The 70,993-nt window shown below is 48.2% G+C and overlaps 3 protein-coding genes, 1 long non-coding RNA gene and 1 pseudogene across 5 annotated transcripts; 3 read left to right on the top strand and 2 right to left on the bottom strand.

Moving 5' to 3' along the window:
* On the top strand, nt 14,106–15,570 carry LOC115100999 (ribonuclease pseudogene; annotated as a pseudogene).
* Nucleotides 28,641–31,971, top strand: LOC109944940 (uncharacterized). 2 transcript variants are annotated; one of them, XR_002268335.1, is made up of 2 exons: nt 28,641–29,293; nt 31,655–31,971. It is a non-coding gene; the product is annotated as an uncharacterized lncRNA (long non-coding RNA). The 2 variants fall into 2 exon arrangements; XR_004857122.1 differs by having other exon boundaries at nt 30,651–31,971.
* A 13,857-nt stretch (nt 31,972–45,828) lies between these two features.
* Nucleotides 45,829–49,178, top strand: LOC100278776 (uncharacterized). Its single transcript, NM_001320429.1, has 7 exons — nt 45,829–46,423; nt 46,650–46,703; nt 46,792–47,001; nt 48,173–48,312; nt 48,417–48,514; nt 48,666–48,790; nt 48,880–49,178. Exons 1-7 carry the CDS (start codon nt 45,941–45,943, stop codon nt 49,030–49,032), a joined length of 1,263 nt encoding a protein of 420 aa, NP_001307358.1. The 5' UTR covers nt 45,829–45,940; the 3' UTR covers nt 49,033–49,178.
* A 299-nt stretch (nt 49,179–49,477) lies between these two features.
* LOC100285377 (early nodulin-like protein 1) lies at nt 49,478–50,492 on the bottom strand. The gene is made up of 2 exons (NM_001158270.2): nt 50,134–50,492; nt 49,478–50,036 (listed from the first exon to the last, which is right to left on the bottom strand). Exons 1-2 carry the CDS (start codon nt 50,345–50,347, stop codon nt 49,687–49,689), a joined length of 564 nt encoding a protein of 187 aa, NP_001151742.2. The 5' UTR covers nt 50,348–50,492; the 3' UTR covers nt 49,478–49,686.
* Nucleotides 50,493–51,314: 822 nt separating this feature from the next.
* LOC103649996 (cyclin-A1-1-like) lies at nt 51,315–61,157 on the bottom strand. Its single transcript, NM_001301592.2, has 11 exons — nt 60,857–61,157; nt 53,639–54,044; nt 53,422–53,555; nt 52,999–53,091; nt 52,782–52,915; nt 52,615–52,690; nt 52,434–52,510; nt 52,303–52,336; nt 52,066–52,215; nt 51,832–51,966; nt 51,315–51,748 (listed from the first exon to the last, which is right to left on the bottom strand). The coding sequence occupies exons 1-11, from the start codon at nt 61,073–61,075 to the stop codon at nt 51,677–51,679; spliced, it is 1,530 nt and encodes a 509-aa protein (NP_001288521.1). The 5' UTR covers nt 61,076–61,157; the 3' UTR covers nt 51,315–51,676.
* Nucleotides 61,158–70,993: the final 9,836 nt, after the last annotated feature.

Raw genomic sequence — 70,993 nt, 5'->3', positions numbered from 1 at the left:
GTTGCAAATGTTATATTTTAAGAAAGGGAAGCCGGCTTTCTAAATTTGAGAAGAAATGTGATGAGGGTTTTCTTCTTGGATATTCATCAAATAGTAAGGCTTATAGAGTCTTCAACAAAACTCATGGTATTATTGAGGAAGCATATGATGTTGAATTCGATGAAACAAATGGGTCTCAAGATGAGAGTGAAAATCTCGATGATGTTGGGGGAACTCAATTGATAAATGCAATGAAAACAATGGCCATTGGTGAAATAAAACCAAAAGAAGATGATGATGAAAATAGTGTGGTTGTCATTCCCTCATCTTCAACTATAAATGAGGAAGATCACCAAAGCCAACAACTCAATGAAACCATTGATACTCATGATCAAGGTACTTCAAGACCTCCAATTTCTCCTAATGCTTCAACAAGCAATTATCAAACGGTATCAAGAATTCATCATTCCATTGTGAAGGATCACCCGGTTGATCAAATTGTGGCTGATATTAGTAAGGGTGTTCAAACTCGCTCTCGCATAGCTTCGTTTTGTGAACATTTCTCTTTTGTATCTTGTGTGGAACCTAACCGTGTAGATGAAGCTCTACTTGATGTTGATTGGGTGAATGCAATGCATGAAGAATTAAATAACTTCGCTCGAAATGAAGTTTGGGAGCTTGTTGAGAGACCAAAGAACCACAATGTTATTGGTACAAAATGGGTATTTCGCAACAAGCACAATGAAGATGGTGTGGTAGTAAGAAACAAGGCAAGATTAGTTGCACAAGGATATACTCAAATTGAAGGATTGGATTTTGGGGAGACATTTGCTCCCGTAGCAAGATTAGAAGCAATCCGGATTCTACTTGCTTATGCTTGTGCACACAATATCAAGCTCTACCAAATGGATGTAAAGAGTGCCTTTCTAAATGGTAAGATTAGTGAACTAGTGTATGTTGAACAACCTCCCGGTTTTGAGGACCCCAAAAGACCTAACCATGTGTTCAAGCTTTCTAAAGCTCTCTATGGACTTAAGCAAGCTCCACGCGCTTGGTATGAAAGGCTTAGGGATTTCTTGCTTTCCAAAGACTTCAAAATTGGGAAGGTTGACACTACTCTATTTACTAAAAGAATTGGCAAAGATTTATTTGTTTGTCAAATCTACGTTGATGATATCATTTTTGGATCTACTAATGATTTATTTTGTGAGGAGTTCGGAAAAATGATGTCAAAGGAATTTGAAATGTCTATGATAGGAGAATTGAGCTTCTTTCTTGGCCTTCAAATCAAACAATTGAAAGATGGAATTTTTATAAGTCAATCAAAATATTTGAAGGACATGCTCAAGAAGTTTGGTTTAGAAAATGCTAAGCCTATCAAGACTCCAATGGCAACAAATGGTCATCTAGACTTAGATGAAGGAGGTACTATAGTTGATCAAAAACTTTATCGTTCAATAATTGGTAGTTTGCTTTATATTACCGCATCTAGGCCCGATGTTATGTTTAGTGTATGCATGTGTGCTCGATTTCAAGCTTCTCCTAGAGAGATTCACTTGAAGGCCGCTAAAAGAATTCTAAGATATTTGAAGTATACTCCCAATATTGGTCTATGGTATCCCAAAGGTGCTCAATTTGAATTAATTGGATATTCGGACTCGGACTATGCGGGGTGCAAAGTTGATAGAAAAAGCACCTCCGGTTGTTGTCAATTTCTTGGTAGATCTCTTGTTTCATGGTCTTCTAAGAAACAAAATTCGGTTGCTCTATCTACCGCCGAGGCGGAATATATATCGGCCGGAAATTGTTGTGCTCAACTATTATGGATGAAACAAACCTTATTGGACTATGGAATTATTTTCAAGAACGTGCCTCTCATGTGTGATAATGAGAGTGCGGTAAAATTGGCTACCAATCCGGTCCAACACTCAAGAACCAAGCATATTGATATACGGCATCACTTCTTAAGAGATCATGTTGGCAAGGGAGATATCTCTATTTATTCCATTGGCACCGATGATCAATTAGCAGACATTTTTACAAAACCATTGGATGAAACAAGATTTTGTTCTCTAAGAAGTGAAATGAATGTGATCGATATCTCAAATGTGACTTGAAGTTGATCACACATGTGTCGTCTTGCATCTCGGGTCTAAGTATGCTCTTTATGCTATTTATTTGGTATTATTTGTGCATTTTTCATTTCTAATTGCTCTAGATAGTTTAATTCAAAAATCTTGCATTACTCCATTACATCATATGTATATGCATGCATACCAACTCTTGGATTGGTCAAAATGTCCATATATGAGCACCAATTCGGATTCGGAATTCAAAATCAGAAAGTGGGCAGAGATTGGCAAAATGAGTATCAGGCCGCGGACCGTCCGCCCATGGACCGCGGACCGTCCGCAGCATCAGGCAATGGACAGTCCGAGCAGCCTCGCAGACTGTCTGAGGTCATCAGGGCGCGGACCGTCCGCCGCCCCCGCGCGGACCGTCCGCGACAGGGCAGAAAAAGGAACAGAGCCCGCAGACTTGCCAGTTGTGCCTATTCGGTTGTTCTCTCTTGCTCTCCACTCGCTATATCCTCTCTTGTGTCGAGTGTGCGCGGACCGTGAAGTGAAGTTGCGTGCGGACAGTCCGACAGCTTGCAGCAACATTCCCTCAACATGTCTTCATCACGGTATCTTCAAATCTTGTGGATTTAATCAAATTTCATCAACTTTGAGATTATTTGGGTTTCTTCTCTGATCTGAAATTGAGCAGTGGATTTCAAAATCTGATTGGTGGGATTGATAGTTCTCCCCAATATCAATGCTATGCAAAATTTTGAACTTGTTTTGCTGGGTATTATCTGCGAAAACATCAAATTGAACTCTTGTGGCGGCTAGGGTTCTTGGAGTCGCCCCTGGTCGGTCGCGGACCATCCGCCCGGTGGACGCGGACCGTCCGGGCCTCTGGCGCGGACAGTCCGGCCCCCTAGCGCGGACCGTCCGGATCCTGGCAGAGCATTACCATTCCATTCCTTTTTATAAGTGGTGTTTGGTAGCAATTATTTATCTATGGATGTCTGTCACCTTGTTGCAGTGGTTTTGGTGGTCTCCGCAAGAAACTTGCAGGTCGCTTTAAATCCAAGCGCCCTCGTGGCAATGATGATGACTATACACCGACCACTGATTCAGAGGCCCAATCCTCAGCTGGGGGCACTGAATCCATGGATGCTGAAGATTTTCTTCATGTTCACCCTGATTATCCCATTGATATCCAAGGATGGACTTACCCCAAGCGGAGATTTTCTATGGCTGAGTACTGCTCTAGACGGACTGTGAACCAGTATGCTCTGCCATCAGATACAAATATTCAGTTTTTCCACACTCAGCTGCAGTTTGATGTCTTTTGGGGCACCCTGGTGGATACCAACTTTCATAAGCATCAGGTGATTGATTGGTCCTTCTTGCTCAGTCAATCAGTCATGGAGGGTCTCATTCCCAAATTTGAAACATGTGGGTTATATCAGTTTATGGGGCAGCGCACTGATTTCAATGAAATGGCAGTTAAGCAATTCTTGGCTACCTCAGAGATTGATATTGCAGAAGAATCTATCACATGGATGACTGGCTTCAAGCGGTATTCTGCTTCTTTTGCTGACTTTGCCGCTGCCAACAGTCTGAACTATGGCACCATTTCTGCTGGGGTGGATCTTTATACTGAAGATAATTTTGAGGATTTTGTGCAGTTTTATGAGCCAGCCAGGCTCGGTATACCCAGGAGGTTTGGAGAAACAGCAGGACTCAGACATCATCCTGCTGTCATCAACAAGATTGCCAGAGTCACCATTCTTCCCAAGAGTGGTGATAAGAGCAAAATTCGAGATAAGTTCTGGAACATAATCCAGCACATCATGAATGGTGAAGTCATGAACATTGTTCTTTTCATGATGAGGCAGCTTAATGATTTAAAGATGGACAAGAATCAAAACTTGGCTTATGCTCCCTACATTATGGCTCTCATAAAATCCAAGACAAGATTTGAGGGCCCATGTGAGATTGTTCACACTCCATTCAGGCCTTTTAAGAATGAGATAGGGTTCCTCACCAGGCCACTCACTCCATTCCCAGATGATGAGGAAGACCCTGGCTATGCGGGTGGAGCAGCTCCTAATGTTGAGGAACAGCAGATGCCTCCTCCTCCACCTCCTCCTCAGCCTCAGCACTATTGGGAGCCTGCTCCAGGATATTTTGATCCTTATTTTCACAATATGCAGCAAGGGCTGGAGACTCATATTGATGCTCGCTTTGATGGCCTGATGTCACATGTGGATCACCGCCTTGATGACATGCAGTCTCGCTTTGACAGCAACTGGGATGCGCTGAACTCTGAATTTTCTGACTTTCGTGATCAAATTCACACTAATGTCACTGATCCCATCATGTCAAGGCTGAATAATATGCAACAAAGTTTTCAAGATAACATGGGTGCTCTCTCCAGTCAGTTTGACAATCTTTCTACAACTGACAACCTGCATGATATAAGTCAGAGGCAGCAGCAGCTCCAGCAGGACTTTGGCCAGTTCTCCTCCTTGTTTGACACCTTCAGCACTCATGTTAGGTCTCTCCTTTGTGGCAATTGATGCCAAAGGGGGAGAGAAGAAGTGATGAGAAGTTGTCAGGCGTCTCCTTCAGGGGGAGTTGGTGGTTCTATGTGGACATTAAGATCATGCACATGCATTTTATTTTTTCATGCCGCTTTAGTTTATGTCTTATGCATTTGGAACTTGGTTTGATCTATTAACTCTATGTCGTATGTCTGTGGACTATTATCTGTAATATTCTGTGGGATGAACTATGTTTTAGTTCAAATTACTCTGTGTGTGGTTTATCGAGATGTGATTATAATTACTGCGCTCATTCTACGAATCATCTCTTGTATGCCTCGATAACCATGATTGTAGGAAAGTCTCCATCAAGCTCAAATATATTATGTGTGTTATATCTTCAACTTCAAATAATCCTGCACACACTTAGGGGGAGTCTTTCTTGCATACTGAGTTTTTATTGGGATTTATCTATCTTTTGGACAGAACTTCAAATCAAGATAAGTCCTATGAAACTCATCTCCAAAATCTATCATATACCTTTGGTATGAGAGAGATTTGGAAAAACTAAACTTCTCTTTAATAGACTATGTGGTGTTGTCATCAATTACCAAAAAGGGGGAGATTGTGAATCATCTAGGCCCCTTTGATAATGTTTTGGTAATTAATGACAACTACTTGTGGACTAACGATTCTTGGAGAAATAAGAATGCAGGGTTGGACCACATAGAAATGAAATGTTGAAGAGTCATACGCATTGGTTGTGGATCAGATGAAGGCAAAGGTATAATATAGGTTTTACTTTTGCCGGTCTTGAGGAGTTTAGAGAAGATACCTGACCGGATTAGTAGGCTAGATAGCCGTACTATTAAGAGGGGTCAATGACTTAGATCTGTGTAAAACTTAGTGCCTCATAGAGCATCAAGTAGTTGCATTTGCATGAGGACTAACAGCGCTTCTCATTTCGTAAGTTAAAAAGTTCATTCAAAAGCTTGTTTGAAACTTGAGTAGTCTTGGTCGCGCGGACTGTCCGGCCCTTGGGGGCGGACCGTCCGCGATCCTCCAGAGGGTCCGAGGTTTGACCATTTGTATTGACTCTATGCTCTTTTGCACTGCGGACCGTCCGGGCCTTAGGGCCGGACCGTCCGCAGTCCTGACCAGAGGAAGGTGGCTTCGGGTCAGTCCCTGAATTATAGCCGGACGGTCCGCCTGTGAGGCGCGGACGGTCCGCATGTGTCTAACTCGTTTTTGGACAGGGACTGTGTGTTTTTATTGATTTGTACTACGGACGGTCCGGGGGACCAGTCCGGACAGTACTGTCTCAGGTCGCGGACGGTCCGGGATTTATAGCCGGACGGTCCGCGTGTGTTAACTCCGTTTGATCCGAGGCTCGGGTGTTTGAAATTGCCAGGTCGCAGACGGTCCGGCCTTGAAGGGCGGACTGTCCGGACCCACCTTTTTGAGTCTGCTCTGACATGTTTCAACGGTCATTATAGCTGTTATGGTGTACGGCGGACCGTCCGGCCCTAGGGCGCGGACGGACACGCTTGTGCGCAGAACTGCCCCCTTTTGCACATAACGGTTGGTTTTAGATGGGGGACTATAAATAGAAGGGTTGCTCGTGTGTGAGACCTCTCTTGGCCATTCCTTGCACACATTGAGCTCATTTGTGATCCTCCAACTCACTCTCTCACACTCTTTGCTTGAGATTGCATTCTAGTGAGAGATTGAGGGTTCCTAGTGCATTTGCATCATTTGGTGATTCTTGAGGCACTAGGTGGTACACCGAGCAAGCGTCGTTGGCTTGTTACTCTTGGAGGTTGCCGCCTCCTAGACGGCTCGGGTGATTGTCTCCGTCGAGCTCTCCAAGAAGATTGTGGAGAAGCCGCGGTGTTGATTGTGAGGGGTTCGCGCCTACCTCGCCGGAGCGGCAAAGGTGACATTAGTGGAATCGAGGTATTGAGTGATTTCTTGTCCACTTGGCTCAAAGATCAAGTCGTGGCTTGATAGAGGAGCAAGTGAGAGCTTGAAGTCCACCTCAACGTGGATTAGGGGTGATCGGCAAATCACCGATACCACGGGATAAATTTCGGTGTCTATTCCTTCTAGCATTACTTATTGCCTTGCAATTGATTAGAGTTTTGCTTATTGTTCTTCAAGTATTCAATCTCCGTAGTTGTCTTTCATACATTGTTTACTTATTGACACTAGTAAATTTATTCCTCTTGTTGTATTGATTAAATTTACTTAGTATTGTTGTTTTTAGTCAAAACCGTCTATTCACCCCCCCCCCTCTAGCCGGTGTCCTAGATCCTACACATAGTGCCGGCACCCTTCGCGAGAGAGCGCGTTCATCGCCCCCTCGCAGGTGACCAGGGAGGCATAAGACATGAACCCCTCCACGATAGTGGGGAGTGCCTGCAACTCCTCCTGTACCCACTCCAGGCAGCAAAGTCCGGGCTCTCGGTCCGGCACTTCGAAGTCAGCGGTCCGCGCGCCCAGCTCATGGTATGAATCCATAAGCTGTTTGCGCGTCCGCTCAGCCTCTGTGCGCATCGCGGCCTTGGCCCTCTCCTCACGGCTCTGTAGGGCGCTGAGCCGCTCCTTCAACTGCTCGGAACGCTCCCTGGCAAGATTGCCCTCCACCCGTGCCAAATTGGCCTCCGCCAGCGCAGCCCGCGCCTTGGCGAGAGCCTCATTAGCCTCCCTCCTCTCCTCCGCCAGTTGGCGCCGGAGGTCAGTCTTCTCCCCCTCCAGCGCGGCCATCTTGTCCGCCAGCTTGCGGCAATTACTGTCGGCGGCCGATTTTTCCCGGACGGCGTCTGCATGTTGCGTCCGAAGTCTCTCGACTTCGGCAGACACAACTGCCGTGAGGGCCCCTGACGCCGCGCGGTCTGCGAAGTCAGCCGCCTGCAAAACACACGTAAGAACACAACCCCAACGAAGCCGATGAAAAAAAAACGAAGTCTAGCTCAATATACCTGATTTAGCGCCTCCTTCATCTCCTTCAGCTGGCGGGACACAGCGCCCGCCTCATCCCTGACAGCAGCGAGTGCCGGCATCTCGTCGCCGGCACTAAGAGCATCGCCCTTCGCCTTTGGCACTACAGCAGCCGCCGTGGTCGCCGCGGCAGGCGGAACAACGACAAGTTGGCCCTCGCCCGACCCTGCGACGTATCAACAAATTACGAAAAAAAAGAAAGAGAAACGAGGAAAGAAAATCGAGCCAACGGCTTACCAACAAGATAGTCGTCCACGCTAATGTCGGTGGCGAAGTCGGCGACACGCTTGCCCGGCGGCGGCAACTCTCGGGCCGCCTTCACAGCCTCCGGCACCTTGCTGGACGTCGGTGCAGCCTTCGCAGACTTGGAACCACCGGCGGCAGCCGCAGCCTCCGGCGCCTTGCCGGATGCAGGAACGGCCGACTTCGCCGCCAGCGGCGGCTTGCCTCCGCCGGGGGCAGCAGCCTTCGCAGCCCCCCGCTGCCTCTTCGGTCTGGCTTCATGAAGCCTGACGACCGCTTGGCGCTTCTGCGCGGCTCCCTGGCGATCCTTGTCCATCACTGCCGACACAACAGCAGCAATATTCCGCCCGTAAGGAAACACTTTCCATTCACGAACCATGCGAGATGTAAAAAAGTCTTCGCCGGCCGCACGGGGGATAGGAACATTCCTAGGCCACCAACCCCCGGTAACCCTCAGCATCCGCGCCGAAGACTCCCGGAGCTCGGGCGAAGACATCCTTCCCCCCGGGGCCGCGCATGTCCTCATCAATTCTCTAGCAAAACCATCGGAAACCCCAAGTCCTCCCATAGCAGTACCTAGTTTCCTCTTCTTAGAGGACGGGGCGGCCGCCGGCGCAGGGTCGTCTCCAGACTCTACCACCGGCTTCTTCCCGCGACGGTCCACATCGTCTTGGTCGGGATAACCGTTATACGGCAGTCGATTCAATTCAAAAACCATGTTCAAACGGTCATTCGACCCGCGGATATCCTAGCTACGCTGGCCCTCTGTCCTCGGCACGTACCGACCAACGATCCGCACCGCCCCATCCTCCGCCTCACGCACAAAGGCGGCCGGATCGCGGCCTTGCAGATCCAGCGCGAAGGCAGGACTTCGCACCAGCTTCCCACCATAGGAAGGCATCTGGCGAGGGCACACTTCGCCCAACGCCTAGCCATGCGCCAAGGGCCATACCCCGTACGCCACAAATTCCTCAACCAAATCGCGCCCACTACTCAGGCTGGCGGCGCACCGAAGGGCCCCTTCGTCCGCATCCTCCTCCGCCACTTCAAAGGACGGGTATGCTGAGTACAAATGCGAGCACATCTCGGACACGGGGAGCCCCTCATGGTCATCGACGGTACCCTCCGCGACGTAAAACCAAAACTCATTCCAATTGCCCCACTTGTTGCGGGCGCAAGGAACCAACTCGACTACCTCCATCGTGGTCTTGCCGGTCTTCGGCGTAAATGTACAGGACCCAAACTGGGCAACTTCATCTCCAATCATCCTCTTCTGCCAGTGCAGGCAATAGTACTTCGCAAAGACTTCGACTGATGGCTGTCCGCCGTACGAAGTCGTCGCCTAGACATACTTCGACAGAGCCACCACGGCATTTGGCGTCAGCTGATGGATCTGAACGTTAAATCTGCGCAGGACTTCTCCAACAAATCGGTGCGCAGGCAGGCGGAGACCGGCGGCGAAGAACGCCTCGAACACAACCAACTCGCCCTCCGGCTCGGGGACTTCCTCCGTCCCCGGGACACGAGTGACTCCGCCGCCAAAGTAACCCAGCCGCTGCATATCTTGCACGCGGACCGACGACATCCGCGACACGCCAAAATCCACCGTATCGCCGGCGCGCAACTCCTCCACCGCCAAAGCACTCAGCGTTTCCTCAGACGACACGTCGGCCGGCGTTGTAGCGGCAGCAGAAGAAGAGGAGGTCGGCATCGCTACGTACCGTCGGCGGCGGTGGGAGGTCTGCTTCACTCGAGCCAGATCTCCGGCGAACAAGAGCAAGGAGGGCAGACGAGCAGCAAGACGGTGGAAAAGGCGGCTAGGGTTTTCACGGAGCGCGGAAATTGAAGTTCAAAACGCACCGACCCCAGCCCCCTTTTATACACAGGGCGCGGCGCTTCGGGAAACCCGCAGTCCAACAGTACGCGGCGCTTCGGGAAACCCGCAGTCCAACAGTACGGTGTCAATCAACAGTCATGTCAAAAACCCCCGCGGAACCACTTTGAGCGAGGGCAGCGTCTCCGCCATCTAGCGACGTCTTCGGCACCAGGTGACTTAGTCGAACTGGTCCCTCGGAGGGAAAATGTTGGAACGAAGGCAAAGACGCCACCCTTCGCTCGAGTCCTTCGCTTCAGTCGTCGGTCCAACGGAGACAAAACGGGCAGGGACACCCTTCGCCCTATACGACATCAGACGAAGGCCCGCGACGAGGTCATCCCACCGTGCGGCCTCGTCCAGCACGGAGGCCCACGTGTGATACGGCCCATTGTAACGGGCCCTGCGTGGCCGCTGCGTGTTACGGGCCTAATTTGTAAAGGCATCCCTGTAATTACAGTCTGTAACCCTGCTTTATGGGAATATTCTGGGGATAACCTAGGTATCTGAGGGCACATGCGTCCTTAACACAAGACGCTGGGTGCTCAGATACCTATAAATACCCCCGCACAGTGCCCGTGAGAGGCTAGATTAACAGAGCTTTTGCCATCTTGCGCGAGAACCCTGTTAACGTCACTGTTCACCCCTGTTGGATCCCCTTGCAAATGAGAGCAAGTTCCAACAACTTGCGCCCCCAGCCGTCGGGGGCTGAGTCTTCTCCAACACGCTCCAAGGTCCTCCCCCTACGGCGCGGGGACTGGGTCCCACACGTCATGCAAGCCGGCCCAAAGCAGAAGAAGCCAAACCGCCGCGCGCGGTGCATGCAACCGCCCAGCGGTTACAAGCGGCTCTCCACTTTTGCCTAGACCAGCGGGCGAAAGGGCGGGCAGCCATGCAGGCGGCACGCAACCGCGCCAGGTGGGCGCACTTCTCCAACTTCCAACACGCCCAGCATGGAGGCCCAGGCCCACGCGTCATGCAACCGGCGCGCCGGATGCTTCGTGCAAGCAACTGCACCGCCACTCGCGCCACTACCGCGCCTCCTCGACTGCGGAACCAATACCGCGACTCGAGGCGACCCAGCGCACGACCCAGCAGCGCCAGCCTGGCGCGACGGTCAATGCGGCCAAAAATGGGCCGGCAGTAATGGCGGTGGCAGGCGGGCTGGAGCAGCGGTCACGTCATCAGCCAAGCTTACGTCCCATCCGGGGGCAGCGAGAGAACCCTCTCTCACGGCGTTAAGACGACGCGCCCGTGTTCCGTTCCTCGAACGGCCCGCGCACGCGCGACGGCCGCCCCGCGAACCACTCGCCCCGTCGCATTAACTCCGCGGCGGGACAGGCGGCGCCTCTGGCAGGAGAAGCGAGTGACGCTTCGCCTTCGCCATGATGACCGCGTCAAAAAAGGTACGCCACGTCGTTCGATTTTGTATCCTTTCCCTTTTTTCCTCTTTCTCTCTCTTACAACAGGGACCGGGAAAGGGGGATACCCCGAAAAGGATCCTTCCCCGTGAAGGAACCAGGCTCCGAGCCTCCCTACTGATTAGAGGTTCGAAGGCTGGCCCCTCAGAAGGGTTCAACAGCCGCCTCAGAGCGCGTGGGCTCCACACCCACTACTGGTCAGAGGTTCGAAGGCCGGCCCCTCGGAAGGGTTCAACGGCCGCCTCAGGCTACTCGGGCTCCGCGCCCACTACTGATCAGGGGTTCGAAGGCTGGCCCCCGAAGGGTTCACAGCCGCCTCAGACACAGAGCGAGGGATGACCATGGGTACGTTCGATACATAACCAAGCCTCGGGCTGCGCTCCCGAGGTACCCTAGGACATTTCCGAGACCAGTGGGAACGATCTTGTAACGGAATCCCATCAGAGGGAGGCATCGAGCCCTCGGACCCCATCGACAGGGGACCGGGTCCGGCAGGTCACCCGCAGGTACGCGCCTCTGGGCCTCTAGCCGACCCCTAGCAAATGGGGCACGGACGTCCGCTCGGATTACCCGCCAGCAGCTCACCGGAGACACCATGTTCGGTGCCCACCGAGGGCAACATGGCGCTTTCCCCCTCCTCCTTGCGGAAAGGCGACGCAGGGGCGTATGTAAAAAAGTCGAGTCTGTCCCTGATCGTCCTCTTGCCCTGTGTAGAGGCTCGGGGGCTGCTCTCGCAAACCCGGCTCCGGCCAAACCGTTGACAGCGTCAACATACCAGCCCGAGAACTTGGAACCCGACTGTGCACCCGGGCTACGGCCAGCTCGCATGAGGGAACGACCAGACCAGCCGAAGCATTACGCGAGGCATTAAGACCTCGGAGGAGTCAAACCACTCCTCCGAGGCCTCGGGGGCTACACCCGGCGGGTGCGCTCGCGCGCACCCACCGGAACAAAACGCAACCGAGAAAGGCTGGTCCCCTTGCAAAAAAGTGCGACAAAAGCCTCCAAGCGAGTGCTAACACTCCCTTCGAGGCTAGGGCTACTGTCGGGGACCATAATTAGGGGTACCCTCAAGGCTCCTAATTCTCAGCTGGTAACCCCCATCAGCATAAAGTTGCAAAGGCCTGATGGGTGCGATTAAGTCAGGGATCAGTCCATTCAAGGGACTCGATCATGCCTCGCCCGAGCCTAGCCTCGGACAAGGGCAGCCGACCCCGGGGGATCTCCGTTTCGCCCGAGGCCCCCCTCCAGCGGCGAACATACTTCCGGCTCGCCCGAGGCCCTGTCTTCGCCAAGAAGCAACCCTGACCAAATCGCCACACCGACCGACCAAATCGCAGGAGCATTTAATGCAAAGGTGGCCTGACACCTTTATCCTGACGCGCGCCCTCCAGTCGACAGAGCCGAAGTGACCGCAGTCACTTCGCCGCTCCACTGACCGGCCTGACAGAAAGACAGCGCCGCCTGCGCCGCTCCGACTGCGGTGCCACTTGACAGAGTGAGGCTAACAGGCAGTCAGGCCCGGCCGCAGGCACCATAGGAAGCTCCGCTTCGCCCGACCCAGGGCTCGGACTCGGGCTAAGCCCCGGAAGACGGCGAACTCCGCTCCGCCCGACCCAGGGCTCGGACTCGGGCTAAGCCCTGGAAGACGGCGAACTCCGCTCTGCCCGACCCAGGGCTCGGACTCGGGCTAAGCCCCGGAAGACGGCGAACTCCGCTCCGCCCGACCCAGGGCTCGGACTTGGGCTCAGCCCCGAAAAACGACGAACTCCGCTTCGCCCGACCCCAGGGCTCGGACTCCGCCCTGGCCTCAGCCGACGGTCTCCGCCTCGCCCGACCCAGGGGCTCGGACTCGACCTCGGCCACGGAAGACAGACTCGACCTCGACTTCGGAGGAGCCTCCACATCGCCCAACCTAGGGCGCAGACCAGTCACGTCAACAGGAGGCGCCATCATCACCCTACCCCAAGCTGACTCGGGCCACGGGGAACAAGACCGGCGTCCCATCTGGCTCGCTTCGCTAGATAGGCAATGACAGTTCCCCGCCGCATACTCTGTGACGACGGCGGCTCTCAGCCCCCTTACGGAAGCAAGAGGACGTCAGCAAGGACTCGACAGCTGTCCCTCCGCCAGGCTCCAACGCTCCTTCGACGGCCACGACATCACACGAACCAGGCGCCAAAACCTCTCCGGCCGCCACGATGGCGTGTACTTAGGGCGCTAGCTCTCCTCCGCTAGACACGTAGCACTCTGCTGCACCCCTCATTGTACACCTGGATCCTCTCCTTACGCCTATAAAAGGAAGGACCATGGCCCCCTTAGAAAGGGTTGGCCGCGCGGGGACGAGGAGGAGACAGGCGCTCGCGTGAGGCCGCTCGCTCCCTCTCCCGCGTGGACGCTTGTAACCCCCTACTGCAAGCGCACCCGACCTGGGCGCGGGACGAACACGAAGGCCGTGGGATTTCCACCTCTCTCACGCCCGACTCCGGCCACCTTTCTCCCCCCTTTGCGCTCGGCCTCGCGCCGACCCATCTGGGCTGGGGCACGCGGCGACATTTCACTCGTCGGCATAGGGACCCCCCGGTCTCGAAACGCCGACACTAATCCATTTCTTTTCGACGCACATTCTTACCATCCTAAGGCTGGTGGTAGTGCGGGCGGCAGCGCGGGCGAGAAGAGGCCGCTGCCGCCCGCGCGCGGGCGAGAGGCGGGCGAGAGGTCGGCACCGGGCGATGGCGCTCGCGCCCGGCGAGAGCGGGCGGTATCGCCTCGCTCTCGCCCGCGCTGGAGCGCCCGCCCGGGCAAGAGGGAGGCGAGAGGGAGGCGAGGCACTAGCGGGGCGAGAGCGCGGGGCGAGAGCGACGTGGCGCGATCTGATTGGTCCACGTGTCGCGATCTGATTGGTCCACGTGTGCTAGCCGTTGCAACTAGCCGTTTTTGACCGTTTGGAGTCCAAAAAATTTGAAAAAATTTGCAAAAAATCACAAATTTCATCCCCAATCCCTCTATATATACCCCTACCCGGGTGGAGCTCATTCCACACACCATTCCATCTCATTTTTCTCTTCTAAACTCCCCTTTCTTCACACAATGTCGGGTTGGTCCCCAGATTTGAACACCTTCACGGATCTCTTGCAGTCCGATGGGTCACCTACAACCCTTCCGTTAGATGAGTCTTCTTCACTACATCGTCGCTCCGATGTTTCAGCCTCACTCCCCCGTGCACTATTTCCGGCTGCGCGTCCACCACCATACCCTTATCCCTATCATTTGTATCAATATCCACCGTCTTCATATGGTCAACCTCCAACTTCCCAAGCCGAAATTCAAGCCTCATTCCCGGTACGTCCGTATGCCCCTCCCCCACCTGCTGCGGACGGAAGTCAAGCTTCTTTCCAGATACCTCCATACGCCCCTCCTCCATATGCTCCACCTCCGTATGGAGTACCTCCTTATGCTCCATATGCTCCACCTCCGTATGGAGCACCTCATCCATATGCTCCACCTACGTATGGAGCACCTACTCCAGTTGCTCCTTTATCTGTTGGATCTGAAAACCAAGCTGAGGAAAATCCCGTGCCGAAGGAAAAGCGTCCAAAGAGGCTAGAGTGGACGAAGGAAGACAAGGAAAAGCTGGTGAGTGAATCATTTCTCATTTATTTAATCTTGATTTTTTTTAGTTTACTTATATTATAGGTTTTATTGTAGGTTAATGCTTGGTTTATGCATTCTAATGATCCCATCTCCGGCAACAATAAGAGCGGATCAAGTTTCTGGGGCCAAATAGCGGCAACATATAACTCCACCTCCGACCCTATCCGTCATCGAACCGCCAAGCAACTTAAAGATCATTGGGTCACCTACAACCGGGAGGTGACCAAGTTCAATGGATTCTACCTCCAAGAAGAAAGGTTGCGTCAGAGTGGAGCTGACGATGCAATGGTCATGGATGCAGCAATGGCGAGGTTCGAGGGTAAAATGGGGCATCCATTTAAGCGCCATCATTGGTGGCAAGTTGTTCGCCACGAGCCCAAGTGGTCAGCAAAGCATGGTCTTGGTAGTGGATCTGATTCGACTGCGAATAAGAGAACCCGACTCGGAGTCTCTGGTGAATATAGTTCTGGAGGCACTGAAGACACCGAGGAGGAAGTGCCCCGACCAGTGGGGCGTGATAGGGCAAAGGTGGCTGCGCGAAAGACAAAGACGAAGGGGAAAGGGAAGGAAGCCACGAGCAGCGAATCAACAAGTGAAGCATTCAAAATGAAGAACTTGTGGGGTGGATTAGTGAAGACCAAGCTTTTGAAGCAATGGAACATCCTAAAGGGCCGATCAACCAGAGATATGGACCCGGCTGAAAGACGTACCCATGGCAGGGCCGTAAAGATGGTCGAAAAAGAACTTGGTCTGCTAGATGACGAAGAAGAGGAACCGGAAGCGGAACGTGAAGAGGAGGAAGAGGAGGATGAGATCGAGGAGTCCGATTAGAGTTATGTAATTTTATTTTAATTATCATGTCATTTTATTATAATTATTATGTACTTTGTAATTTTTAATTCAATAAAAAATATTATGTTGTGTGTTTTCTGAGCGTTGAAATAAATCCGCGTGAATTACTTAATTCTGAAATAGAAAAGCTGACGTGGCTATAGCCTGAGGCTGTAGCCTGCTGCAGCCTGTGCACTGGAGCAGCAGGGGCGAGAGCTGACGTGGCAGGGGCGAGAGGGAGGCTGTGCACTGGACTCAGCCTAAATCTGTGCGCATGCAGCAGGAAACAAATTTTTTACGCAGTATACCACACTATAGAAATATTTACACCGTGTAGCATAATTAGTATCAGTATATGTCATAATCTGGTTCCAACGAGCTTAACTTCATGGCTGTTGGAGAGATCCTACTTTTATCACGAAATTAACAATTTAAATTAGATTTTTTTGGTTTCCATGCATTCCAATTTATTTTCTTTCAATGCACATTCTTTGACATCCTAAATTTGTGTGCATGCAGCAGAAAATTGATTATTAAGTGGTGTACCACACTGTATAAATATCTACACTGTGTAGCATAATTAGCATCAGTATAATTAATAAATTGGTTCTCACGAGCCTAGATGCATAGCTGTTTGTATAGATCCTATATTTATGAGAGAAATAAAGCATTTAAATCATATTTTTTTCATGCACGTCAATCCATTTTCTCTCTACAAACATGCCTGCCATTCTAAATTTATACACATGCAGCATGAAACTAATTTTTATGCGGCGTACGGTATTGAATAAATAGCTACATCGTGTAGCATAATTAGCATCAGTATATATTATAAAATGTTTCTAACGAGATTAACTGCATGGCTGTTATAGAGATCCTATATTTATGGACATAATAAAATATTCAAATCATATTTTTTGTTTCTATGCATGTCAATCTATCTCCTAAATTTGTGCGCATGTCTTCCAATTTTATTGGGCATGCAAATGAAAACAAAAGCACGCATGCAGGGATGGACCTGGGGGTGGATGCAGCCAGGCTGGTCTGGCAGGTTGGTGCAAGAGGCAGCTGGGGCTGGTCTAGTCGGATGGTGCAGAGGGCGGCTGAGGCTGGTCTGGTCGGGTGGTGTAGGGGGCGGCTAAAGGTTCCACCATATATTTGGAAGCCCACGGCTTCCAATAGCCTTACGTGTAGGGCAGTGACCAAGTCTTCATGTTCGAGAAGTAACAGCGATCTGAATCGATTAATACCCAGCTGGGGATCTCCAACCACACGACATATGTAGCACTTAACCCTTGCATATGTCAACTCACACCCGGATTTCTCAAGATCAGAATGGGTTCACACCAACCGAGAGCACAGATACTCCATCGTCCAACCTCTTGCCATGGGGGTACACGCTACTCTCGCCATCTCTCCACTCCCATTGTGTGGTAGCCTTTCTGGTATTGGTCCGACCAAGGCAAAGCTTACCCATGACGAGACATGTGGCCAGTTAAAAGGTCCTCAATCATCAAGCCTACATCGGCTCAGTCCTTAAGCGACTTAGACGGAGACACTACACCAAGACTTCCTTCTCGTGCAAGTCACCCAACCGGTCTCGTCTTTATTACTTAAACCCCAAAGTTTGGTACCTGACAGAGGTACACATTTTAGATGTTGAACCCATCACGGTCATGATGGATCCACCATCATCAATCTTTTCTTTGTAAAAAATTCCTATCCAATGTGAAGCATCACCTTTTTCAAACAAAAGATTTTGTTTTCTATAGCAAGAATAAGCATTAGAAAACTTGCTTAAATAAAACAGGTAGCAAGGATTGGTAACTAAATCTTCCAAGGAAGGAAATGCATCAATTGTTTGGCACACAATTCCTATCACCTAATGCATCATATAAGGTGCTAAAGAGTATAAAACAACAAGGAAAAGAGATAATGCACCGGGGCTTACCTTATGTTGCAGGAGTTTCTGTTTCCACACCACAGATGTCGAAATAAAAGTTGTTCTCCACTGGAGGATTCTCAGTCTACGAGACAACTTCTTCCTCTACTACGGATTCTTCTTCGTGTTCTATACATGATAATACATGTACATGAATGTTCATGCTATGTCATTAATATGCAATCATACAATAGAAATATAGTAAGTTGCATCTTGAATACAACTTTCCTTTACGGTATGAATCAATCACTAAACTTTCCTAGTTAGGTGTTCCTTTGGGATGAGTATTAGATAATTAATCCTATGAAGCTAGTTATTGGGTTTTCTGGTCAAACAGTACCCAAACCACTTCAAACTTTACTCAGGGTCCCTGACCCTCATATTAAGCTTACCCAAAAAGTTTTATGATATTTGGAATTATTAAACTATTTCTAAAATTCTAAAAGACTTTATTCAAGCACCTTTAAATGCTACATAATTCCAGGTTTAAACTAAAAATCTTGGGATTATTTTTATTAAATACTAATTGATTTTAGAAATCTAACAAAATTGGTCTCATAATTTTACCATTTTTTACTATTTTCTACAGATTTCCCAAGCTGACCGTAAAAAGAAAAGAATAAATCATGAATAGTAACGGTCTCAATTCGGCCCGACCGGCCCAAACCCGCGTAGAATCCGAGCGCGCCCGCGCCCGCGCTGACGGATTTGCACCGAGGCCCCTAGGCATTTGAATAACCAATAAAGAATCTTTGAACACTATTCATATGTCTCACTGACAATTACACAAAAGTCCTCCTATTTCTATTTCTTCACGGCTCTAGGTCCCCGATGGCGCTCCGATCGAACACTTGGCCGGAATTGCGTGTACTCGTCGGCGGTGACTTGTTTCGGTGGTGTCGAGTACAGGGGCTTCATCTCTGACGCTACTCGAACACATCCATGGGTTTAATTTGACCGGCCCACCACTAATTTATGTCTGTCCGTGACAACCGCGGAACAAACGTTCTGGCGAGCCCGTTTCGGTTTACATGAGTCGGTCACATTCAATCCAAGGACTCAGAATGAATCAGTGACCTACTAGGACTATGGTGCTTGCGCAAATTTGGACAGGGGCAACCTGGAACGGCTGGTCGACGTGAGCCATGTCCACGGTGGCGTTCCCGGGAGACAACGTGTGTTCCCTAAGCTACGACGCGGTAGCGTTCAATTGGTCGATACTATAGGTGTACATTTGGGCCGGGCCTGATGGGCCGGCCCGAAGCACGGAAAAAAAGCACGGCTCAGGCACGGCACGACCCGAAATATTTTAGTGTCAGGCCGGGTTTGGGTCGAGGTCGTGGCCCATGGGCGGGCACGAGCACGACCCGTTTAAGGCAGGCACGAAATGGCCCATATAGAGGCACAAAAAGGCCCATATATTTATTAAAATGACACTTCATTCCATACTTTCATGTACTTGATAAAGAACACAAAGCTAGAAATAATGTTAGTTAGATGTTTTTTGTAGCTTTGAATTAGAGTATGTGATGTAATTTTATTTTTGTTATGAACATTAGATAAAGAACTGAACTTACGAACTTTATATAGAGCTGATTATACTCTTTTTCTTTCTAACAAATATTAAGTTTGCTTTTGGTCAAATTTATTTGTCTTATCTTTTATTTGTTTTATTAAATTTGTTTTGAATTTCGGGCTCTCATGTGAATTTCGGGCCCTGATGTGAATTTAGGGCCAAAAACTGAATTTCGGGCCCTAATGTGAATTTCGGGCTTTTATAATTTCGGGCCACCTGAAATGAGCCCGGCACGTTTAAGCAGTTACGAGCCAGGTCGTGGGCCGGCCCGACACGACCCGAAATTCAAACAGTACGGGCCTTTTCGGGCTTGGGCCGGGCCAGGGCGGGCGGCTCGAATGTACACCTATAGTCGATACCAAGAGCTTCACTAGAAGTAAGAAATGCTAAAACATGAATCCGGGAGGCATGAACTGACCAGAGAATGGTGCGCCACGGCGCGATGCCTCACGGCGGCGACGGTGACCAGTTTTGGGGAAATCCAGTGAACTTGTGTTCTGATGGACGAGAAGGGTCGGCTGAGGGTGGACTAGGTTCGTAACACAAAGGTGAAGCAAGGGAAACACTCAATTTGTAGAGATCACTCGTGTGCTTCGCGAATTTGGGATGAGAACGTTCACGACGACAGTAGGATATTTCTACTGGAGCAGGCTCGCCGTGGCGTGCAAATGGACAGTGTCCTCGAGCAGCAATTGGCTATATTCCACAACTTAATGCGACATGGTAAGTCGGCACATGGCGTGGCATGACCAAGATAAATGGTGCCCACCACGGCGATGGCCGCACGGCCACGTCGCCGGGCAAGTGGGTACGGGGGGCGGACTCAATCCAATCCCCCTCGGATCTTTTCATCCTCGCGGTAATATCCCACCAGAACCGAGCATGAATCTCGGCGGACAGCTTGAATCATCGTGCGGAGATCACCGGCGGCCAGGTTCCCTGCACCCGTGATCTTCTTCAGTCTATTGTACCATGGAGAGTTCATTCGGTGCGCCTGATAGAGCAACTTGAGGGGCCTTTTTCTTCAATTTCTATGTGGTGAGCCATTAATCCGATTACATCTAAGTTACTCTCCTATAAACCAGCTTCAACTTTGTCATAGAGATCTTGGTCATTTACTCACTGGATGAAGCACAATTTAGCTCCAAAGTCGAGCAAACGTCACTGACAGTCTGTCTTCATATTAGGGCTCGACTGACAGCCCGAATTCTAGGGCATTTTACTCCAATTTCTGTACCATTCTTGGGCTAAATCACTTAATCAAACTTAGACTACTATAGTAGCTCTACAACTTTGTTGTGGTGAGCCATAACAAACTCCTCATAGATCAAGAGATATAGAAGCTTAAAGTTGGCCTATTGACACTATTTTCAGGGTTTAAGAACAAGGGTGCTCTTGGATCTTTTTGCAATTTACTCTAATTTTCACCACAAAACTTGGAAATCCCAAACATGAAAGTTTCTTAACTTTTGTTATCTATGAATTTGATGTATACACTTTTGACTAAAAGTGCATAGAACTTGAAATCACCCAATAGGGCACTAATTAGGGTTTTAGGGTTCCAAATTAGGGTTTTGAGTGTTCTAGGGTACATATGGCACTTAAACTCTCTAAGCTTAACCTTTCTTAAACATTTCTACCCACTTGTTGAGATCATACCTTAGTGCTCATCTCACAAGGCCAGAGGTCTCTAGTCCTTAAGGAGAGATACTCTAACCTAGGGCCAAGAATCCCTTTTACCAAGTCAGAGCATCAAATCACATGTTTGTGTTCAAATTTTAGCCTAGTGGATGCATCCTAAGTGTATCATACATAATGACATGCCAATGCATATGATGTCATGCCAAATTTTTAGTTTTTCGTAACACCAGGGGTGTTACATCCTTCCCCCCATAAAAGAATCTCGTCCTAAGATTTAAGGCTCCAGGGTAAGTAATTGAAAAGGAAACACGTCACAACTTTATTTCCTATTTTCTCTGATAGAGCAGGGGGTGGGTGTGGGGGTTTGTTCTAGCTTTACAACAAAGTACATAAACCCTAAAGGTTACAAGAGGCTAAGAACTTAGGAAAATGTTTTTGTAAGAAATCTTCAGACTCCCAGGTAGCTTCTTCTTTTGTGTGTTGGTTCCACTATATCCTATAAAACTTGAGAGTCCTTTTTCGAGTTACTCGGTCTTTTTGATCCAAACTCGGATAATATATTCTGAATAGGTTAAGTCTGGTTCCAAATTAACATCAAACACATCCATAGTTTGATCACAGATCTAAAGACACTTCTTCAATTGGGATACATGGAACACATCATGTACATTAGACAGTGCTTCTGGCAGCCAAAGTTTGTATGCAACCTGCCCATAGCGTTCAAGAATAGGGAATGGGCCAATATATCGGGGTGCTAACTTTCCTTTAACCCCAAATTGACTAACACCCTTCATCAGTGATACTTTCAAGTACACATGATCTCCGACTTGAAAAAATAATGGTCGACATCGTTTATCCGCATAATTTTTTTGTCGTGCTTGAGCTTCTCTCAAGTGATGTCTTATGTGTTTGACCTTTTCTTCCATTTCTTTAACTAAATCAGGCCTAAAAAACCACTGTTCCCCGGGTTCTGACCAATTCAAGGGTGTTCTATATCGTCGTCCGTACAGAGCTTCAAATGGCGCCATTTTGATACTCTCCTGATAGCTATTATTATAAGAAAATTCTGCCAACGGCAGACAATCATCCCACTTTTGTGTAAACTCCAAGACGCAGGCTCGTAGCATATCTTCCAGTATTTGATTTACTCTTTATGTTTGTCCGTTTGTCTGAGGATGACAGGCTGAACTATGGAGCAATTTCGTGCCCAAAGATTTATGTAACTCCTCCCAAAATGTGGATACAAATTGTGGTCCATGGTCCGACACTATCGTCTTTGGCACCCCATGCAAACTCATGATACGTGCAATATAAAGTTCTGCATATGTAATCACTGGATACTTCACTTTGACGGGGAGAAAGTGAGCAGTCTTTGTAAGCCGGTCCACTATAACCCAAATAGAGTCATATCCCTTAGATGTCTAGGGTAATCCAACAACAAAATCCATGCTTATGTCCTCCCACTTCCACGTTGGGATAGGCAATGACTGCAGAGGTCCAGCAGTTTTCATATGCACCGCCTTGACTCGTCTACAAGTGTCACATTTTGCCACATAGCGAGCGATTTCTATCTTCATCTTAGTCCACCAATAATGTTGTTTTAAATCTATGCGGTCTTTAAACCATAACACTCCTTGGTCATCCTTCTTAAAACAAGTAGCTTTGTCAGCTTCCATTTTATCGTGGATATGCTTCATACCCTTATCAACCTTCTGAGCATCAATAATCCTTTATTGAATAACTGACTCAAGCTTCAAGTGCATCAAGGATCCTTGTTGCACTATTCCCAGATTTAGTCTTTTCATTTCCTGACATAAGGTAGTGTCAGGCAATTCCACAGTGAGGCAATGACAAAATGCTTTATGACTTAAAGCATCAGCCACCACATTCGCCTTTCCTGGATGATAGTGAATCTCTAGGTCATAGTCCTTGATTAGCTCGAGCCATCTTATCTGTTTCATATTTAACTCTGACTGGGTGAAAATGTACTTTAAACTCTTATGATCAGTATACATATGACATACATTTCCTAGTAGATAATGACGACAGATTTTAAGGGCATGAACTACTGCGACCAATTCCAAATCGTGTGTCGGGTAATGTTCCTCATGCCGACGCAATTGTCTTGAAACATAAGCTATTACTTGTCCTTCTTGTATCAGAACACATCCAAGTCCAATGTCTGATGCATCACAATATACATCAAATGACTTCTCAATATCCGGTTGAGCCAAAACCGGTGCAGTGGTCAGTAATGTTTTCAACTGCTCAAAGGCCTCATTACACTTAGCAGACCAATTAAACTTAACATCATCTTTCAACATCTATGTGATAGGTTTAACAATCTTTAAGAAATCCGGGATAAACCTACAGTAGTAACCAGCTAGTCCAAGGAAGCTTCTAACCTGATGCACTGTGGTAGGAGATTTCCATTCGAGAATATCCTTAACCTTGCTGGGATCAACCGCAATTCCCTTAGCTAATAAAATATGCCCTAAAAATTGGATCTCCTCCAACCAAAATGCACACTTGCTGAATTTAGCATAAAGTTGATGTTCTCTTAAGTGCATTAAAACAATCCGCAAATGCTCTGCATGCTCTTCCTTATTCTTAGAATAGATCAGAATATCATCGATAAAAACCACCACAAATTTGTCTAATTCTGGCATGAATACCGAATTCATTAAGTACATGAAATGAGCTGGAGCATTTGTTAATCCAAAGGACATGGCCAAATACTCAAATAATCTATATCGAGTTGTGAAAGTCGTCTTGGGTATGTCCCCAGGTCGAAGTCTTATCTGATAATAGCCCGATCTGAGATCAATCTTAGAAAACACCCGGGCTCTAGTAAGTTGATCAAATAAAAGATCGATCTGTCTAGGTCATGGCAATGATAGGATAATCAATTTGAAAATGCCAAGAAATAATTACAACCATTAGAATATATAGATGACCATGATATGCGAATGATAATTTGGCAATCTACCATATGACAAGATTCCTTTATCTTCCATTGTAGTCCAAGCTTTCAATTCCTTCAAACCAACACACTTTATGAATATGAGGTGGTTTGTTCATCTCCGCTTTGTTCATCATCATGTTGTAGGCATCATCATGAATTTGAATATTATCAGCTGCTGCTCTTTGTAGAGGCGCTGCACTGCCGCTCCTTTGTGTGGCACTACCGCTGGTGACTGTGGCAGCTGATTGCAGAATGGATGCCATATGAGGAGCCTCTTCTTCAATAGCCTTTTTCTTGATTGCCTCACAAACTGGTTCCTCATTACCTACAACATTAGAAAGATCTTACTCGAGATGAATATGAAGCTAGAGATATATTCATTAAGTCATCCTTGGGTCAATCTTGAAAGAATAGCCAATATGAATAAGATTGATAGCCTGATATGATATTTTCAATTAACTTGCTCAAGCACCCCAAGGCTTCATATCATCTCTAGTTACATACAATGTCTCATCGAACATACTTTGGTACCCATCTCATGATGGGTCCATCAAGGTTAGTCACAGGAGACTTAAGCACCCAAATGGCCTTTGTGCTAGCATGTGGTGAACCAATCACCTATCTAGCAGAAGCGTCATTTTGGGGTATCCAAAGCATATCTAAATTAATTGACAAGTTAGGCTTAGGAATGTTACCCATGGGACAATCCATACTTAGATGTCCCTTTCCTCGACAAATGTAGCAAATATGACGATTATTCTTGTAAGCCTTCTTCTTGTCTTGCTTCTTTACTTCCTTGTCGAGGGACATATTTGTTGATGGTGCAAAGCTCTTAATCTTCATGTGGGGGCATGATCCAATCTCATGGCCCTTCTCTTTGCACCCATAACACCTCATATTGCTTCTCTTTGATTTTTCTTTGTTGAAACACATTGAGGCATTGTTAGAGCATTTGTCATGAACCATAAATTTATTACCTTGAATCTTGCTCATATCCTTCTCTTGTTTCTTGTTTGCTCTAGGAACTTGTTTTCTCTTTTGATAGGGCTTTGTGCTAGCTACGATTGTTCCCTTCTCAAGCTTCTTCACCATGTTTTCACGGTTATCTTGAGAAGGTTGAGCATAACACTTTCTCCTTAATTGTCTCACGCTCCTTCTTAGCCTTCCAACTTCTTCTTTGAACTTTTCCTTTTCTTTTGTAATTGAACCATTACTAATTCCTGAAATTTCTAGCTCAATGGAAGTTTGGCTTGCTTGAGAGCAACAATTGTTAGCACATGGTAAAATTGTTTCTATTTGTGTACATGTGCACTTGTGAGGTTGGTATGTTTTTAAATTAGTTAGCATAAACTCATGAGCAATGTCTAGCATGATATGATCATTCATAAATTCATTTTGAGAGCACAAGAGCACATCATGTCTTTCTTGCAAAGCTAGATTTTCATTATTAAGCTTTTCTATTGTGCCTTTAGCATGGTATTTTCATTTTCTAATTGAGAAACACATGATAAGGAATTAATAGCTCTAGTTTGCTCAATTGAAATGGCTTCACACCTTTGGACCAAACTAGCATGAGAGAACTTAAGCTTTTAATGCTCTTTGGTCAGCTTCTCCAAGCATTTAATTTTTTATGACAAATTTGTCTCGCTTGTGAAGGCATTCTTCTTGCTCTCTAATTTTATCTACCACTTTGAGCATGAACAACTTGTATTTCTTGGTTAGATGTGCAAAGTGTTGATTGAACTCATCATCACTTTCAACATCGCTTTCACTTTCACCTTCACTCTCACTCTCACTTTCACTTTCCCTCTCACTTGGCACATTATTCTCTTTATTTGCCATGATACCCATATGAGAAGTGGCATAAAGAGTGGAGCCTTTTGTAGTGGTGGATTCATCATTTGGCCTCCATCGATCACAATCTTCTCCTTCCTTCAAAAGGTTAGTCCCACAAGAATTAGAGGAAGTAGATGTGCCATATTAAAAGTATTGTTCTCACCAACCATTTCATTACCTTTGATTAAGCCATATGTTGGTGAGGGGATGGATGTGGCATGATCACTTAGACCTTTTGGGAGAATCACTTGAGTGCATTCATTTGTTGGTGAAGTTGAGCACTTCTCAAGTGGTGCTTCCCATGAGAGAAACTTCTCATCACATTTGGACTTGTCATATCTTTCTTTGAGAGTGATCCAAATGAGAAGTGCATCCTCAAGAGGCTCATCATCTCCAAATATGACAATATCAAACACCTCTTTACTCAAAGCACTAAATAAGACATTAGTGGCTTGGGCATTGAGTTGTAGACATTTCACTTCCTCTTTAGATAAGTTAGTCAAATCAACATTATAAGGTGAAATGTTCATATCTACAATCTGCTATATTTGAGGACCCATGTCCCTAAAAATACTAAGCATGCTAGCAGACCAAGATGCATAATTTGAACCATCTAAAAGGAGAAGTTCCAAATATACCTCCTCACTTGTCGACATCATCTCTCTAGGCGGTTAAGCCTAAAACAGAGAGCCTACCTCTAATACCACTTGTAAGGATCTGATGTCGCCTAGAGGAGGGTGAAAAAGCTACCTATAAAAACTGGCCAAAAACGATTGGAACTACAACCAGAAGTGCCTCTTGACACCCGGCACTGCCGCACAGGCTAAATTGGTCTGATTGTCTTGAAACTAGCTGAGTAAGAACTATAACATGTAAGCACTAGTTTCTTCTAATATGATGCTCAGTATAGCACTTTAACAAAAACTATAGCAACTATCTAGAATAATAAACTATGTATATGAATATCAAATCTGAGATAGTATGAAATGAACTAAGGAAGGTATACTGAACAATAGGAGCACAACAGAATATGTGTGTTTAGACTAAACTCAAACATGCTGTCAAAAACCTGCCTGCCACTTCTACGCTAAGCCTCGGCACTGTCGCTCGATGTAGAATGCTCAAAAACAACTTTGCCTGCAAGCAACACTTAGATATAGACTTGGTGATTTCTTGTGGCAAGTCCACTAAGTACCTGCACTCATAAATACGCACAACCAAGTATGTTTAGAGGAGAGAAAGTTATGCAATTCAAAATGTAAAAGTGATAAGATGCAAGGATTTATTCCGTGGTTCAGCTTGCCACAAAGGCTTGCCTACCTCCACGTTGTTGAGGAAGCTAAAATAGTTGTGGAGTCTCACTCCTCTTCTCTAACTCACCACCAAAGCGATGGGTTGAGATTTCCACTAAGCGATCAGGTAATTACAGACCTTCACGTGGCTCACCACAAGCACGGGAGCTCACCAGGCAACGCCTAGCCGTCTAGGAGGCTTCACCTCTAAGAGTAATGAATGCACAACGAATGTTGACGAAGTCCGACAAGTGCTCAAGGTTGTCTTGCTCTAGATTTGCTCTCTAGCTCTTAATCACACATTAATTACTCTCTAACACTTGATCAAACACTAATACCACACTCTCACAAAGAGAGGAGTTAGATAGGGCTCAAATATGTCTTGGGATAATTTAGAACTATTCTGGACTTCTACAGGACCCCCAGGGGCGTGGGAAGGGTATATATACACCCCAACTCAAAACTAGCCATTGGGGGTTGTACACGTCCGACACTGCCGCTCATACACACAACACTGTCGTCGTCGAGGGTCAAAACTAGCCGTTGGGGGATGTACAGGTCCAGCACTGCTGCTCATACGTGTGGCACTGCCTCTCCCCAGCAGTGTCGGGCTTTCAAGCGGCACTACCGCTGCACAGCCTACTTTACGAAAAACGCCATAACTTGACTCTGAACTTCGATTTCAGTGATCTTGGACTTTTCGGAAAGTTTGTTTCGAGGGCTATCCAACCTAGCAAAGAACAAGCCCAAAGATCAGGAAGTTAAACTTTTGTACATTGTATTTCTCTCATGCTAGCACTTGGGGCTTGGTTAGATTGAGCACTTGAGACTTGTCTATGATTCGTATTGCATCCTGTTTGATAGTATGACATACCTATAATCAAGATAAAGAGAATATAACTATTTGACCACTTGAGTCTTCAATGTCTTCATATGCCATTTCCTCTCAATATCACTTCATATGGGATTGCAATCATCTTTGTCTCATTTCTTCAAACAAACACACCTTGAGCATGTGACTTGAACCACTTCACCACATATCAGTTCACTTCATTAGCTTCAAGTCACTTCCACTAATGATCTGATCCTCAACATAATATGACTCTTTATAGCTTGATTAGTTCCTCGACTCAATGCAAGTACTCACTTCTTCGCCTTAGCCATGGTACCTCGGTTCTCAAGTTGTCGCTTGGCCTTCACTTTTGCTTAGTACCTCGAAGCTCTTTCCATGCTATCTTCACCCTATCAAGTGTAACACCCAAAATTCTAAATTTGGGATTGGTAGAAGAAATCTGAGCACTTTATAATTCACCCTTTCTAATATAGATGATCATAATAAAACAATGTTAGTTAAATTGTATCTTAATAAAGATTAGACATTGGAAAAATATTTTCTATCAAAACAAAGGGATATGAACTTTTGAATATACTTGTAACGTAACTACACATTCAAAATAATGCTTTCCTAAAACAAATATTATGTGTGTTTTGCATAATTGCAACATTTGGGTAGGAAAATGGGTAAAGTAATTAATATAAATAAATATATCTTGCATCATTCTGGGTTTTCGATTGTGTATTTTACTTAAAGTTAAAATTCAAAACCAGAATAAAATTTGAATTCGGAATTGAGATAGAAAATGGAAAATAGAAAATAAAAGTAAAGAGAAAGAGAAGGAAGCCTAATGGGCCGAATTCATGCCGCAGCCCATTTTCAAACTCCCCACTTACTCCTCCTGCGCAACCCACATAAACACCGTGTGCTCCTCCCTCTCTGCGACTGCTGGGCGAGTCCCGCACTGTCGGTCACTGCAGTGCACGCCTGGGTGTGCCGTTTCACCGCCATGTGGGGCCAGCTACGCAGAATCTCCATCTACCTTCCCTCAACAGACTCTCGCGCCTGCGACCGATTCTTTCCCATCGGCGCGATTGCTGGGCAGGTCCCCCTCCTGGCGATCCGAAGTACTCGCGCCCAACCTCCTTCTGCCCGAGGTATAAGACCGACCTCCCCTTCCTTCGTCCATCCGTTCGTGGTGCGCCATTGCAGGGAGGAATCAGAGAGAGAGAAAGAAATCGAGGTGAGAGAATGAGGGGATCAACAAATTGGGGGGGAGAGTCCCCGGACCCGCGTGCGTCCTTCACCGGAGTCCACGCAACCGTTGGCACCCTCATCGTGTGGAGTTGCGGTCGGTCCTAGGGTCAATTGCTCGCCGATAATTGTGAGCACCGCGGAAACACAACCTGCCGCGGTCGACTCATGCTTGCAGCGCCACCCCACCGTCGGCGGATGGCCAGGGTCAACCCCTGGAGTTCAAGGAGCATCTTTGTGGCTGTTGCGGGAGCGATGGACAACCATGGAGACTGGGATTCTCCACCGCGGATTCATGGATGCGGCTGACCCTCGCTTCACCGGGGACCTGGTGGCTCTGTGCATAAATTTTCGGTAAGAACCCTATGAGCACGGTCATCATGGTTTGTATTTCGATTAGCATCAATTGGGAGACAGACTTCCTCACGAGGTCGGGTTTGGCATGCTCTGGTGAGCTCGACCATCGTGGGGCAGGGAACGTCGCCAAACTCCGGCGTTGTGAGGTGGGTGATGAGCGTCGGTCGTTAGATAGGGACCTAACGACGCTGGTTAGATCTGCATTCCCCTTCGGCTAGGGCTTCTCTCGCCCGTTGATCGGACATCCTGCTCTTAGGATTAGAACTCGCGTAATTAGAATCCAATCCGTTGACCGCTTGATGAACGGTTCTGATTGGATGTGGAGGTCCCCTTTCACTTTGTTGCATCATGGTTGTCGGTCCGGGATCGGAGATCTGTGAGTCGAGCTTGGGTGTGTCTGATTTCGTGCCATTGGATCTTGATCCTGCGGCGGTCGGTGTGTACTGGTTCGTGTGGTATAACAATCTAATCACAGCCGTCAAGGGCAGATCCATCGGCCGAAATCGTCTGATACCCTGTCGCCATGGCATGTTTGCGAACAAGCCCCTGCGATTTTCAGAAAACAACCTGCAGTCCTGGCACCAGTCGCCCTGAGTCTTAGAGGTTTTGCATCCTAGACCCTGGGTTCTCCGGTAATGATGCGCTCGGTCCAGATAATCAGAAAATCAAATAAATTCATTTGGAAAATACTTTTTAGAGTAAAAATAAATGCTAGAACTTGTTTAATTCATAGAAAAGTCATATTAAGTCCAAATTGATCCATTCCAGTTCCTATAATTTTGTAATAATGTTGTTTATCACATAGTGTCTCTGTTTTGACATGAAAATCATATTAAAATTTATCTCATAATTAATTCCGTATCAAATACATAAAACCTTCGGAAATTCATAACTCCCATGTTTTAATTCCGAATTGATCCGTTCAAGTTGCGTTCGCTCCGTATAAATATTTACTATGCAGTAACAATATTAATTATACCATGTCGCATACTTTTATATTTATTTATCCTATGTCTACTAGATTAACTCTTTTAAATCAAATTTAACCTATCCATAATTATAATATGATTAAAATATGATCTCTAGTCAAGTTATAATTAAAACTAATGTTGAGTTAATTATTTATAAAATAACCTCTCATATGATTTACACTAACCAATTTATAATATAGTTTAATATTTTAATCACATAGATTTTCTATAAATCATAACTCCTTAATCGTAACTCCAAATTTAGTGATTCTCGTTTCCACGATCTCGTTACGACGCATAGATTATTATTATGCAGTTTGTTCTTATGTTTGGTATGATGTTAATTTTGTCTATACCATGTTTGTTTTTATTGCTATGACTAGCGCGAGGTCACGAGTCACCTGAAGATCATCCTGGTACCTGAAATCTCAAGTCACAGACAAGTTGTGCCCTTGATCACTTTTTACCTAATAATATTCTTTATAATCATTTATTCATGCATAGGTTTAATTTTTATGGGACCCAATAGGTCACCCTAGTCTGCTTATCTTGTTACCTTGTTTATCCCTGAATTATTTGGGTAGTTTTTGCTATTGCTTTATATGGTTTGGGGATTAATATTACATTATGTCCATGTTCCAATTATTCTGTTACTTTATTTATGTTCATGTCAAGATCATTATATTTTTAATTGGAACAAGGAGCTTAACTTGAGAAACACGTGCCACCACAAGGGTGGAATGAGACGCCCTTGGCTGACTAACTAGGAAAGCTAGTGGAAGACTACCTTACCCGAAAGGGGCAAGGGCAGTAGGGGAGTTGCATGCAGGGAGGTTCTCGGGTTGATTTTGCTGCGATGGCGGTCAGACGAGGGATTCCTGCAAGTGCTCTTCCCATAAACTGTAGCGGGTTTTTAGAAGCTAGTGGAACTTTGTAAAGGCCTCGTAGTGGATCCCTAGTCATTCACCTCGGTTGTGTCTAAGGGTCTAGCTAACCCTAACGACATGGGATACACGACTTGTGGGTATAGGGTACAACCTCTGCAGAGTGTAAAACTGGTATACTAGCCGAGCTCACGGTCAAGAGTAGCTCAAGACTCTCGCATGATTAAATTATGGAACTAAATTCAATTAGTCATTTGCATTGCATGTGTTATTAATTTTGTTCTATTATTATTATGGTTGATATTTACTTACATTTAGTAACTGCTAATAAAATTTTGACCAACTTTAAAAGCAATGCTCAGCTTTAACCATCCTCTTTGGTAAGCCTTACACTTCACATGAGCTCCCACCTTTGGCGAGTTCATGCATATTATTCCCCACAACTTGTTGAGCTATGAACGTATGTGAGCTCACCCTTGCTGTCTCACACCCCCTCCCCACAGGTCAAGGACAGATACCATAGGATGAGGCGCATGGTGGATGCAGCAAGGTGTTCATGAGAGATCTAGGTCGTCGTCTCCCAGTCAACTTTGGGTTGCTGGATCGTTGTCTCCTTACGATGTAATTATTTATTTATGTTCTCCTATTGTATAATAAAGTTGTGACATTCGTTTCTGTACCACTATTCATCATATGTGTGAGACTTGGTCCCAGCACACCTGATGTTTATGTTCGCGCCCGGGTTCCTAAAACCTGGGTGTGACATCAAGACGTCCTTAAGTCACATTATATAGAGTATCCATTGAAAACCCATTTCTTCCATATTGTGGTCCCTGCTTGAATGTTATCTAGATATGAATGTCAAGATCAATCAAGCTTTAGTTTGATTCTCATAGGAACATATATGGACCAACATCAAACTGGTCAAGTCAATTCATGAATCCTTATATCCTCTTCATTTTGGTTTGACACTTCATATCATTTACTTCAATCTTAATCTTCGTATGTCTATCTTGATCATATCAATGCAAGGTGATTTTCCAAATCTTTGTCCATATAAGCAAAACAAAGTAGAGACCATGTTATACCCATTGTATATTGTCTCCTTTGTCATTTGACCTTTGATTGGTATTTCCTCACTTATTCACTCTTGGTTCCTTCTTTAATAGAATATCATCAAGTTTAACTTGTTGTTGAACATTTGCATACTACTCATTATACATTATTCAAGTGTATTCAATATACTCAATTTCCTGTTCAACACTCAGCAAACTTGTCAGTCCTTAAACTGTGTTGTCATTCAATTCACCGAAATCCACAAAAGGGCTAGATGCACTTACAGGTTCGTGTCCTGCAAAAAACGTACCACCTTCCACCCAGCTCCTGAGGTAACAGCACCCTGGTGCGGTAGATCTCCATGTGCGGCCTAGGGGCCCACTTCTTAGGCGTCGCCTAGGCTCCCTGCTTATGTGTATAAAATAGAACGAGAGGCTTTTGGGTCTGGTTATGCTTACCGTGTTCTTGCGCTAAGGCCCTAGTCTTCTTCTTCCTTAGAAAGCCTTGTGGTCCTTTGCTCTTTTTTGTTCCCTTGCGGTTTCCACCTGCTAGCCCTATGGTCATCTTTCATCCGTTCTTTACCACTCGAAGTTGGCTCGAGGGCTTGGAGGCGAAAGGGTTCCTTCCCCCCGAGCCGATCTCAGGCTGGCATTTGGAGGAAAAGGGCGGTGCTCTAGTGCCTCACGATGGCAAAGTTGTGGTGCTTTCCTCCTTCTACGAGCATGGCTTCAGGCTCCCCTTGCATCCGTTCGTGTGGGGGCTTCTCTTCTACTATGGTTTGGAGCTCCAAAACCTTCATCCGAACATTGTCCTCCACATAGCGTGTTTCACCACGCTATGTGAGGCTTATCTCAGCATGTCTCCCTACTGAAGCTTTGGAGACATTTGTTCAGCCCGCGGGCGGGCCTCAGCCGAGGTGGTCAGTCGTTCATTAGCTCCTTCAACATTCAGCTTCGTGGGTCACATATGGCGTCCTACCTTCCAATCACCCTTCCATCCTTCGTTCGTGGCTATGACGGGGAGTGGTTCTATGTTTGGAACCTTGAAGGGAGTGTGCCCGTGTTCACTGGCCTTGTCCCGGCGGGCAAGCCCGAATGGGACTACGACTCAGAGGAAAGGTTCAAGCCAAAGATAGCGTATATACTAGACGTTGTTGCCAAGCAGCGCAATCGAGGCCTTCTAGGTGAGAGGCTGATCCGTACCTTCATGCAACGCCAACTTCAACCTCTCGTGGCCCTCCAAAGGACAATGTGGCAGTTCACCGGCGAGGGCGACTCTGATCGCCACTCCACTGTGAACCTAGAGAAGGAGAAAGTGGTGGCCCGCGTTCTCGCCATCATGGTGCGGGTGACATCCGACTTCATGGACGATAGTAGAGCATTTTGTGCCGACGATGAGGACCTTGGAGAGGCGTTTCATGCTGACAATGGCCTCGACGACAAGGGGGTAAGTCCCGTGATGAGGGATTTTGCTCGGATGGTCACGTCGGTCGAAGGCGATCGGGATCTCCATCCAGCGGCGACGTGGGGGATTTGATGGTTCCACCGTGTTCACCTCCTGGGTGCTTGATTTGTGGCAACGCTTGTTGCCGACGGCTTCGGGGGCTAGCGGTGGAGCCTCCCCCGCTTGCCGCTTAATAGTGGTGGCGGATTGGCCGAGACTTTGCTTCTCTGCTTCATTCCCCATGAAATGTTCTAGAGCGGTGCCTGCGTTGACTGACTCGTCGGGGCAGGCAAGGCAGAGCGCTCCGGTTGCGGTGGAGAGGAAGTCAAGGGTGTCAAACTTGACGTGGCTCCTAGGGGCGAATGCTGATGAACCGGCCATCAGAATGAAGAATGTCGCTTGGCACACTAACGACCCCCCTACCTAGCACGCCAACCAACATGGTTTCAGAAACTGCGGGACAATAAGATTTGTGTTCGGTAGGGATGCTAGTGCGGACTATGTCCGAATGGTGAGCCACAGGGGGCTCGAAGGTGGATCTGAGACATGGGTTATACTAGTTCAGGCTTGCGCCCTAGTCCAGTGTAGTGTTGTTGTATTATTGCTTGGAGCGTGTTACATTTGAGTGCTTGTGTGTAGAAGATGGGGGTTGTCTTGCCCTTTTATAGCTCAAGGGTAGATCTTACAGTGAGAACTCATATTCTTCTTGAGAGGAGTTTGGCATGTTGTCTTGGGTTGCCTTAGCCCTCCTGGTGTCGTTCGTAGGGGGGGTGCCTTGACGTATTCTTAATGTGGCATTCCGTCTTGTCTAACCGGCGTTTGTGTCCCTGTAGCTTGTCTGATGCCAACGTAGTGGTACCCGATGGGTCCCGCAGAGTGGCCTCACGGCGAGGTTCAGCGTCGTATTCATCATAGCTTCATTTTCCGTCATGACCCTTGTGTCACCTTTCGGTACGCGTTGGCATACACTCGGTATGGCGTACTGTCCCATTCTTTCAGGTATTCCGGTCATTGTAGAGGCTACGATGTCGGGGTTGACTGGTCCCACCTGTCAGCGGGGGCACACCTGAGAACGTATTAGGGGTTGTGTTTGACAGAGGCCCTTTGGCACTGTTCCCCTTGAGAGCACCTAGAGGGGGGGGTGAATAGGTGATCCTGTAAAATTCAACTTATAGCCACAAAAACTTGTCAAGCGTTAGCACAGTTAATGCCAAGTGGCTAGAGCGAAGATCTTGCACAATATGATAATCACAAGAAGTTCAACACAGAGAAGACACAGTGATTTATCCCGTGGTTCGGCCAAGTACAAAACTTGCCTACTCCACGTTGTGGCGTCCTAACGGACGAGAGTTGCACTCAACTCCTCTCAAGTGATCCAATGATCAACTTGAATACCACAGTGTTATGCTTTTCCTTTCTTATCCGTTCGCGAGGAATCTCCACAACTTGGAGTCTCTCACCCTTACACTTGAAGTTCACAAAGAAGCACGAAGTAAGGGAGAGAAGCAACACACACAAATCCACAGCAAAATGCGCACACACACGGCCAAGAATCGAGCTCGAAAGACTATCTCAAAGTTCTCACTAGAACGGAGCTCGAATCACTAAGAATGACAAACGAATGCGCAAAGACTGAGTATGGATGATCAAGAATGCTCTAAGGTTGCTTGGTGTGCTCCTCCATGCGCCTAGGGGTCCCTTTTATAGCCCCAAGGCAGCTAGGAGCCGTTGAGAGCAAATCTGGAAGGCCAATCTTGCCTTCTGTCGTCGGGTGCACCGGACAGTCCGGTGCACACCGGACACTGTCCGGTGCCCGATTTCTTTCCTTAAACAGCGCAGCCGACCGTTGCAGATCTGGGAGCCGTTGGCGCACCGGACATGTCCGGTGCACACCGGACAGTCCGGTGCCCCCTTCCGACCGTTGGCTCGGCCACGTGTCCCGCGCAGATCGTGCGGCTGACCGTTGGCCCGGCCGACCGTTGGCTCACCGGACAGTCCGGTGCACACCGGACAGTCCGGTGAATTTTAGCCGTACGCTGCCGGCGAATTCCCGAGAGCGGCCTCTTCACGCCGAGTCAGCCTGGCGCACCGGACACTGTCCGGTGCACCACCGGACAGTCCGGTGTGCCAGACCGAGCTGAGTCTTGGCTGTACACAGCCAAGTCTTTTGCACCTCTTTTCTTTTCTGTTTCTAACACTTTAGACAAGTATATTAGTACACAAAACCAATGTACTAAGTCTTAGAAACATACCTTTACTTGTGATTTGCACTTTGTTCATCCATGGGCATATATTCACATTTAAGCACTTGTGTTTGCACTCAATCACCAAAATACTTAGAAATGGCCCAAGGGCACATTTCCCTTTCAATCTCCCCCTTTTTGGTGATTTATGCCAACACAACATAAAGCAACTAGAACAAGTGCAATATCACTTCAAATAAAAATAATTTGATTCAACTTTGGCATATATGGATCATCCTTTGCCACCACTTGGTTTGTTTTTGCAAATCAAACTCAAAACTCTATCTCTAAGTCAAACACACATGTTGAAGCATAAAGAGAGTCATTCCAAAAGAGATTGATCAAAGATTTCAAAAACTCCCCCTTTTTCCCATAATCAATACTTCTCCCCACAAGAAGCCAACTTTTGACAAAAGATACAATAAAAGAGTTTTAACAAAACAAAAAGCTCTATTTCACTATTTTCAAAATTTCTCAAGTGGTAGCTGATCCATCTATTGCTTTGGCCTTTATTTTCTCCCCCTTTGGCATCAAGCACCAAAACGGGATCAATCTTGGCCCTTTAACCCCATTGCCTCACCAAAATCTTCAATTAAGAGCAAATAGGCAATAAGAGTTAAAAGATGAACTTGGAAAAGTTACTCTTTTCATCGGAGTGCAGTGGAAGTCTTTCATGGTCCAAGTCCACCGTTTCCCTTTCAATTCTCCTTCGAGACTAAATCAAGCAAACTCAAGCATATGGTTAGTCTCAAAGGTTCAAGTTGTAACACATCTCCCCCTAAACATGTGCATCACTTTGCAACAGACTTGTGAGGTCCAGGGAGTGTTTGTACAACTTGAGCACCACAATAAGCAACGAAATGCAGAGTGAACATGATTAAAGGCATAAACACATGTATGCTACAATTCAATCCAAGTTCCGCGAATCTAAGACATTTAGCTCACTATGCAGCCTGCAAAAGGTCTTCTCATCTAGAGGCTTGGTAAAGATATCGGCTAGCTGGTTCTCGGTGCTAACATGAAACACTTCGATATCTCCCTTTTGCTGGTGGTCTCTCAAAAAGTGATGCCGGATGTCAATGTGCTTTGTGCGGCTGTGTTCAACAGGATTTTCCGCCATGCGGATAGCACTCTCATTATCACATAGGAGTGGGACTTTGCTCAGATGGTAGCCAAAGTCCCGGAGGGTTTGCCTCATCCAAAGTAGTTGCGCGCAACACTGTCCTGCGGCAACATACTCGGCCTCAGCGGTGGATAGGGCAACGGAAGTTTGTTTCTTAGAGTTCCACGACACCAGGGACCTTCCTAAGAATTGGCACGTCCCCGATGTACTCTTCCTATCGACCTTACATCCAGCATAGTCAGAATCTGAATATCCAATCAAGTCAAAGGTAGACCCCTTTGGATACCAGAGTCCGAAGCAAGGCGTAGCAACTAAATATCTAAGGATTCGCTTCACCGCCACTAAGTGACACTCCTTAGGGTCGGATTGAAATCTAGCACACATGCATACGCTAAGCATAATGTCCGGTCTACTAGCACATAAATAAAGTAATGAACCTATCATTGACCGGTATGCCTTTTGATCAACGGACTTACCTCCTTTGTTGAGGTCGGTGTGTCCGTCGGTTCCCATCGGAGTCTTTGCGGGCTTGGCGTCCTTCATCCCAAACCGCTTTAGCAGATCTTGCGTGTACTTCGTTTGGGAGATAAAGGTGCCGTCCTTGAGTTGCTTCACTTGGAACCCAAGGAAGTAGTTCAACTCGCCCATCATTGACATCTCGAATTTCTGCGTCATCACCCTGCTAAACTCTTCACAAGACTTTTTATTAGTAGAACCAAATATTATGTCATCGACATAAATTTGACACACAAACAAATCACCATCACATGTCTTAGTGAAAAGAGTTGGATCGGCTTTCCCAACCTCGAAAGCATTTGCAATTAAGAAATCTCTAAGGCATTCATACCATGCTCTTGGGGCTTGCTTAAGTCCATAGAGCGCCTTAGAGAGCTTACACACGTGGTCGGGATACCGTTCATCCTCGAAGCCAGGGGGTTGCTCCACGTACACCTCCTCCTTGATTGGCCCATTGAGGAAAGCGCTCTTCACATCCATTTGGTATAACCTGAAAGAATGGTGAGCGGCATATGCTAGCAAAATACGAATGGACTCTAGCCTAGCCACAGGAGCAAAAGTCTCCTCAAAGTCCAAACCTGCGACTTGGGCATAACCTTTTGCCACAAGTCGAGCCTTGTTCCTTGTCACCACTCCGTGCTCGTCTTGTTTGTTGCGGAACACCCACTTGGTTCCCACAACATTTTGCTTGGGACGAGGCACCAGCGTCCAAACTTCATTGCGCTTGAAGTTGTTGAGCTCCTCTTGCATGGCCAACACCCAGTCCGGATCTAGCAAGGCCTCTTCTACCCTGAAAGGCTCAATAGAAGAGACAAAAGAGTAATGTTCACAAAAATTAACTAATCGAGACCGAGTAGTTACTCCCTTGCTAATGTCACCCAGAATTTGGTCGACGGGATGATCCCTTTGAATCATCGCTCGAACTTGGGTTGGAGGTGCCGGTTCCGCTTCTTCCTCCATCACATGATCATCTTGTGCTCCCCCTTGATCACACGTCTCTTGTTGATGAACCTGTTCATCTTCTTGAGTTGGGGGATGCACCACAGTTGAGGAAGAAGGTTGATCTCGTTCATCTTGTTCCTGTGGCCGAACTTCTCCAATCGCCATGGTTCGTATAGCGGCCTTTGGAACATCTTCTTCATCTACATCATCACAATCAACAACTTGCTCTCTTGGAGAGCCATTAGTCTCATCAAATACAATGTCGCTAGAGACTTCAACCAAACCCGATAATTTGTTGAAGACTCTATACGCCTTTGTATTTGAATCATAACCTAACAAAAACCCTTCTACAACTTTGGGAGCAAATTTAGAATTTCTACCCTTCTTTACTAGAATGTAGCACTTGCTCCCAAATACACGAAAGTAAGATACATTGGGTTTGTTACCGGTTAGTAGCTCATACGACGTCTTCTTGAGGAGGCGGTGAAGGTAGACCCTGTTGATGGCGTGGCAAGCCGTGTTCACGGCTTCCGTCCAAAAGCACTCGGGGGTCTTGAACTCTCCTAGCATCGTCCTCGCCATATCGATGAGCGTCCTGTTCTTCCTCTCTACCACACCATTTTGCTGTGGTGTGTAGGGAGCGGAGAACTCGTGCTTGATCCCTTCCTCTTCAAGGAACTCCTCCACTTGAAGGTTCTTGAACTCGGACCCGTTGTCGCTCCTTATCTTCTTCACTTTGAGCTCAAACTCATTTTGAGCTCTCCTGAGGAAGCGCTTGAGGGTCCCTTGGGTTTCAGACTTATCCTGCAAAAAGAACACCCAAGTGAAGCGGGAAAAGTCATCAACAATAACTAAACCATACTTACTTCCTCCTATGCTTAGATAGGCGACGGGTCCGAAGAGGTCCATATGCAGCAGCTCCAAAGGTCTTGAGGTGGTCATCACATTCTTGCTGTGATGTGCTCCTCCCACTTGTTTACCTGCTTGACAAGCTGCACAAGGTCTATCTTTTTCGAATTGCACGTTAGTTAAACCTATCACGTGTTCTCCCTTTAGAAGCTTGTGAAGGTTCTTCATCCCCACATGTGCTAAGCGGCGGTGCCACAGCCAGCCCATGCTAGTCTTAGCTATTAAGCATGCATCTAGACCGGCCTCTTCTTTTGCAAAATCAACTAAATAAAGTTTGTCGTCTAATACACCCTTAAAAGCTAGTGAACCATCACTTCTTCTAAAGACAGACACATCTACATTTGTAAATAGACAGTTATATCCCATATTGCATAATTGACTAACAGATAGTAAATTATATCCCAGAGACTCAACTAAAAACACATTAGAAATTGAGTGCTCATTTGAGATTGCAATTTTACCTAACCCTTTTTACCTTGCCTTGATTCCCATCACCGAATATAATTGAATCTTGGGAATCCCTATTCTTGACGTAGGAGGTGAACATCTTCTTCTCCCCCGTCATATGGTTTGTGCATCCGCTGTCGATAATCCAGCTTGAACCCCCGGATGCATAAACCTGCAAGGCAAATTTAGGCTTGGGTTTTAGGTACCCAACTCATGTTGGGTCCTACAAGGTTAGCACAAATATCCTTAGGGACCCAAATGCAAGTTTTGTCTCCCTTGCATTTTGCCCCTAACTTCCTAGCAATTACCTTTCTATTCTTTCTACAAATTGCAAAGGAAGCATTCAAAGCATGATATATTGTAGAAGGCTCATTAACTTTCCTAGGAATATTAACAACATTTCTCCTAGGCATATTATGAACAACATCCCTTCTACCAACATTTCTATCATGCATGTATGAAGAACTGGAAGCAAACATAGCATGGGAAAAATCATCGTACGCATTATAACTCCTATAAGCATTTCTAGTTTGTCTCCTATCATGATACAAAAAGGCATGGTTCTTTTTAGCACTAGTAGCCATATGGGCCTTCCCTTTCTCCTTAGCGGGAATGGGAGCCTTATGGCTTGTTAAGTTCTTGGCTTCCCTCTTGAAGCCAAGTCCATCCTTAATTGAGGGGTGTCTACCGATCGTGTAGGCATCCCTTGCAAATTTCAGTTTATCAAATTCATTCTTGCTAGTCTTAAGTTGGGCATTAAGACTAGTCAATTCCTCAGTTAATTTGAAAATTGAAACTAAATGATCACTACAAGCATCAACATCGAAATCTTTACACCTAGTGCAAATCTCAACATGTTCTACACAAGAATTAGATTTACTAGCTACTTCAAGTTTAGCATTTAAGTCATTATTAACACTCTTTAAAGTAGCAATGGTTTCATGACAAGAAGATAGTTCACTAGAAAGCACTTCATTTCTTTTAACTTCTAAAGCACAAGATTTTTGTGCCTCTACAAATTTGTCATGCTCTTCATACAAAAGGTCCTCTTGTTTTTCTAAGAGTCTATCTTTTTCATTCAAAGCATCAATCAATTCATTAATTTTATCTACTTTAGTTCTATCCAATCCCTTGAACAAACTAGAGTAATCTACTTCATCATCACTAGACTCATCATCACTGGAAGAATCATAAGTGACATTGTTTTGATTACATACCTTCTTCTCCCTTGCCATAAGGCATGTGTGACGCTCGTTGGGGAAGAGGGATGACTTGTTGAAGGCAGTGGCGGCGAGTCCTTCATTGTCGGAGTCGGAGGAGGAGCAATCCGAATCCCACTCCTTTCCGATATGTGCCTCGCCCTTGGCCTTCTTGTAATACTTCTTCTTTTCCCTCTTGCTCCCGTGTTCCTGGTCACTATCATTGTCGGGACAGTTAGCAATAAAATGACCAAGCTTACCGCATTTGAAGCATGATCGCTTTCCCTTGGTCTTAGTCTTGCTTGGCTGTCCCTTGCGACCCTTTAGTGCCGTCTTGAATCTTTTGATGATGATGGCCATCTCTTCATCATTAAGACCGACCGCCTCAATTTGCGCCACCTTGCTGGGTAGCGTCTCCTTGCTCCTTGTTGCCTTGAGAGCAATGGGTTGAGGCTCATGGATTGGGCCGTTCAACGCGTCGTCCACGTACCTCGCCTCCTTGATCATCATTCGCCCGCTTACAAATTTTCCAAGAATTTCTTCGGGCGACATCTTGATGTACCTAGGATTTTCACGAATATTGTTCACCAAGTGAGGATCAAGAACGGTAAATGACCTTAGCATTAGGCGGACGACGTCGTGATCCGTCCATCGCGTGCTTCCGTAGCTCCTTATTTTGTTGATAAGGATCTTGAGCCGGTTGTATGTTTGTGTCGGCTCCTCGCCCCTTATCATAGCGAATCGTCCGAGCTCGCCCTCCACCAACTCCATCTTGGTGAGTAAGGTGACATCATTCCCCTCATGAGAGATCTTGAGGGTGTCCCAAATCTGCTTGGCATTGTCCAAGCCGCTTACCTTGTGATACTCGTCCCTGCACAAAGAGGCTAGCAACACAGTAGTAGCTTGTGCATTTTTATGGATCTGTTCATTAATAAACGAAGGGCTATCCGAGCTATCAAATTTCATTCCACTTTCCACAATCTCCCAAATGCTTGGATGGAGAGAAAATAGGTGAGTACGCATTTTGTGACTCCAAAATCCGTAGTCCTCTCCATCAAAGTGGGGAGGCTTGCCAAGTGGAATGGGGAGCAAATGAGCATTTGAGCTATGCGGAATGCGCGAATAATCAAAAGAAAAGTTTGAGTTAACCGTCTTTTGTTTGTCATAGTCGTTGTCGTCGTTGTCCTTTTGGGAAGAGGAAGATTCGTCGCTGTCGTCGTAGTAGACGATCTCCTTGATGCGCCTTGTCTTCTTCTTCTTCCCTTCCTTCCGTCTATGGCCCGAGCCGGAGTCGGTAGGCTTGTCATCTTTGGGCTCGTTGACGAAGGACTCCTTCTCCTTATCGTTGATCACAATTCCCTTCCCCTTAGGATCCATCTCTTCGGGCGGTTAGTCCCTTTCTTGAGGAGAACGGCTCTGATACCAATTGAGAGCACCTAGAGGGGGGGTGAATAGGTGATCCTGTAAAATTCAACTTATAGCCACAAAAACTTGTCAAGCGTTAGCACAGTTAATGCCAAGTGGCTAGAGCGAAGATCTTGCACAATATGATAATCACAAGAAGTTCAACACAGAGAAGACACAGTGATTTATCCCGTGGTTCGGCCAAGTACAAAACTTGCCTACTCCACGTTGTGGCGTCCCAACGGACGAGAGTTGCACTCAACTCCTCTCAAGTGATCCAATGATCAACTTGAATACCACAGTGTTATGCTTTTCCTTTCTTATCCGTTCGCGAGGAATCTCCACAACTTGGAGTCTCTCACCCTTACACTTGAAGTTCACAAAGAAGCACGAAGTAAGGGAGAGAAGCAACACACACAAATCCACAGCAAAATGCGCACACACACGGCCAAGAATCGAGCTCGAAAGACTATCTCAAAGTTCTCACTAGAACGGAGCTCGAATCACTAAGAATGACAAACGAATGCGCAAAGACTGAGTGTGGATGATCAAGAATGCTCTAAGGTTGCTTGGTGTGCTCCTCCATGTGCCTAGGGGTCCCTTTTATAGCCCCAAGGCAGCTAGGAGCCGTTGAGAGCAAATCTGGAAGGCCAATCTTGCCTTCTGTCGTCGGGTGCACCGGACAGTCCGGTGCACACCGGACACTGTCCGGTGCCCGATTTCTTTCCTTAAACAGCGCAGCCGACCGTTGCAGATCTGGGAGCCGTTGGCGCACCGGACATGTCCGGTGCACACCGGACAGTCCGGTGCCCCCTTCCGACCGTTGGCTCGGCCACGTGTCCCGCGCAGATCGCACGGCCGACCGTTGGCCCGGCCGACCGTTGGCTCACCGGACAGTCCGGTGCACACCGGACAGTCCGGTGAATTTTAGCCGTACGCCGTCGGCGAATTCCCGAGAGCGGCCTCTTCACGCCGAGTCAGCCTGGCGCACCGGACACTGTCCGGTGCACCACCGGACAGTCCGGTGTGCCAGACCGAGCTGAGTCTTGGCTGTACACAGCCAAGTCTTTTGCACCTCTTTTCTTTTCTGTTTCTAACACTTTAGACAAGTATATTAGTACACAAAACCAATGTACTAAGTCTTAGAAACATACCTTTACTTGTGATTTGCACTTTGTTCATCCATGGGCATATATTCACATTTAAGCACTTGTGTTTGCACTCAATCACCAAAATACTTAGAAATGGCCCAAGGGCACATTTCCCTTTCACCCCTATAGTACAGACGTGGTTTTGTGATGGTTTGTTTTATTGTGATGACGTTGCTCAGTGGTACTAGGTCAGTCCCCCTTTCCCTTATGTGTCTTGCTAGAGGGTTGGGCGACAACTCCGTTTCGCCGAGTTGCTCGGCAGGCGGATGGTGGGCAACTCCGCCTCGCCGTGTTTCTTGGCAAGTGGGTTGGTCGGCAACTCCGTCTCGCAGATTTGCTCGGCGGGTGGATTGGTCGGTCGTCTTCGAGAGGCCTTTTGGCCTGCCTCATCAAGTCGCTCGGCAGGCGGGTTGGTCGGTTAGTGGGCCGTCTTTGGGGGACCTTTTGGGCCTTCTTTGGGCACCCGGTTCTTAGGTACCCGATAGTCATGTTCATGAAAGTAAAGCTCTCCAACTTCGTCTTTTCCCAACACGCTGCTTTAGATGAAGGTTAGCTTCGCTATCTTTTGGTAATACGTGGAACATGTTTTTATGCAATGCTTCGAGGACCTTCAACAATAGAGGCCTCCAATCCAACACAAGATATAATACTCTCTTCCTCCTAAAATAAGTACACGAGTTTTTATGAAGAGATCAATATTAATAATACATTATATATATTTCTATAAAAATATACTTCATTCATTCTCTTTTTATTTTTAAGGTTTTAGTTCAAAAATAAACTAGCGAGCGACAAATATTCAAGAACGGAGGTAGTAATTTATTATATAACAAAGAAAAAAGAAAAAATAACTAAGATTGGTTTAGATTATATCTAAAACTACACTTACTTTAAAATAAATTTTGAACTCTAGAAATGTATTTATTATAGGACAAAGGATGTATTATTGTCCTATTTGAATCCACTCTTCTAAAATTTAGAGATCGAAAGTTGTATAGCACTTCAACTCACTAAATCAAGAGTTTAGAGCTAATTTTTTAAAAACTTGAGCTGTGAGGTAAGACTAAGACTTGCAAAAGTGCCTATACTTGAGCTAGTAGATAGTATTTAGTACTCTTTAGATTTTGAGTTTGACTCATTGTGAGCAATTTTTAGACTAAAAATAAAAAGTCCCCTCCAAATCATAGGTTGAACGCTTGACCTTGGCCGTAGTTCTTGACATAGATAATGTTGTTCACATGAGCTATTATACCCACTGCGTATATGGGAAATAAAAGTTCGAGAGTTTTCTCAACTAAGCGAGAAAATCTTTCTTGTTAATGTAACACTATCTTCAACAGCTTATTTATTCTCATCCTCATATTTAAACTTTACTTTGTAATAGTATATGTGAAGGAGTCATTCTAAATTTTACTCTCTAAATTATAATTTGAAAAGTCATTTGGATAAAAATTACTTTCTATATTTTTTCACTTTCCAACAACTTTTATATATCTTGTTTGCACGCTACAAAGTCATTTATATTTCCTATATTTAGCTAGCGAGAAACCCGAAAGAAACGATGACTATATTTAGATAAACACATTTATATAAGTTGTTGAAGAGTATTTTAAAAAAACATCTATTTATATCAACTGGGAAGAATATAGAGACTCTTAGAGTTTAAGTCCCGTTTGTTTCCTTTTATTTTTGAGGAATTGGAATCTTACTATTAATATAGGCTATTTTTATTAGAATGCGACATTCCACCACTTTCCAAAGCTATCATATAAGCCTATCTCAAATTCATTGGGTGAGAGATGGAAATTGATTCTATAGATTTACATGCTATTTTTCTAATATACAACTCATAACACACTCTTCTAATTTGCTTCGCTATAACATAAATGTAGTATATAATTATCTCTCACATATAATTTAGGATAATATACAAATATATTACATATATAAATATATGAACTTAATTAGTTTTATCTAAATTATAATTATTAAAATGGAATTTAATTCCAACGAAACAAACGAGCCCTAAGAGCTTTTAATTTTTGAAGAAGGTATCCTTATATTTGTTGTTATAAAAACGTACGGATCAAACCTTCTATTTTAACTGAATTTATATAAAATAATTGTATTATTTATCTCTCTAAATAAATTTATTGTAAAATTAGATTAAACACTATATATACGATGATATCAATTATATATAGTATAAATATTGATATTTAGATTTATTCCGACGGAGAGTATCTTGCTTTTACACGTACGACGCAGCAGCACAGCTCGCCGCCTCGCCGTCTCTTAGCTGAGGCGTCCGACGCCACCGCCCCCAATCCGGTGAATCTGACTCACCGCTGCCGCCATGAACTGCGCGGTGGCGTGGTCTCCCCCCTCATCCGCTCTCGTCCACCGTCCCGGCCGTGTACGCAGGTGGCGCTCCTCCGTCCGGCCCTGCGCGGCGGCCGTGGAGCAGGAGGGCGGCGCCGCGGGGGAGGCCCCGCGGCTGGTGCTGCACGACTCCCTCGACTCCGTGGGGGTGGCCACCGCGCACGCTAGGGCGGCGCGGGAGGGGTTCGTGGCGCAGGTGGGGCGGCTCACCCGGGTAAGTGCGGGGAGCAGCATCGCCATCAGCCGCGGCCCTGACCTCGCCCGCGCAGCGCTCTGCGTCGCTGCCGAGGACGACTCGCTCGTCTCCCACTCCTCGGTCCCGCTCCCCGTAGATGCCTTCATCGCGCGCCTCGACGACCTCTCCACGGGCTTCTGCGCCGGCGGGAACTTCCCGCCCTCGGGTGCGCCGCCCGAGGTCTTCTTCGATTACCTTAACCGCTACCTCTACGTCCATAAGGTACTGTATAGATTTGTCGCCAAGTTATTCTGATCCGGTTGCTACCCAATTTGGGACTACTACGAGCGAGCTGCTGGAATTCGAAGTCATTTCAGCTGTCTGATTGATATGGCATGATGTAGTATGTCATCTCAACCTCTCACATAAGACTGCCTTCTAGCGAATTTCTGTTGTACATGCAAAGCTTGCAAGTATTGGTGCTAATTTACTAGGATATTTCATTCAGGGGTTTCGGAGAACAAATGGAGTGTCAGATGTGCGGATTATGTACCTTCACTCGGTATGCCAGAATCTAGCTTCTATGCCTTGTATACACTACTGTAGTATGCTATGACTCATTTAGTGTTATTTGGTTGTACAATTCCCAGGTCTTGACATGCCGTTCTGGATCAGCTCTAATGCTTGCGTTAATATATTCAGAGATATTGAAGACTGTACGAACATATGGCTTACTGGATTTTGATGCAGAGATTTTCTTTCCAAATGATCTCAATAGCCTCCCTAGGGGCTATGACAAACAAAAAAGCAAATTGGTCGATGAGCCACATATTATGACTTCAAAGTCACTTTTGGTTGAGGTGAGTTTATTCCAACCTTGTGAAAGGGCCTCTAGCTGAATTGGTTAGGCGGTCTAAGTAGCACTCCTCAAGTCCTGAGTTCGACTCCCCGTGGGAGCAAATTTAAGGTTGTGGTTAAAAAAATTTCCTCGTCTGTTCCACGCCAAAGCACAAGTCTAAGGCTCGGCCCTGGTTTCGGTTGTTCTCACATGGCCTTCTGTTCTCACATGGCCTTCGATGCTGCTGTGTATGGGTGGGGCAGGGGTCCGGGGGTTTTCTTGAACTGTGTGAGAAGGTCTTCTTAATACAATACTCGGGGGTTGTCTTACCCCCGCAGTCGAATTTATTCCAACCTTCAATCTTATCGGAGTCCATTGAGTTTCTTTTTCTGTGCTTAATATCTAAAACTATGCAAGTGTTGAGCATCGAGTGTTAAAGCTAAGGTGCTCGCTGCAGTCTCTAGATGCACCCAAGATACCACAATGAAATTTCTGGGTGGCTGTCATACAAAAGGGAATTTTTCATCTTAATTTTGCCTATACTCTTCACTTTCTCCAGGAAAAAGAATGTTTGCATTTATTTCTAATGTTTCCAAATCAGACTTCAACAAAATCAAATAATTCAATATATTATCTCCTACCTACAAATTTCACCAATATTGGTTTTTGTTATGGTCCTACCGCAGCATGATTCATTTTGTCAGCATCTGATAGATATGGTTTTGTTCCTTTCTTGCCTGTACAAGATTTTTCTTAAAGAGATCAGACAACAGCAATGACACACACATGCACATGCAAACGTGCGCCCACTCTCTCTCTCTCTCTCTCTCTCTCTCTTCTCATGGTAAGCCTGTTGTTCGCTTCAACCATTATGTTGTGAGTAAGCTTGTTCCTAAGAATCCTAACAAATCTTCTGTTTTCTCCTTCTGTGTTTGAGACCTTTTAATCCAACTTGAAACTTCAACCTAATGGGTTGAACCTGCATATAATTAAATTGATTTAGGAATCCAATTTGTTGCAAAAAATTTTGAACAGCGTCAGAACACATTTTATTTAAAGTCGGTGTCTGTTCTTAATGTTGTTCGTAATGTTTGGTATTATTCTGTGAAAGACGGTATAAACAGGATGAGAAAGTTTCTGTTTTTTTTTTTGCAATAACATTCGGACTTATTTTTATTAGTCCTTTTATGCAGACTTTGAGAACTTTGAAGTGTGCATTTTGGCCATTTCAATCTGATCAGTCTAGTAGCTTATTTCTAAATGCTGTTGCTGCAAACCAGCGTGGCCCTGGTACTTTAGGTGATAACCAAGCGAGGTCATATGGGAACACAAGGTACTTTATCTGAATTTATCATTCCTCTTTTTTGGAATATATATATTTATTTTTTACACTGGATGCTGCTGGAGATATGGAGTGATGTCAATTTTGGTTAACAGTGCCATTGAGATGGCTGCTGCTAAAGCTGCTCAGCATAGATTGATGCGTGGAGTATGGACTAATGCTCGTTTTGGTGATATGCGTCGTGCTTTAGCAGGTAGTGTATTCTCTTTCTGCGATAGTTTGAATGTATCATGGCCTTATGTGCCATTCCTTGCCATCGCTTTATTTACAGAAAAGAATGTATTTTGAATTGCATTTCTCTCAGTGGCATACCTGTTCCATATCTTGCATTTTCCATGTTTTAGCTTGTGAGCGACTGATACTACTGCATCACGATCCGCATGAACTGAGGGATTATGCAGCCCTTCTGTACCACTGTGGGTACTATGAAGACTGCCTACACTACTTATCATTGTACCAAACTGCAAAGGTAATTCTTTCAGACATGACCCTGTCGTTCATGGAGTGACCCAGAAAATGTAGAGCTCACAATCATCACTCTACGTCCTTTCTTTGCAGTCTGGGAAATCCCCAACCAATCGATTGGAGATCTTGGAGGACGAAGCTGTGAATACTCTCAAAGCGCGGTTAATGCTTATTTTAGCAGAGGATGGCTGGAGCAGATGTAGACCTGTGGCAAGGTACTGGACCAAGAACTCTGAGCCGTGGTAATTAGAGCTGGCCAACGTTGCGGCTGAAGCAAATAACTACAGATTGTACATAGCATTTTCAACTGTGGATATGTTGTACAGTCACTTGGTAATCCATGCGGGATGTGAATCAAATTCCTAATTTTATACAACACCGCGTTGTTGCTTTATCTGAGATTCGCAGGGCTTTTTTATATTTTTGAATAAATTTGATACAATACAACAACATCCTCAAATCTGTATCTACATTTTTTAGTCAAACAATATTATGTTACAGAACTATCAGTTTTCCGTAAGTTCTTTCAGGCACATAATCATGTTGAGTGTATCTACAGGGTTAGTGTAAACTTCTAGGAAGTGTTTGTTTTTGCTTGCTGTTATACTGGCACACAAGTTCAAGTTCGTTCGATAGACGATGAATTATTCTACACTACACCCCGTCGACCCCGACCCCGAAGGAATCACCATAGAACATTGGCATTTTTGTACTGAATAAATTAACCAGGGACATCTTGCAAAATAATCCAAATATAAAACAATGGATCGCATCACATAGGAGTTACTAGCTAATTGTCTTGGGGCAACACAGAACCAGATACATCACGAGTGGTGAATACGTAAAAGCCACAGGAACCAAACTATAAGCAGAACTAAGACATGCATCAAATCAAGACGACTAGACGAGGCTGGCGAAGACAGCCAGCGCCGCCGCGACGGCAGCCGCGGCAACCGCTGTGGCTGCGCCGGAGGAATGACCGCCGCCGTGGTCCGGCTGCGCCGACGTCGCTGGTCCGGAGGCCGGGCCTGGCGTCGCGACGATGGCCGGCTGGACCATGACCCGCACGATGAGCCTCTGTCCCTCCTCGCAGTGGCCCGGCTCGCCGCTGATGAAGCAGAAGAAGCCCGGGCGGTCGAGAACGAACTTGGTGCCGCCGTCGTCGAAGGTCGCGAGCGGCTCCGTGGTGTTGCAGGCGTCGAAGGCGGTGCGGTCCACCAGGAGCACCGAGTCGTTGGTGTACTTGAAGTCTGCCAAAGGATTCGTATGCATTAACCACAGGCAGATGCCGTCGTTAGCAGTGAATAACCGTAGGACATCAGGATGGGGAGTTAGAGAACAACTCACAGAGGTGGTCGCCGACGCGAAAGCGGTTCTTCATGGTCCACCAGCCGTAGCTGGTGTTGGCGTCAGGGACGCGCCACCCGCGCGGGCCGCCGACGTGGAACTCCAGGCCCTGCGGCGCGGCTGCCTCGGCGACGACGGCGGGGGCGACAAGTAAGAAGACGACGCCGGCGAGGGCCAACACGGGGAGAAGCGCGCTGGAGTTGGAAGCGGCCATGGATCTTGCAGCAGCCTGCGCTCGGTCCGGGCGAGTAGCAGGAACGACGGAGCTTGCCTCTGGCTTGGCACTTCTTACCGGTCGCCGGCCGCCGTGCTCAGTGCTCACAATCGCTTGGTGCGCGCGGGGTGGAGTGGAACTGAGTGAATAGGCCGCGCGTTCGCTCGCTTTATAGGGGAGTGGATGGTCTTGCCAGGCCAGGACAGTTGCCGGGTCGCGTCGCGTCGCCGGCCGGTTGTGACCATGCCAGTTTGCGCGCTCCGGTCTGATTCGATGCGGACGTGCGTGCCTTCGTGGGCGAGAGAGCGAGAACGTGGGGAACGAGGGGGTTCCGGCGGTTGCCGGCTGCTCGCTGCGTGTCATGTCATCGCCGTCACCGGTTGCCAAGCGTGGAAAGCCTCGGCCCTCGGCACATGGAGGTTTTTTTTACTCGGAAGTTAATCTTTGAGAATTTGAGAACAAATAGCACTCTCTGAATTCATCGAACGTTCTTTCCTTCTCTCTAAAACATGACAGTACGTGGATAAACACAAACTTTGAACTCCCATTTCGATTCACATGAAAATTATGGCGAGCAAAATCAGCCATATACATTCACTACTTTGCCAGCAAAACGTGTAAATATAACAACACGCTACAGCTTGCAAATTGAAATCGAAAAATGTAGGGGCCAGACATCTGGACAACCAAGTTACCTAAACTTATATGGGAACGTATCTAGTGCAAACCAACCCATACGTGCAACCGTTCAAATTTGTAATCTAAACTACATGATGTTGATCAAGGGACGCAGGGACGTGGATAATTTTATACTTAACCGCCCGCTGCTAATCACACTTTTTCAAATCCCTCTCCCACTCCTCCGCACGTCCTCATCATGTGATTCAGATTAAAAGTTTTCACGGTTGCACGGAGGGGTTAGTTTGCACCAGATACGTTCCCAACTTATATTGACAACCACATTAGGCCACAAATGCAAGCACAATTCAACTAGCGCAAAAACCTGATCACCAGCTCAACATAAGTTGTAGGTAACTTGGTTGATCACCAAATTTCTTCAGTTAACTTACAAGATATTGTGCTCTACTACAGAACTCGGATTTACAAGCGCCTGAAAACACTGATCTACATACAGAAAGACTGGAAGCAGGAAAAGAAAAACCACACCAATGACCTAACATGACCACAAACATTGATTACACCCCTGTAATCACCTGAAACAACCTGGGGGTTATCAGCACTTGCATAGTTGTGCTGTGCTACACTGGGCATTCAAGACACATCAAGAAGAATCCAGTAAGCAACTGGAATCACTTCTGGGTTTCTAGTCTAGCATGTCGTGTCCCGAAAGAATTCAGTAGGGATCTGCGGTGGACACTGCTTCTTTGCAACAAATTTGTACTGAGGAAGGAAATGGAGGATCCCATTAATACTATTATTAAGAAGGCTGTTAACTTAAGAAATTTGGGACCAGGTCCAATTACCTTATGTTGACTGTACTTTTCTCTGATTGCTGGAAGGTTGCTACCAGAACCAACGCTGCAAAGGCGATGCAATGCCTTTACACATTCGCTCAGTTTGGACGGTTTGTACTGTGTGTAATGAGCGAGTGTGGAATTCTGCTTCCAATTGACAACGAGATGTGTAAGTTAGCTCGCAAGACATTTCACTAGGCAACTGCTATAGATATGGAACAACAACATGATTATTCCACCTACCCAAGGATACTTTGTTGGCTGTAGTATAAATCTCGCCAAGAAAATAGCCGATGCAGCTATTAGTGATGGAGGGTAAGAGAGTAGACTGTACTCCAGTAGTGATAGCTCAGCGATGTAATTGGCAAGGAACTCCAGATGCAAAGCAGGATCCTGTACAAAGAGAGATTGTCAGCGAATTGTTCTCATATCTGTAACTTGAGGAATTCCTTCCAGTAACCAGAAGTTGACTAGCAGTACCTCATCACACGCTTGTGCAGCACGAGCAAATCTCCTATTGTAAGCAAAAAAAGAAAAGATAAGAGTTAGTGGCAAGTTAGATTAGAATAATCATCATATTTTTTTCTAAAATAAAAAACGGGGATAATCACCTCAAAAAGCACTTTGCTGTAGGTGCTGTCATTTCAAACTTCAAGTAATTCAGTACAGAAGCTTCCATATCTAGAACCTGTTAACGTACAAGTTATTTAGTGACAGTGACAAACAAGGGACTATTCGATATGGTCTGCTGTATTTTTTTAAAGAACGATAGAAAGTAAACATGTCACAAACCTCATCTCTGAAATATGTATTGTCTGTTATGTAGCAGAATTCTTCTACTTGTGGTGCACATATCTCCTCGTATTTTCTGAATTTGAAGTTCCCAACATGCCAAATCAGTACGCTAACATCGTAATGACAACTAAGGATAATAAATGGAAAGAGAAGCAGAATCTTACGCAGCTATAAGCATGCATGCAACACCAAGTAATTGCAGCCGTTGGCGGCTGATTTCGTTGCCAGAAAGATAACGGTCAATGTAGTTGACTGTCAGGTACAAAGTATCAGGAACAAGACGATATTCTTCAGCAACCTGCATGAGGAGAAAATAATGAATACAAGTTGACAAGATTGTTCTTTAGGCTTTTCTTACTTTGAGACAACAAAAAAACTTACTTCCACGAGCCAGTCTATCAAAATTGCTCTCATGCTTGGGTTGACATCTTTTTGAATCGTTTCCATGAAATCAGTTGACGGTCTTTTCTTCGTCTGTGAGAAAGTAAAGCACTATTAGTAAAAATCAAGAAAGAAAGAAAAATTTCAAGTGTAGCCCAAAGTTCCATTGAACAAAACATAGACAGTCCTTCGATCAAATCAAGTTTCATTAATACACCAACAAAAAAACTTCACATAAAAAAGAATCAGAAATTACAACCACACTGGTGAACTGCAATTACATAAGTACGATCTAACAGACTTAATGTAAGCATATTGCAGCCTAGCTTATTGCATCAACGTTGGCAGTCAACCCAAAGTTCCTTATGTTCAGTGCTCAGATGAAACCATTTGGTCACCAGAAATTAGAAAAGAATGTGTCACCTCAGCCTCTCGCAAGTGCATGTAAATGTCAGAAGCCAGAGTAGCGCACAGCTGTGGATCCTCATATTCACTGTCAACATCACAGATGCGGTCAATTTCCATTGGGGCCACGGCATTTTTCTTCCGCTTATTTTCTGCAAAAGAAAGCAACTGGATCAACAAAAAGTATAACAAAACACACTTAAACAATTCAAATCGTATATGAATTTCAGCAGACCTTCAACATCTCTATCCTCTGATATTCGCAGATGTTCACTTGTCCGTCGCTGCAACGAAGCCAGCATCGAGGTGTCCTGATTGTCTACGTACTCAAAGTCTGGGCTTTTCATGGAGTCGCAAGTCGACATCGTCTCATCGGATGAAACAGAATCTCCTGAGCGTCCAGGAGACACCAAGCCGGTGCAGGACACCAAGGCAGGAGCACGACTTGGCACATCGGCAATGGTAGGCACTTTAGGAGGAGGAACATTGTTATGCCTTTGTGTTGCGCTGCCATGGCGTGCTACTGGTGGAGCTGGCTTGATGGAAGCCGGTTTGTCAGCAGAACCCCGGATGGAAGAACTCACACTCCGAGCACTTGTTGCCAAAGACGGCTTCTTCAAGGGTACCGTTGGATTCAACTTCTGCATGAGATTTGAACAAAATGATTAAGCCATTTGAAACTGTCAGACCTCGCCGGAGAAGCAACCTCTAGTTACCGGCGAGCTCACCCTGCTGGTCACAGAAAAGACTCACGCACACACACGAACACAAGTAGGCACACTCTGATTTGGTGCTGTGAACAACTAACTGCTTTTCTGACTCTATTTCTCTGTATATAAAGAGACGTGTACAGACCATGAGATTACAACCTGACAGTTTACCGCTTAAAGAAAGGAAAAAGAAATGTGGGGCACGATCACCCTGATTTGCACGCCATGCCCCTCATCGTTGAGTGCCATCCCACTCACCTCAGTCACAGCGTGCGACGCGCCGGTCGTGCGGACTGCGCACACGATCGCACGACCAGGCTCTCCCTTTGTGCATGGCTAACAGAAAGCTCCTATAACAATGCGACGCTAACTGACAAACTAACTACAGGCACAAGTATTATTTGACAAATCTCCTCCTAAGACTTGTGCACTGATTTACCTACAGAGACTGAATGCCAATTTTGGAGCAGAGTTCTCTGAACTTCAGTTTGCCGAGAGGCTTTGTTAGGATGTCTCCAAGCTGATCCTCTGTCCTGATGAACCTCACTTCAATTTGGCCTGAATTTGCATACTCCCGGATCAAATGGAATCTTGTATCAATATGTTTTGACCGGTCATGATGCACTGGATTTTTTATCAAAGAAATGGCAGACTTGTTGTCTACCCTTAACACCGGCTTGCTCACAACTGAATCTGTAATTTCAGCTAGCAGCCGAGCTAGCCAAACAGCCTGACAAGCAGCAGTAGCAGCTGATATATATTCAGCCTCACAGCTTGATAATGCCACTACCTTTTGCTTTGTTGATTGCCAGCTAATTGGACTGTTGCCTAGGAAGAAAAGGACTCCAGTTGTGCTCTTCCTCTCATCCAAATCACCGGCAAGGTCACTGTCACTGAAGCCCAACAATTCAGTTTTCTTTTCATTCTTCCTAGGGTAGAAAAGGCCCCAACTCCTTGTTCCAGCTATGTATCTGAGAATCTGCTTCACAGCTGCAAAATGCTCCATGTGGGGCTCCTCCATAAATCTACTCACATACCCAACTGAAAAAGCCAAATCCGGTCGGGTATTGACCAGATACCTCAATTTTCCTACCAAGCTCCTGTATTCTGTTGCATCTACACAGGGGCTGTCATCCTTCCTGCTCAGCTTCAGCTTTGCCTGCATTGGTATATCACACGAGTTGCAGTCTGCAAAACCACTTAGATCTAGTATCTTATTAGCATACCTCTCTTGAGAAAGGGTAATTCCCAGCTCATCCTGCTTCACTTCAATGCCCAAGTAATATGATAGTAAACCAAGATCACTCATCTTAAATACCTTGGTCATTTCAGCCTTGAAAGTCTGGATGTTGCTGCTGCTAGTGCCTGTGATCACTAGATCATCTACATAGACACCTACAACTAGTCTCTCTGCACCTTCTCCTCGACAGTAAATAGCATGCTCAGATGGACATCTAGTGAACCCCAGAACACCCATTTTTTCATCCAGTTTTTGATTCCAGGCACGGGGAGCTTGATGCAAACCATAAAGAGCTTTGTGTAGTCGGTATACCTTGTGTTCCTGCCCTGGTTGAGCAAATCCAGGCGCTTGCTGCACATACACCTCCTCCTGGAGGTCGCCGTTCAAGAACGCCGTCTTGACGTCCATGTGATGGACTTGCCATCCCTCCTGCGCTGCCAACGCCAGCAGCAGCCGCACCGCTTCCAAGCGAGCGACCGGTGCAAACACCTCATCGTAGTCGATTCCTTGGCGCTGAGCGTAGCCTTTTGCGACAAGTCGTGCCTTGTGCCGTACCACGGCACCGTGTTCATCTTTCTTGACCTTGAATACCCACTTGAGCCCAATGGCTCGCTGCCCAGATGGCAACTCAGTGAGTGTCCAGGTGTGGTTGTCCTCTATGGCGCGCAGTTCCTCCTCCATCGCTCGTCGCCAGCACGGGTCTTGCCCAGCATGTGCAAGCGACCCAGGCTCCTCCGCACTCACTGCAAAGAGTTGCTCGCTGTACAGTACGCGCACGGCGTACCCAGGTGGCGACGCAGCTCCGGTGACGTCCTCCACTGTTCGGAACCGCAGTGGTGCGTTGTCGTCGTGGTCGGTGTCCAGGTCTTCGTCTAACGCAGCAGGTGGTGTGGCGAACTGCACACCCGGAGAAGCTACTCCGGCCTCCCCTGGTGTTCCTGGTGGCGTCATATGCTGCAATGCAGCCACCGGTGCCCCCGCCTGGGCACCTCCTGGCCCCGCCACCACCTGAAATTGGATGGTGAACGTGTCGTCGCCGCCATGATCCGCGCCAGTGCCGGTCTTAGCTCCCTCTGACCAGTCCCACTGGGCGGACTCATCAAAGACCACGTCGCGCGTCACGTGCACGCGCTTAGTGGCCGGATCGTAGGCTCGATATGCCTTAGACCCGCGCTCGTACCCGACGAAAATCATCTTGCGGCCACGATCCTCCATCTTCTTCAGGTGCGGTGTCGTATTCTTAACATAGACAATGCACCCGAAGGTCTTCAGGTGGTGTACTGCCGGCTTCTTCCCGTACCATGCCTCGAATGGAGTCTTGCCTTCTACTGCCTTCGTCGGTACCCGGTTCAGGAGATACACGGCAGTGTTCACCGCCTCTCCCCAGAACCAAGCCGGCAGCCCCTTTGCCTTGAGCAGACAGCGTGCTGTGCCTGCCACCATGGCGTTCCGGCGCTCGACGACGCCGTTCTGTTGTGGGGAATACGGCGCTGTCAGCTGCCGGTGCACGCCGTCCGCCGCGCAGTACTCCATGAACTCTTTGGATGTGAACTCGCCACCACGATCCGTCCGGAGCGCCAGCAGCTTGCAGCTGGACTCAGCTTCTGCACGTGCCTGGAACTCCTTGATGGCAGCCGCCGCTCGATCCTTGGACCGCAGCAGCGTCAGCCACATGTAGCGACTCCGATCGTCGACGAGAAGCAGGAAGTAGGTGTTCCCGCTTGGTGTCGCCGGTGTCACGGGTCCACATAAGTCCCCGTGCACCAGCTCCAGTGCGCGGTCCGCCCGCCACTGTGTCTGGTCAGGGAACGCCGTCCGTCGCTGCTTGCCGGCGAGACACGCCTCACAGAGTTGGTCCACCTGCTCGATGGAAGGCAGTCCACGAACGAGCTCCTCCCGCGCCATCTTCCTCAGCGCCGGCATGTTGATGTGGCCGAGCCTGGCATGCCACCGCCAGGCACTTTCTTCGCCGCGCGCTGCCAGGCACACCGGTCGTGCCACGTCGACGTTGAGCACATACAGCCGGTTGCCTGCGCGTGGGATCCTCGCCAGCAGTCGCCCCTCAGGCTCCCGAATCTCCATGCCACCGCGCCAGAGGTGGACGTCGTAGTCGGCCTCCTCCAACTGGCCGAGACTCACGATATTCGCCGTGAGTCGCGGGATGTAGTAAACGCCGGTGAAGGAGCGATGCTCGCCATTCTTGCACTTGAACAGCACGGTCCCGCGCCCTTCAATCTCCGCCATGGAGTCATCGCCGAACCGCACCGACCCAGACACTGCCGTGTCCAGATCTGCGAACGCCGCCCGAGACCCCGTCATGTGGTTCGTGGCCCCGGTGTCGCAGATCCAGGACCTAGGGTCCCGCTGCTCCTTCGCGCCGAGCTGCACGAACACCTTTCCCTCCTGTAGCTGGATCCGCCCATCAGTGCTCGCCGCCGTGGCCTCCTGCGATGACCAGCTCGCCACTGCACTGGGCGCGCCGAGGACCTCATCATGCGGAGGTGGAGAGTAGGGGCTCGATGGGGATGAGGTGCGCGACGGGGCTGGAGACACCGGTGGCGGCGCAGTGGCGGATCCCGCCGGCGGTGGTGGAGGCGCGGATCCGGCCAGTGGGGGCAGTGGAGGAGGCGCGGATCCGGCCGGTGGGGGCAGAGGTGGAGGCGCGGATCCTCCCGGCGGCGGTGGAGGCGCGGACCCTGCCGGTGGCGGTGGAGGCGCGGACCCTACTGGCGGGGATCGACGCAGTGGTGCGGCCCTCAACAGCATGAGCGCCTCCTCCTCCTGGGCCATGTGGGCCGCCTCCTGCTTTGGCCTTGCCTTGCAATCACGAGCCCAGTGGCCGGTTTGCCCACACTTTCTGCACTGGTCACGGCCTAGCTTGCGGCCGGGTCCCGTGCCTGTTCTGCCGCTCGACGCAGGCACGCCGCGACGTGGATGCCGCCGCCGGTCACCGGATTTAGACGTGCCACCGTCTCCTCCCTTCTGTTGCTCCTTCCGCCGCGCCTCCCACTGCTCCTCCGTTAGGTACAGTTTACCCCCCGTCGAAGGTGGTGGTGCATCGTCAGCATCCTCGGCCGCTTTCAGCCGGCCGGTGATGTCCTCCACCGTGAGGGTCGAGACATCCAGTAGAGTCTCGATAGAAATTACTAGCTGCTTGTACCTTGGACGCGCGATCCGAAGATACTTCTCCACCACCTTCTCTGGAGACTCCGGGTCACCCAGCATGGCGAGCTGCGCGACGACGTCGGTGAGCCGAAGTGCGAAAGCCTCCACCGACTCGCTGTCTCGGAACGAGAGCATCTCGTACTCGCGACGTAGCCTCTGTGCCGTCGACTTTCTCACGCGTTCATCGCCGATTCGCAGCGTCTTCAGAGCTTCCCAGGCATCCTTTGCCGTCGGTTTGACGGCCAAGGTGGAGACCATCTCCGGCGGCGCGGCGCTGCAGATGACGTCGAGCGCCATCCGATCGTGATGGTCGTCGACGTCGCCGATCTCCACAGCTTCCCATAGTCCGCGCGCTTGCATCTTCACCTTCATCAGTAACGCCCAATCGTTGTAGTTCGTCTTCGTGAGAGTCGGATAAGTGGTCGTTCCAGGCGCCACGACGCGCTCCACAACGCGCTCGACGACGACCTCCCGAGTCCGCGGCCGTCGCGGCGGTGAACGCCCTCGCCGGTACTGCGACGTCCTGGAGCGCTCCGGCGGCAGGGACATTGTCACCTTCCTCCAACCTCGGCTCTGATGCCACGTGTCAGACCTCGCCGGAGAAGCAACCTCTAGTTACCGGCGAGCTCACCCTGCTGGTCACAGAAAAGACTCACGCACACACACGAACACAAGTAGGCACACTCTGATTTGGTGCTGTGAACAACTAACTGCTTTTCTGACTCTATTTCTCTGTATATAAAGAGACGTGTACAGACCATGAGATTACAACCTGACAGTTTACCGCTTAAAGAAAGGAAAAAGAAATGTGGGGCACGATCACCCTGATTTGCACGCCATGCCCCTCATCGTTGAGTGCCATCCCACTCACCTCAGTCACAGCGTGCGACGCGCCGGTCGTGCGGACTGCGCACACGATCGCACGACCAGGCTCTCCCTTTGTGCATGGCTAACAGAAAGCTCCTATAACAATGCGACGCTAACTGACAAACTAACTACAGGCACAAGTATTATTTGACAGAAACCTCTGTTTGGGATCTCCACTAACCAGGTGCACTAGAGAAGTATATGTGCTTGACAAGAGAAGACTGCAAAGCAAACAAAGACAAGAGATTTGCCACGGCGCGAAAACCAATGAACTTTCTTTCGAAAAAAGAAATGCCATGGAAGGTCTAGCCATTTGACCATGACCAGAACCCAAGATTTGAACCAATAAACAGTGCAGGAGGGATGCACACGTGGACGTAGTAGTGGTGGGGACCACGGACTCGTTTGTGACAGTGCAACAATCTAGGAGGGGCTCCCCTCCTCCGGCAACGGCTTTGGAAAGACCAAAAGTCCTCGTGCCTGCGTGTCCTTGCCTTTTTTGATCACGCCAAATTCAAGTGCAGCCGCCTGGTCCGCAGGCAGCGAAGGGAACGAAACACCCGTTTGAAACGCGGAGGGATCCAAGCCGCACGCCCCGTCTCATCCCGAGGCCGCAGTGCCGCACACATCAGCCCAGGCCCAGGCCCAGGCCCCCAGCCTCGCGGTCGCGGATGGTATGGTTTGGGTTTAAATCGTTTCGAACCGGAACTGCGCCCCCTGCTAGCTATTCTGAACGTTGGACGGCTAACTTGGTGGGCACCGCCGCCGCTGTGTCCTCCTGCACCTGCGGACTGCAGTGCGGGACCAGTCAGCCAGTCAGGGTTTGCAAACGCAAAATTCCTGTGCGCACCAGCACCACTGCCTAGCCTCCCTACCGTCCATCTCATCACAATACTATTTGTACTCGTACATACTCGACTCCATGGGCAGCGCAGCAAGAGGAAGAAATGTTGCAGATTTCTCTGCTTTTTATGACAACAGAAAAGCAACGCAACGCAAGGGCTCAGACTCAGAGTAAAGTTGCAATACTGATGTGAGCAACAGTGGGATATCAGAAGATTGTACGCAGGTTTCAGGGAATGTTGAAGAGGTGACGCCTCACAAGAACGGAGACGCAACGGAACTCAAACTGGGGCGAATGGCTAAAGAAACCAAATCAGCGCATCTCCTAGTACGTAGCAAAAGTGCAAAACGTAGACTGCATTTCTAATGAATCGGAAAAAAATCATCAGCCAAGAAAACGCAAAAGCCATCGATCCATCTCTGAAGGCAGCAAAGGCACGCCCGATTCGTGAACCATTCAGTCATAGACCAGAAACAGAAACATTTCAACGAATAATTAGCCCACGCCCCGCCCAGGGATCTTGGGGTCCGAGGAAAGCGCAAGGAGTCCCGTTTCCGCATGAATTTCCGGAATCCCGGCCACAACAATCCGTCTTGACGGGCAGAGTCGTGTCGTACTCGTACGTACCGCGCTGCTGGTGGGCGCCATGACGTTCCCAAGGCTGCCGCCAACGGAAGCCCTCCCTCCCCGCGCGGCAACGTTGGTGATGTTGCCGAGCGCCACGCGCTTCTTGGCCTGTGCGGCGGTCGCCTTGGGTCCCCCGGGGCCGTCCGCAATCGCGGGGCGCTTGGCGGTCGCGGAAGAGGACGAGGAGGACGAGCGGCGGGAGGCAGCGATGGTCGACATCGTGGGTCTCGGTAGCGGAGGAGGACCCCTCCTCAGGCTAGGGTTTGGGGCAGCGGAGGAGCGGACGAGGGTGAGGATGCGGCAGCGGCGAGGAGTTGAAGGCGGGGTGTGTAACGTGTGTTTATGTCGCCCCAGTCATTAGGCCGTTGGTTGATGCTCCAACGGGCAACGGCAAGGTTTTGAAATTCAAATACCTGCCCTGCCCTGACATTGGTAGTACTGTTGACCATTCACTGTTTTTGTTCCACACGTGGTAAGATTTTCGTTCTGGGTGGGGTCCTCCTGCGCTTATGGTGCCACTTTTGGCTGGATTTAAGCACAAGCAAACATGTTTATTTAGAGTGTGCTTGATTGAGGAGCTAAAACGAATAGAGCAGCTTTATTCTTATTTTGTGTATGTTTATGATGTGTTTTGTTTTAAGAACGAGGTAATTCATCATCTTCTCTTTCCTAACATTTTTATTTGGTTTGTGGGATAGAATGAGTTGATCTATCGTCATTTTATTTCTCATATGCTAATGAATAGTAATAATATGGGGAACAAATTCATTACATCAAATTTATGAAATGGACTCATAACGCACCACCTCATCTAGAATAGATTGATTTCTCAAATCAAGCACTCTCTTAGTTTCCAACAAAAAAGGAACGGAACAGTTCATCGAATTTCTATATGAAAATTTATTATAAATAATTGGAATGTTACCGCTCTACCAAAACGACTAGACGCGAGCGCTCTCACGACGGGGAGGCGAGCACGAGCTCTCACGGTGGGGCATTGTGAGCGGGACCTGGGAGGATGGGGTCGGAGGAGGGGCTCGCCCCTATGGACACCACCTTTGTTTTTTAAGGGGTATTTGGGATGACTCCAGGTTCGAGCTACAATGTGGAGCTGTAGTTTATAATATCAATTTAAATAGTTTTAAAAATATTTTTAATCTAAATAACAAATAAAATGACTTATCTAAATGTCTTTTAAAGGCTTACAGTTCCAGCTTCACAATTTTTTTAGCATCTGAAGACTTGTTACACCAATCGCATCAAATTTTCTAAAGCTAGAGTTGTCCTAGAGCCTTAATAGGAATAGAAATATGGATAAGATGTTTTAGTTTTTCTTACATTATGTATATCCATGCACGATCTCAATGGTAAATCAATCATACCACTCACACTTGTGCCCAACAAACACTTACGGCACTACTATTCCGTCATTGTGGTCTAGAGATGGCTAGACGGGCGGCCCGGCCCGGCACGGCCCTAGCACGGTCAGGCACGACACGGTTAGGGCACGACCCGTTTGGCCCGTTTAATAGCCGTGTCGTGCCGGCATGGCACTAATGCCTAAGCCCAAGCCCAAGCACGGCACTGAGCTTTCTTAGCCGTGCCGTGCCGGCACGATAGGCCCGTTTAGACTGTTTAGCCCGTTTAGCCCGTTTAGCACTACACCACAGAATTTTAGTCAGACATTCACAAACACTGTTAAAACATACTAAAATAGCTAATATTGAGCTGTTTAGTGCAATGGATGACTCATTAAAAACCTATCTAAGTAAAAAACTCACTCTTGTGAGAAAACCCTAGATAGGAAAAAAAAGAGTACAGTCCACAGCTAACTAGTCGTGCTTGGGTCTAATCATGCATAATCGTGCTTAATCGTGCTTTAGAGCTAATCGAGTCGTGCCCGTGCTGGCCCAACGTGCTCGGCACTCGGCCCAGACACGGCACTAGCCATAGGGTCGTGTCGGCACGGGCCCAGCTCCACCCGTGTCGTGCCGTGCCGTGCTCAGGCACTACGGGTTATGCCGTGCTCCGGGCCGGCCCGATTAGCCCGACACTATTGGCCATCTATATTGTGGTCTTTGATACGGAGGATGATGAAGGCATGGGTTAGAGATGACTAGTTGGCAACTGCGATGTGATGTTACACTAGAAAGAAACAAAGAGCCAAGGGTAAGCTAGGGCGTAGGTACGTCCATAACCGCTGGGGCTTTAATTCTAACTAATATAATATCCATCGTGTGTTTGACGATACACAATCGTATTTTATGATATTGGTTGGAAAGGGCGAGAGCATACCCGCAATACAATCAATGGTTGAGCGAAATAAATCAATCATATGGACTCTTCCAAAAAATATCAATAATAAATAAGTTTAATATTAAAGTGAGCATATTGTCTATAAACTAGATATTAAAATGATAAGAATAAATATTACACTTTATTTTAGCCAAAAGACCGAGAAAGATATGAGTTGAAAAAGAACATAATCCCTATTTTTATAGAGCTCTCTGTAGCTCGTCCTCCTTCAGCTAACGGGTATTATGTGTACGGCTTCCTATCATATTGGGCTTTGTGACTTCTCACAGTCTATATATGGTGTCACCGCCTTGATGGCTTATAACTCAAGACATTGACTCCATATAAACACACGGTATGACTGTCGTTTTAAGGATCCACAACATCTTCCACTGAACCTATGCCCTTTTATTTTCTCTTAGACACAGGCATTAAACACACAATTCATGAATAGACAGAACCATAAAGATGTCTCTGGCTATAATCTGATAGAGAAGAAAACATGCCTCAACAATTATCAAATAGAGACCATGCAGGGATTCATTATGCAGCATGCATGAGCTGAGCGGTGTCCAGTATCGTATTGCGTCATGCATGAGGGGTGGCTAATTCTGATCCAGCTACAAGGAACATATGAGCTAATGAACCAAATGCCTCGAACAATAGTCATCCACTACGTATTGTCGTCCATGCTTTGCATCGGAAGGCCACCAACCATCTCTATCTTGTTCCCAACTAGCCTAGCTCTGGTGAAACAGTACACACCCGACTTCGATTGGAGCTACAATAAAATGCTCGCCAAGGACCCGTCGCAAGCAAGCGACGGCCTTGTAGCTCCTCACTCCTGAGGAAGCACTTCTACTAGCCGCTAGCAATGACTTGTGACGCTTCGTCTCTCTTCTCCGCCACGGCGCTCATCATGCTCATCGGCGACGGCAACACTACGTGCCATGCCATGCGGCATCTTGCTCACGCCCCGCCCCCCGTCGCTCCTACCGCCATCCCGGGCATTCCTGTCATGCCGAAGTCGTCGCTCATGCCCGTGGCCACCCTTCCGATGGTTCCCACGGTGGGCATCGTGCCACAAGATCCATGTGGTGCTGAACACCACTGCGTTGCCCCTATGTCGGCTGCAGTACCCGTCGTCATGCCAAAAGTGACGTTGTCGCCAATGCCCGCCATCGTGTCGAAGGTTGGCGCCTTACTGCCAATGCTCGTTGTCGGAGAGGGAATTCTCTGGCCGGGTGGTGGAGTGCACCCGCCCTAGATCCTAAGATGAGGAAGGGGCTTAAGCGTTTTGCTTGTCTTGCTAAGCGATGGCCGAACACAAGAACACGCGAGGATTTAGAGTGGTTCGGGCTGCCGGAGCGTAATACCCTACTCCACTGTGTGTTGGATTCCTGTGGAAGCTCGAGAGCTGAGAGTCTAAGTCTAAGTTTGGTCTGAGTGGTAACATTGCGTGCCCTCCCTTTTATAGCTCAAGGGGGGCACGTACAAAGACACTGAACCCCGACATGTGGGACCAAGGACATAACGGGTGGAATACCCAGAGAAACTAATGTCAGTCACCTTGTGCAATCTCCCTGTGCCCCGATACCCGCTGCTTGTGTAGCATTGGCGTGCAGCAGAAGCTTCCTTGACATTGTATAAGTCATGATGACCATGGCGCGCGCGGCGGTACGGGCGTACTGCCCGCTGTCTGATTGGACAGGCACACCGCCTGTAGGGTGGTCTGGTCGTTGTCTGCCAGCGAAGTGGACGGGGCACATTAAATGCCGAGACGGCACATCGCCTGTCAGCAGGGCGGACAGGCGTCACGTCTTTTCCGCAATAAATGTAGAGATCGCGTGGCCCAGTGGCCTTACGTCAGGCTCCGCCCGCTGGCTTACGTCACGGGCAATAGGCCACGTGGCAGCATCGGGTCCTCGCCTGAGCGGGGAGCGGAAGCGCACTGGACTAAGCCCTGACAAGTGTCTGCGTCGGACCCCTGTACGTCCCTGACCTAGGCCAGGGTATTCTCCGTCCCGGAACCTTGCTGTGGGTGGCCCGGACCTCACTTAGAGGGGTCCGGGTCCCATCCTGGGGAACATGGAGGTCCTGGGTCGTACCCGGAGGTCCGGGCCATGTATGCTGGGGTCCGACACTTTCCCATGGGGGTCCGGATCCACTGACGATATCATGGTACATGTTACCTTCTCTGGTCACTTGGCGGCCCCGGAGTCGCCTATGTGGTGGGGTCGGGCGCTGTTTATCGCGTGTCTAGAGATAGACGCGCGGGTACCGCGCCTTCATACTATAGTAAGGGGTACCCCTGTTCCAGGGTACCGACAGTGGCCCCCGGGCCCACCTCAGGGGAGGTTACAAGCCTGCAGGTGGGGCCAAAGCCTGATTGGCATGTCATTTTCGGGCACTTGCTGATGTAGTCACCGCCAACCCGCCTTCGGTCATACCGCCTGCCACGTCTGTCCCCGCAGCTGGTGGGTACGTGGCCCCCACGCCCGGCGGTTTTGTCGGGCCGTGCGCGGGGCGTCTCGTTGCCACTGCCTAAGCTAAAAATATTCCTCAGCGGCCCCTAGGCGACGTGCGGTCGTGCGTGATGGTTTGCTCCCGGGATGACGGTTCGCCTTCTCCGCACTCGGAGGTCGGTTGTCCAGGTGCGTGACATGTGGACCCGGGCCCCCATGTTGGGGACTGGGTCACTGCGAGCACTAGGTGCGTGTCAGATGGGATTTCCTGGGGCGCGAGCGGGAGAGCCCTCTTTGAAAAGGGGATTCATCCCGCGGTCAGCAGTTATGCTTTCGCACTTTCTCCAACCGTTGCGTCCTTTCACCTCCGAGTCCTCTGTGCCTCTGCTGCACTCGCATTTTTCTGCTTGGCCATTACTCCTGGGGTGGGCCACGGACGCGAAGCAGAGCTGGGTGCCGATGCCCTCGCAATATTCCTGGAAGATTCGACTTGTAAACTGGGTTATGTTGTCCGTAATGATACGGTTTGGGACCCCAAATCTATAGACGATGGACTTGAGGAAGGCGATAGCGGCACCCTGGGTGATGTTGAACACAGGGGTGGCCTCTGGCCACTTGGTGAACTTGTCGATGGCGACGAATAGGTACCGGTACCCACCAACGGCCCTGGGAAATGGTCCCAGTATATCCCCCCCATACGGCGAATGGCCAGGAGGGTGGAATCATCTGTAGAGTCTGAGCTGGTGTGTGTATCTGCTTTGCGTGGAATTGACACGCCTTGCAGGACTTTACCATCTCAGCTGCATCCTGAAGAGCGGTTGGCCAATAGAAGCCATGCCGGAAGGCCTTACCGACCAGTGTGCGGGATGATGAATGACTTCCGCACTCTCCTCCATGGATCTCCATGAGCAACTCACGACCCTCCTCCTGGGTAATGCATCGCATGTGAATGTCATTGGCACCGTGACGGTAGAGATCTCCTTCCACCACTGTGTAGCATTTAGCCAACCACACTATGCGTTCTGCGGACACATGGTCTTCAGGAAGGATATTCTCCTTCAGGTAGTCTCGGATCTCGGAGATCCATGCATCAGGACCACTCTGAGATATTGGCTGCGGCGCTAAGGGGCTGGCAGGCCCCCCTGTAGCACACATAGTGTTTGGTGGGTTCTGGGACGCCACCAGGACCGCTAGCTTCGAGGTGCTAGTCTCGCCCCCTTCGCCCAGTTCGGCAGGCTGGGCGGTGGGTCTCAGCAGCCGTCTTTCGAAGACGCCCTCGGGCACGGGTGCCCAAGTTGATGCCTTCACGGAGAGGTCATCTGTCACCGAGTTGTCGGCCCGAGGAACATGTTGCAGTTCCAAGGCTGTGAAGTCTTTCTCCAGCTTTCTCACGTGGAGAAGGTAGGCTGCGAGCCTGGGCTCATTGCAGCTACACTCCCCGCGGACTTGCTTGATGATCAGCTGGGAGTCTCCCTTCACCAGGAGCTGGCAGATCCCCAGGGATAGGGTTGTCGATAAGCCAAAGATCAGTGCCTCGTACTCTGCTATGTTGTTGGTGGCCTTGAACTCAAGGTGCACCATGTACTTCACTTGATCTCTGCTTGGATCGATCAGGATCACCCCGGCCCCGCCAACTTGTTGGTGGGCAGATCCGTCAAAGTAGAGCGTCCAGTGGGGCTCGGTGAAGACCGGACCCCTGGGCTCCGTAGGTGTGGGGTCCGAATCAGGATCCAGACCCCCAGGGACGCTTGGGGGAGGCGTCCACTCTACAATGAAGTCAGCCAGGACCTGACTCTTGATGGCGTGGTGAGGTCGGAAGTCCAGCTGGAACTCAGTGAGCTCGCGGCCCATTTGGCGATGTTGCCTGTGGCGTTAGAGTTGTGGAGGATGGCCCTTAATGGGAAGGAGGTCACCACCATAATCCTGTGCGCTTGGAAATAATGGTGCAGCTTCCTGGACGCGGCAAGCACAGCATAGAGGAGTTTGTGCGTCTCAAGGTACCTGGTTTTTGCCTCATGAAGGACCTCGCTGACGTAGTAGACCGGCCTTTGAATGGTTCAGACCCCTACAGCCGGTCCTGAGTCCTCAGGTTCCTGGCTTTCTGGTGTCGTTCTCTCGACGACCAGCACCATGCTCACCGCTTCCGCGGCCGCCGCGATGTATAAATACAGCGGCTCCTCTGGTTCCGGAGCTACCAATATTGGTAGGGACACCAGGTGCTGCTTCAACTCCTGGAATGCTTGCTCCGCCTCTTCGGTCCAAGAGAAGGGCCCGGACTTTCGCAGCAGCTTGAAGAAGGGCAGCGCTCTCTCAGCCAGCCTCGAAATGAAGCGGCTAAGGGCGGCTAATGACCCCATAAGCTTCTGGACGTCCTTGACTCGGGCCGGGGGCCTCATTGCCTCGATCGCTTTGATCTTCTTCGGGTTCACTTCAATGCCCCGGTATGAAACCAGGAATCCCAGCAACTTCCCAGCGGAGACGCCAAAAACGCATTTGTCCGGGTTCAGTTTCGTGCGGGTTGCCCGCAGCTTGTCGAAGACCAGGGTTAAGTCTTCCACTAGGGTCAACCCTCTCTTAGTCTTGACCATGATGTCATCGACGTAGACTTCCACTTTGTCCCTAATCAGGTCCCCGAAAGTCTTACTCATCGCCCGCACAAATGTAGGCAAGGCGTTTTTCAGACCGTATGACATAACAACATAGTAGTAAAGTCCGTCCACCGTTACAAAAGCGGTATGCTTCCTATCTTCCCTAGACATCTGGATTTGATGGAAACCAGAGTAAGCATCTAAGAATGACAATAGGTCGCACCCGGAGGTAGAATCCACGGTTTGTCTATACGTGGCAGTGGATACGGGTCCTTGGGGCAGGCCTTATTCAGGCTGGTGTAGTCGATGCACATCCGAAGCTTCCCATTCGCCTTGGGGACGATGACTGGGTTGGCCAGCCATATTGGGTGATGAACCTCTTCTATGAAGCCAGCGTCTAGCAGCTTCCAGACCTCCTTTCGGATGAATTCCTGCCGCTCAACAGATTGTCTACGTGGCTTCTGACTCACCGGCCTGGCATCGGGGTTGATGTTGGGGGCCTTCGTCTTTTGAAGGTCCTCAAAAACATGATTTAACAACGTTTCTGGAGTATAATACATGAACAGGTACCTTCGGACTCGGATCAGAACCACAATATGAAGAAGTACAAAGAATGCGAAGGCTGGCGCAGAGCCGAAGCTATGCGCAGGGGACCTTCGGCGTGATGGCAGAAAGGGGAACCGACTTGAAAGGGAAAAGACTATTCAGACCTCGATGGATTACTATAGAGTCATTAGCAAATGTAAAGGGCATGAGTGTAATTTTACATGGGCTGCGTCCCGTGCCTATAAATAGATGAACAGTGCCCCCGTACTGTTCACGCTGACTGGGCATTTGCTTTTGCGTCACGCTTGTACTCTTACCTTCTTTCGAGCCGAAGGTACATTTGTAACTTGATATCATTTCTATTTTTCCATAATAATAAAATAGAAATTAATTGATAATAATACATAATTGTCCATGCTATCTTTTATATTTCATATGATTCTCTCTTCATTATTAAATGTTACGCTGATGAAGGTATGTCCTTCATAACCTTCGTCCGAAAATCATTATATCCCAAGGGAAATAATGCTTCGAAGGACGAAGGACTTTAACGTTTAATATTTCTTGTGTTGCCTTGTTCTTAACTCATAGTATTTGAGAACAAGTCCCCAACAGTTGATCTTCAGGTGGTGCTCGATCACCTCCCTAGGGATCCCAGGCATCTGCGATGGCTCCCATGCGAACACGTCGGTATTTGCCTGGAGGAAGGCGACGAACGCGAGTTCCTATTTCTCGTCCAGGTCACCCGCAATGCGAGTGGTCTGGGTGGAATCCGCAGCGAGCCGGATGGCTTTGACGGGGACACCATCCGCTCCGGCTGGTTGTACTTTTGGCGCCTTGGGGAGCGCCTTGGTACCGGAGGCTCAGGGATTCCTCCCTCCGTCATCCGGGCGAGCAGTCTCTGCCGCCAGGGCGTGCAGCTTCTCTACGGCCACAAGTGCGGCGGCACGGTCACCTTGCACGGTGAGGACCCCAGTCGGGGATGGCATCTTGAGGACCAAATACCTGTAATGGGCAATGGCCTTGAACCGGTACAGGGTCGGCCTGCCAATGATGGCGTTAAAGGGGAGGTTGACTTCCGCAACGTCGAACACGACATTCTCCGTGCGGAAGTTCTCCTCAGTCCCGAATGTAACCGGGAGTGCGATGCTCCCAAGGGGATACACCGGCTGTGGGCCCACTCCAGAGAATGGGCGTGAGGGTCCGAGACGGGACCCCGGGATTTGCAGCTGCTTGAACGCAACATGGCTGATGACGTTGAGGCCTGCCCCGCCGTCAATCAACACATGGTGCAGCTGCATGTTGGCGATGACAGGGGTGGTGATGAGTGGCAGTATGCCGGCCCCTGCCATGTTGTCGGGGCAGTCGGATGCCCTGAAGGAGATGGTGGTGCTTCTCCATTGTTGGTGTGGGGCAGCCTTCGGGACCCCTGGAGTTGCCGACAGGACCTCACGGCGCAGGGACTTGATGTTCCTGCGGGAGGTGAGTTCCCAGCTCCCACCATACATGACGTACAACTTCTTGCGGCGGTCGCTGTCATCCCCGGAGTCGGAATCTCCAGTGAAGACGTCCTTGAGGTCCCCCTCGGGTGATTGATACCCGAGTTCTCGCTCTCCCCCGGCCGCTTCGTCATTGTCGACCCTCTCCTCACCAGGCCAGCGACGGAGTGGGGAGCCGTCCTTGGACGATTGCTCGCGTCACTCACTGATGCGTTTCACGAGCTTGATGATCTCGCAGCATTCCGAGGCGCTATGGCGAGCGTTGGGATGCACTGGGCACAAGCCGTTGTTGCCTCCCTGTGGCTGGGGGCGCTTATTGCGCTCGCCCCGGCCCCCAGTCGCAGCTGCGACGACTAGAGCGGTGGACCGCGGCTTCTGGTGGTCGTGGTCCTTCTTCTTTTTCTTCTTACCGTCCCAGGGGATGGCACCCGAGCCACCCGACTGGGCAGCCCCGGTTTGTGGAGCCGAGTGCCATGCACGACCCTCGGCGGCTCTGGCGCACTTGTCGGCCAGAGCGAAGAGTGTGGGGACAGTCTCCACGTCATGTGTGGCCAACTTTTCCAACATTTTCTCATCACGTACTCCCTGACGGAAGGCCGTGATGATGGAAGCATCGGAAATGCGAGGTATAGTACCTCGCACCTTGGTGAAGCGGGAGATGAACGTCCGGAGAGTCTCCCCGGGCTCCTGCGTCACTGTGTGGAGGTGGGCCTCCACACCATGTTGCTGGTAAGCGCTGGCAAA

This window comes from Zea mays, chromosome 3 (assembly GCF_902167145.1).
Source record: "Zea mays cultivar B73 chromosome 3, Zm-B73-REFERENCE-NAM-5.0, whole genome shotgun sequence".
Lineage (NCBI taxonomy): Eukaryota > Viridiplantae > Streptophyta > Magnoliopsida > Poales > Poaceae > Zea > Zea mays.
This window is presented reverse-complemented; position numbering and strand designations above follow the sequence as displayed.

What these genes read in the sequence shown, in the direction of transcription:
- LOC100278776 (NM_001320429.1), top strand. Translation starts at nt 45,941, where the DNA reads ATGAACTGCGCGGTGGCGTGGTCTCCCCCCTCATCCGCTCTCGTCCAC. An exon ending in GCTACCTCTACGTCCATAAG is followed by an intron (nt 46,424 to 46,649) that starts GTACTGTATAGA and finishes TATTTCATTCAG; the next exon opens with GGGTTTCGGAGAACAAATGG. An exon ending in GGATTATGTACCTTCACTCG is followed by an intron (nt 46,704 to 46,791) that starts GTATGCCAGAAT and finishes TACAATTCCCAG; the next exon opens with GTCTTGACATGCCGTTCTGG.
- LOC100285377 (NM_001158270.2), bottom strand. Translation starts at nt 50,347, where the DNA reads ATGGCCGCTTCCAACTCCAGCGCGCTTCTCCCCGTGTTGGCCCTCGCC. An exon ending in TCGCGTCGGCGACCACCTCT is followed by an intron (nt 50,037 to 50,133) that starts GTGAGTTGTTCT and finishes ATCCTTTGGCAG; the next exon opens with ACTTCAAGTACACCAACGAC.
- LOC103649996 (NM_001301592.2), bottom strand. Translation starts at nt 61,075, where the DNA reads ATGTCGACCATCGCTGCCTCCCGCCGCTCGTCCTCCTCGTCCTCTTCC. An exon ending in TGGCGCCCACCAGCAGCGCG is followed by an intron (nt 54,045 to 60,856) that starts GTACGTACGAGT and finishes AATCTCATGCAG; the next exon opens with AAGTTGAATCCAACGGTACC. An exon ending in ATACATATTTCAGAGATGAG is followed by an intron (nt 52,511 to 52,614) that starts GTTTGTGACATG and finishes GTACGTTAACAG; the next exon opens with GTTCTAGATATGGAAGCTTC.